Raw genomic sequence first — 60,379 nt, 5'->3', positions numbered from 1 at the left:
GCGGTAGAGAGAGGGCACTGTAGAGCAGACCCACGCAACCCGATCCTTTGGATCCTCACAGGAGAGTCATGACAGCTTATTTCCTTGTTATTTCAATAGTATTGGGTCTATGTTACGGACTAAAATCTGGGTTTCTGATTGTATGGTTTGCATAGCTAGATACGGCAGCCAGTGTTTGTTTTAAGATGTAACCTGAATGATTTAGCAGCTTGCTTAGTTCAAATTGAAAGGCTAATTTATTCAATGTGAATAGCGAGGCGGTTTCGAGATAATACGTTTTTGTGATGCCCAATAGCCTGATGGAATAGGCTACTGAGAACGGTGTCGTCATTTCAATCACTGAATTAAATATTAATAATATGGACTGAATATATTCTTCTCCACAACAGCCAGTGTTTGTTTTATTACATGTAGCCTAATCATATGGACTGTTACCTAAATCTAATGCATTCCTAATAACAGCTGATTGGAAATTGCGATAGAGCTGTGACCATGATCATTTTAAAACAAGGCTACAACTGCAATGGATTGAAGTTGTGGGTAGAAAGATGCTCTAGTGTTGTGAACTATTTTAGCTCCCACCGAAATGTGTATTTTCCCTTGGGAATTGGCTGATGTATTTTGTGGATTTGGCACATTACATGCTAATCTTAAAATAGACATTTAATAAGTGTGAAGCAGAAAGTGAATATCCAACAGAGGTTGGTAATATAATATAGAGTAACATTGTTAGGGTAGACTACAATGAAAACATTGCCTTCTAATAAGGAGAGAATTTGTTTTGTTTTCTAAACCTTACGATGGGTAACAGTGACGAAGACATTGATAAGGAGGGAGAAAATGTAAGCGTAGGGCGATAGATCCCTGTTTTAGATGTGGGGCCGTTGGAAGAATGAGCGTAGAGTGGTAATGGAGCATACTGCACACGCTGCATTGAGGGAATGTTTAGCATTTTTTACAAAAGAACCAGCAGCGAACACTCTTGAAAGCAGCGGGGCAGGAAACTCTCACATAGCGGTGTATGGTCTTGGTTCGATTGATAGTGGTTAAAAGATATGACAGTTTCTATGGGACTTTTTAATAGATGCCTGGGATAAAATATCGCTAATTCCTTACAATGAGAAATATCAAATCAAATGTATTTATATAGCCCTTCTTACATCAGCTGATATCTCAAAGTGCTGTACAGAAACCCAGCCTAAAACCCCAAACAGCAAGCAATGCAGGTGTAGAAGCACGGTGGCTAGGAAAAACTCCCTAGAAAGGCCCAAACCTAGGAAGAAACCTAGAGAGGAACCAGGCTATGAGGGGTGGCCAGTCCTCTTCTGGCTGTGCCGGGTGGAGATTATAACAGAACATGGCCAAGATGTTCAAATGTTCATAAATGACCATCATGGTCAAATAATAATAATCACAGTAGTTGTCGAGGGTGCAACAAGTCAGCACCTCAGGAGTAAATGTCAGTTGGCTTTTCATAGCCGATCATTGAGAGTATCTCTACCGCTCCTGCTGTCTCTAGAGAGTTGAAAACAGCAGGTCTGGGACAGGTAGCACGTCCGGTGAACAGGTCAGGGTTCCATAGCCGCAGGCAGAACAGTTGAAACTGGAGCAGCAGCACGGCCAGGTGGACTGGGGACAGCAAGGAGTCATCATGCCAGGTAGTCCTGAGGCATGGTCCTAGGGCTCAGGTCTTCCAAGAGAGAGAAAGAAAGAAAGAAGGAAAGAGAGAATTAGAGAGAGCATACTTAAATTCACACAGGACACTGGATAAGACAGGAGAAATACTACAGATATAACAGACTGACCCTAGCCCCCCGACACATAAACTACTGCAGCATAAATACTGGAGGCTGAGACAGGAGGGGTCAGGAGACACTGTGGCCCCATCCGACGATGCCCCCGGACAGGGCCAAACAGGCAGGATATAACCCCACCCACTTTGCCAAAGCACAGCCCCCACACCACTAGAGGGATATCTTCAACCACCAACTTACCATCCTGAGACAAGGCTGAGTATAGCCCACAAAGATCTCCACCACGGCACAACCCAAGGGGAGGCGCCAACCCAGACAGGAAGACCACGTCAGTGACTCAACCCACTCAAGTGACGCACCACTCCTAGGGACGGCATGGATGAGCACCAGTAAGCCAGTGACTCAGCCCCTGTAATAGGGTTAGAGGCAGAGAATCCCAGTGGAGAGAGGGGAACCGGCCAGGCAGAGACCGCAAGGGCAGTTCGTTGCTCCAGAGCCTTTCCGTTCACCTTCACACTCCTGGGCTAGACTACACTCAATCATATGACCTACTGAAGAGATAAGTCTTCGATAAAGACTTAAAGGTTGAGACCGAGTCTGCGTCTCTCACATGGTTAGGCAGACCATTCCATAAAAATTGAGCTTTATAGGAGAAAGCCCTGCCTCCAGCTGTTTGCTTAGAAATTCTAGGGACAATTAGGAGGCCTGCGTCTTGTGACCGTAGCGTACGTGTAGGTATGTAGGGCAGGACCAAATCAGAAAGATAGGTAGGAGCAAGCCCATGTAATGCTTTGTAGGTTAGCAGTAAAACCTTGAAATCAGCCCTTGCCTTAACAGGAAGCCAGTGTAGGGAGGCTAGCACTGGAGTAATATGATCAAATTTTTTGGTTCTAGTCAGGATTCTAGCAGCCGTATTTAGCACTAACTGAAGTTTATTTAGTGCTTTATCCGGGTAGCCGGAAAGTAGAGCATTGTAGAAGTCTAACCTAGAAGTAACAAAAGCCTGGATGAATTTTTCTGCATAATTTTTGGAAATAAGGTTTCTGATTTTTGCAATGTTACGTAGATGTAAAAAAGCTGTCCTTGAAACAGTCTTGATATGTTCGTCAAAAGAGAGATCAGGGTCCAGAGTAACGCCGAGGTCCTTCACAGTTTTATTTGAGACGACTGTACAACCATCAAGAATAATTGTCAGATTCAACAGAAGATCTCTGTTTCTTTGGACCTGTTTTGTCCGAGTTTAAAAGTAGAAAGTTTGCAGCCATCCACTTCTTTATGTCTGAAACACAGGCTTCTAGCGAGGGCAATTTTGGGGTTTCACCATGTTTCATTGAAATGTACAGCTGTGTGTCATCCGCATAGCAGTGAAAGTTAACATTATGTTTTCGAATGACATCCCCAAGAGGTAAAATATATAGTGAAAACAATAGTGGTCCTAAAACGGAACCTTGAGGAACACCAAAATTTACAGTTGATTTGTCAGAGGACAAACCATTCACAGAGACAAACTGATATCTTTCCCGACAGATAAGATCTAAACCAGGCCAGAACTTGTCTGTGTAGACCAATTTGGGTTTCCAATCTCTCCAAAAGTATGTGGTGATCGATGGTATCAAAAGCAGCACTAAGGTCTAGGAGCAGGAGGACAGATGCAGAGCCTCGGTCTGACACCATTAAAAAGTCATTTACCACCTTCACAAGTGCAGTCTCAGTGCTATGATGGGGTCTAAAACCAGACTGAAGCATTTCGTATACATTGTTTGTCTTCAGGAAGGCAGTGAGTTGCTGTGCAACAGTTTTTTGTTTTTTTTTGAGAGGAATGGAAGAATCGATATAGGCCGATTTTAATTTTTTATATTTTCTGTGTCAAGGTTTGGCTTTTTCAAGAGAGGCTTTATTACTGCCACTTTTAGTGAGTTTGGTACACATCCGGTGGATAGAGAGCCGTTTATTATGTTCAACATAGGAGGTCCAAGCACAGGAAGCAGCTCTTTCAGTAGTTTAGTTGGAATAGGGTCCAGTATGCAGCTTGAAGGTTTAGAGGCCATGATTATTTGTGTCAAGAGATATAGTACTAAAACACTTGAGTGTCTCTCTTGATCCTAGGTCCTGGCAGAGTTGTGCAGACTCAGGACAACTGAGCTTTGGAGGAATACGCAGATTTAAAGAGGAGTCCGTAATTTGCTTTCTAATGATTATGATCTTTTCCTCAAAGAAGTTCATGAATTTATTACTACTGAAGTGAAAGCCATCCTCTCTTGAGGAATGCTGCTTTTTAGTTAGCTTTGCAACAGTATCAAAAATACATTTTGGATTGTTCTTATTTTCCTCAATTAAGTTGGAAAAATGGGATGATCGAGCAGCAGTGAGGGCTCTTCGATACTGCACGGTACTGTCTTTCCAAGCTAGTCGGAAGACTTCCAGTTTGGTGTGGCGCCATTTCCGTTCCAATTTTCTGTAAGCTTGCTTAAGAGCTCAAGTATTTTCTGTATACCAGGGAGCTTTCTTATGAGTTTCTTATGACAAATGTTTTTAGTTTTTAGGGGTGCAACTGCATCTAGGGTATTGCGCGGTTAAATTGAGTTCCTCAGTTAGGTGGTTAACTGATTTTTGTCCTCTGACGTCCTTGGGTAGGCAGAGGGAGTCTGGAAGGGCATCAAGGCATCTTTGGGTTGTCTGAGAATTTATAACACGACTTTTGATGCTCCTTGGTTGGGGTCTGAGCAGATTAATTGTTGCGATTGCAAACGTAATAAAATGGTGGTCCAATAGTCCAGGATTATGAGGAAAAACATTAAGATCCACAACATTTATTCCATGGGACAAAACTAGGTCCAGAGTATGACTGTGGCAGTGAGTAGGTCTGGAGACATGCTGGACAAAACCCACTGAGTCGATGATGGCTCCGAAAGCCTTTTGGAGTGGGTCTGTGGACTTTTCCATGTGAATATTAAAGTCACCAAAAATGTGAATATTATCTGCTATGACTACAAGGTCCGATAAGAATTCAGGGAACTCAGTGAGGAACGCTGTATATGGCCCAGGAGGCCTGTAAACAGTAGCTATAAAAGGCTGCATAGATTTCATGCCTAGAAGCTCAAAAGATGAAAACGTCTTTTTTTTTTTGGTGTAAATTGAAATTTGCTATTGTAAATGTTAGCAACACCTCCGCCTTTGCGGGATGCACGGGGGATATGGTCACTAGTGTAACCAGGTGAGGCCTCATTTAACACAGTAAATTCATCAGGCTTAAGCCATGTTTCAGTCAGGCCAATCACATCAAGATTATGATCAGTGATTAGTTCATTGACTATAACTGCCTTTGAAGTGAGGGATCTAACATTAAGTAGCCCTATTTTGAGATGTGAGGTATCACGATCTCTTTCAATAATGGCAGGAACAGGCTAAATTTACGAAAGGGAAAAGTGTTACATTCAGCAAGGTAACAGGGGCAGCATCGAAAGTGATGATACAATTACTACCGGTCTTTAAACATAGGATCAGTAACAATACCCGGATAATTTACATGGATGGAAGTGGAGATGATTTTGGGGTTGGATAATCCTTGCGAGAATCAAAGACAATGTAGTCTAAAAAGTAACAAGTTAGAATTGGAACGGCCAAATACTCTTTGCAAACTCAGAAAACCTTGGGGGGGGGGGGGGGGTTAATCCTGTGAGAAATTGTCATTTGTCTCATTATGAAATAGATTTACATTTTATGCCATCTTATTCTGAAATAGATTTCTAGAATGGAAAAGTCATGAGGAATTACAATGTGAGTAATTGTTCGTTTTAAAGAGGGAATTATATCAAGCGATAGCATTGGGGTTACCAAACCTAAAATGACCTTTTTTTAAATGTTTGTTCATGAACATGAAGGGCATTGTCGTGAGGTGGATAGGGAAAATCATGAGGAAAAGAGAGACCAGTCATATACGGGAGTGAATCATTAGACTCTGTGGCGAGATAAATGTTGCTGTGTCTAAATAAGAGTACATAAACATCGGGGTGGATTAAAACAAACTATTAATGATTGGATGGAGGACAGTGGAATTATCATCATGTTTAGATTGCTGATTTAAGATGTAGCATAGTGAATGCTAACGAAATGTACACGGTCTCTTCCAGGAGAGGAGGGGGTGTCATTATCTCTCTCTTTGGAATGTTCCCGAAACTGTGGTCTTGATAGAGCAGTTAGTGAAATTCTGAAGTTTTATAAGTATAAAGGTATCCGGATTCGGCCGGAAAGGGAGCTCCCAAATTAGATAAGACCAATTTTGTTTGTTTTTACCATGCATTATGAATATTTGTTAGTAGCGTTAATAATGTATTTGGTTTTAGTGGATTTTTCACGGGTTGCTCCTTAAAGGGCACACAAATGAAATTTTCTGAAGTTTCTATTGTCAGAGTTTTGGTTGAACACATGTAAATTATTTTGATAAGGAATGTACTGAAAAAAAACAATGTAAACCTGGTACACAAAATGTATGAAATGTTTAACATGTTTTGAAATAATTAATCTGAGGTACAGGGAAAGGACAAGAAGAGAAACACTCACTTGAAGGGGTTGAATGACCTCTGACCTCACTTTCTGGTGAGGCCTGATCACCTTCACTAGAGAGCCCAGAAACATTGAGTAAGATTTATATGTAATATGTAAACTCTCATAATTACGGAGAAGTTTATAATTAATAGTTCTGTGTGTGATTCGGACCACAAGAAGGACAGACCTGTCTCTAGTCTATTTTACTATGACCTATATATTTTGGGATACAATTATTTCCTTATGTAGTTCTTAAGGGACATTTTTATTTTTATTTAACCAGCAGTTGTTGTTTTTTTTACACATCATTAATCACGTTGTGTCGTGTCAAAATGGTGGAATTACCAGTCCACTGAGGTTTTTTGGATGGAAGTTTTACACACCTTGAGTGATATGGAGTGTATTGTTGTGGTGTTTGTTCTGTTTCCGTTTTGTTTCGATACAAATCTCACCAGATTGAGTCTGCTGGATGATCGGGATTTCTCCCTAAGGATTAGCCCTCTAACTCCCTGACCCTGTGACTCTGCGATGAGGTCGACAGTGTGATAGGGGTGTGTAAGCCAATTTGACATTTGTCTTAGAACTTTATGTAAAAAAATATTGGTAAATAAATAATTTGTCTTAAAGTAAATAGTTTATCTGGATTTCCTGAATCAGGAATGCTCTTAACTAAACTGTTCTGATCTGTCCTCTTTCGAGATTATGGCAAAGGTGACCACAGATGGTATCTAGATGCATGAAAGAGGGACAATTTGACCAAGGAATGGTGTGGACCTCAAACCCCCTCTAACCGGCTGAAGTAATGGTGAAAATGGTGTTTCATTATGGTCCTTCACCACTTCTACCTGAGTCCGAGCCAGCAACTGCCTTTACTCTCAGGAGTGCTACATGAGTCCACGTGGAGGGAGCATGGAGAGAGATCCGTTCCAAACGTTTCTCATGTTGCTGGTGTACTGGTTGGCAAATGGACAAGACATAATGGGTGGTAAAGGTGGTGGGGGCCCAGGTGAGACATTGAAATCGGGACATTATCATAGGCCATCCACTTTGAACTGTGAAGATTTCTGAAGAAGACAATGAAGAGACGCTAGGTCAACGGGGCCCTAATTGATTTAGACTTGTCCAAAATTGTTTATTTGGGTTATCAGGTTGATTGTGGAGGTCTACACACTGCAAAATGTATAGTAATTTTGACTAAGAATGCATTGTGATACTGATCTGTAATTATAACCCTGATGAGAAAAGTTAATACTAGAATTAAGGTTGATATACTTTATATTAATATAAATGTACATTCTGCCAGGGTTGACGTGTGCCAATTTGAGGGTTTTAATTTTGAGTGATAGAACTAACGCGAATCACTAAGCATTGTAATTCTAAATTTGGGTTGTTTAATTAATTGGGTTTTAATTATGATTTGTAAACTGACTGATTTGAGGAAGTTTGTAGTATGTTAATAACTATATGAGTGAAGCAATTCATGTATTATGAATTGATTGTTTTGATTGTGACGTGTAAAGAAGTTGTGTACTAAAGATGTTGACACTATTCTCACCGTGCCCCGGCTGAACGGAGAAGGCGAACCCTTTGATCCTGACAGTGAATCTGATCCTAATCTGTTTGACCTATATCCATTACCAATTTACATTTTGATAATGATAATACTCAGGAACTATAGCAGGTTTGTGCTAATGGCACATAGAGTCCATAGGCAATGCCCTTATAAATAATGGGATCATGATGCTTGTCCTGGGTCATGTTCATTAGGCACCAAACTGAATACATTTTACTTAAACCGGGAGTCACTACCTGGGTTTGTCCAACAAGATATTCTAATTTCTACAGATGGTGCTATGGGGATGGAAATAGATATTTCCACCATGCTGACCAATGTGAGTATGCTCGGTGTCAACATGATTGTGTTTCGTACTGATGAAAAATGTTCCGATAATTTATGTTAAGGTTGAAAACTCAATGAACCAACGGGTTGTCATTTGCAATGGTAATATACTAGTGCAAGGAAGTTTGTTTATGCTTAAGTTAGAAATTGATGCCTCATGTGTTTTTTTACATTTGTATTAATGTATTTTAAAACTTAAAACATTTTTTTGCTTTGAAGTTGAGAAGTCTCAAAATGGGAGATAATGGTAGAAAAATTACAAGATTATGTTATAATACTGTTTATGCATCGGATAGCTTTGATGAGTACTCTCTCATCTGTGCCTGTGGGACTGAGATGGGCATCTGGGGCTTGGCGCTGGCAATTGATTTATGATGGCTTGGTGATAGAACCTACAGCCTGCACTGTATGTCAGTAAAAAGTATGGTGGACTAAGAATAGGGTATATCCATTTTTTTTGTTAAATACTTATTTTGGGGAAAAATATGATTTGAAATGTTGACGAGACACTATTATGCAACATAAATGGGTTAAACCACATTTCATGCCCCATTCTGTCTAAAAGTCACATATCAAATAACGGCTTTAATAGTAATAAAAACTGCACTTTGTAATTTCTCATGTATAAAATGTGTAGTTCGATCCCGGAATGCTGATTTGGGTATGAACAAATATTTATTTTTACTCTTCTAACGTTGATAACGAGTTTAGAATAGCAATAAGGCACCTCGGAGGGGTTGTGGTATATACCACGGCTACAGTGGCGGTCAGTGTCATTCATGAGGGAGGACACTTTTTTTTCATGATCATGTCCTTTTCTATTACAGCATGTTGGATGACTGTCATTCATATTCCATTCACCCAGTTGTTCAATGTAACATCGATAGATTTAGACTACTACATGATACTCACATTTTCCATATACCCATCATGCAGTTGCTATGAATTCAAGTTTACAACCTAGGTGCACACAGGTCAAGAGAAACATTTGAGATGAGTGACACATTCAATACCGCTTTGCACACTCTTGCCTGCATCTAGCTTATCTAGGGTGTAATCATTAGTCCAACAGTTGCAAACGAGAGTTTTAATTGGACAAATTCAGGTATTTTTATCCCTATTTCGTTTGCTTTCGTTTTAAGAAACGTTTTTCAACAGAATCAGCGGAATGAATACACCCCCGAACACGCATAAACACAGTTCACTTTTATAGCAGCCACATTATATTCCTTCTCGCCTCGGTGCACTCTCCTCTCACCTTTTCCCTCCGTTTGTGGACTTCAATGAACAACACATCAGCTATGTGACCAGGCAAGAGAACCTTTTCAAGCCAAACCATATAACTGCTACACAGCCTACATCGTTGTCCCCATATTAGCTAAAGTAACGTCCTAGTCAACATAGCTAATAGAATTAATGTGTTGGTAAACCCACTACAATCATGCAGTAACGTTACAGTGTACAGTCAGTAAGCAGTTACACCCGTGGGCCTGGTGGCAATAAATTTGTCAAAATAAATGCTTACCTTGACTTCCAGTGTTGTGTTGGATTGTCATCGCCAGCTAACTAACATAGTATCCCTCTGTTTGCGCCAGGTGTTTGTTACTAAACTAGCCAGCTCCATTTGCTAGCTAAGTAGGTGAAACTGAAAGTGGAAAAAAACACTCGCTTGTCATTCATTTGTTAAACTGTTCAACTATTGTCTTTCTCTCTCTTTGAGTCAACTACTCACCACATTTTATGCACTGCAGTCAGTACTAGCTTGCTGTAGCTTATGCTTTCAGTACTATATTCATTCTCTGATCCTTTGATTGGGTGAACAACATGTCAGTTCATGCTGCAAGAACTCTGATAGGTTGGAGGACGTTCTCCAGAAGTTGTAATAATTACTGTGTAAGTCTATGGAAGGTGAGAACCAAGAGCCTCCTAGGATTTGTATTGAAGTCAATGTACCAAGAGGAGGTCTGAAGCTAACGTTCCTCCGGCTACACCATGGTGCTACCCTACAGAGTGCTGTTGAGGCTACTGTAGACCTTCATTGCAAAACAGTGTGTTTTAGTCAATTATTTGGTGACGTGAATATATTTAGTTTGGTTTTATCTAAAAAGGATAACTTTTCAAATGTTTTACTTTTTAAAAAATTCAATTCACTGAGGAGCCTCCACTGCACAGCTAAGGGCTGTATCCAGGCACTCCGTGTTGGTTCATACATAAGAACAGCCTTAAGCCGTAGTACATTGGCCAAATACAGTGCCTTCGGAAAGTCATCAGACCCATTGATTTTTCCCATATTTTGTTACGTAACAGCTTTATTCTAAAATGGATTATATTAAATAAAAATCCCTCAGCAATCAACAACACAATATCCCATTATGACAAGGCAAAACGTTTTGGGGGAAATTTTAGCAAATGTATTAAAAATTAAATCATTAAATCATTGAACAATATTAATTTTTTACTATTTTCTACACTGTAGAATAATAGTGAAGACATCAAAACTATGAAATAACGCATATGGAATAATGTAGTAACCAAAAAAGTGTTAAACAAATTATATTTAAGATTCTTCAAAGTAGCCACCCTTTGCCTTGATGACAGCTTTGCACACTCTTAGCATTCTCTCAACCAGCTTTATGAGGTAGTCACCTGGAATGCATTTCAAATAACAGGTCTGCCTTGTTAAAAGTAAATTTATGGAATTTCTTTCCTTAATGCGTTTGAGCCAATCAGTTGTGTTCTGACAAGGTCATCAAGAACTACGATGAAACTGGCTCTCATGAGGATCGCCACAGGAATGGAAGACCCAGAGTTCATTAGCGTTACCAACCTCAGAAATTGCATCCCAAATAAATGCTTCAGAGTTAAAGTAACAGACACATCTCAACATAAACTGTTCAGAAGAGACTGTGTGAATTAGGCCTTCATGGTCAAATTGCTGCAAAGAAACCACTACTAAAGGACACCAATAATAATAAGAGACTTGCTTGGTTCAAGAAACATGAGCAATGGACATTAGACCAGTGGAAATCTGTCCTTTGGTCTGATGAGTCCAAATTTGAGATTTTTGGTTCCAACCGCAGTGTTTTTGTGAGAGTAGGTGAACGGATGATCTCCGCATGTGTGGTTCCCACCTTGAAGCATGGAGGAGTAGGTGTGATGTTGTGGCTGTGCTTTGTGTTGACGCTGTCAATGATGTATTTTGAATTCAAGGCACGCTTAACCAGCATGGCTACCACAGCATTCTGCAGCGATATGCCATCCCATCTGGTTTGCGATTAGTGGGACTATCATTTGTTTTTCAACATGACGATGACCCAACACCTACAGGCTGCATAAGGGCTATTTGACCTAGAAGGAGATTGATGGAGTGCTGCATCGTTTGGGCTCCTGAGTGGCGCAGCGGTCTAAGGCACTGCATCTCAGTGCAAGAGGAGACACTACAGTCCCTGGTTCGAATACAGGCTGAATCACATCCAGCCATGATTGGGAGTCTCATAGGGCGGAGCACAATTGGCCCAGCGTCATCCGGGTTTGGCCGAACTAGGCCGTTGTCGTGACTATGTCGTTAATGTGACAACTGCTGTTTATCGAATAATTAACTATGTTTATAATTACGTGATAAAATGAATCCGGTAATCATTAACTCAGTAACCTGGGGCACCATGGGAAAAGTTTCTTTAATGAGTTTCCGTTTCCCAAATGAACTCAATATCAGAATATTGATTTTACAGCAGTCACTAATTAATTAATTTCCTCTACAGTCTCATCCTGAATGTCGGATAATTCGTAAATCTGCACAAACCCGTGTCTCACTAAATAATTCCGTACCAGACCAATTGAGTTAATTATTGATTTACCAACAAGCTAAATTATATAACATACATAAACAGTCTAGGCTATTGATTAGAACTTAGTACAATGAAACAGGTCCCTAGCGGACCAACACGATATGACACGTGTTACACAAGATGGGGATTTAGAAAGAGAGAGTGCACATGAGAGAAATTAACATTACATGCTCTGGTGTACATTCCTGCAGTCAGCATGCCAATTGCACGCTCCCTCAAAACTTCAGACATCTGTGGCATTGTGTTGTGACAAAACCACATTTTAGTGGCCTTCTGTCTACAGCACAAGGTGCACCTGTGTAATGATCATGCCGTTTAAATCAGCTTCTTTATATGCCACACCTGTCAGGTGTATGAATTATCTTGGCAAAGGAGAAATGCTCACTGACAGGGATATGCACACATTTTAAGAGAAATAATATTTTTCTGCATGTGGAACATTTCTGGGATCTTATTTAATCTCGTGAAACAAGGGAACACTTTACATGTTGCATTTATATTTTTGTTCATTATATGTGTGGATGTTGAACATTTCTACCTGCAAAATAACAAATTTCTAGCGGTAAATGTGTTAAGTTATAGCCATGGTATAAAAGGGATAATCATCTCAGGGCTTTATGCGTTCTATGGAAAATAATGTAACTCCTTCCACGTATTTCATTGTTTTCCAGAGAACTCATAGCTCCTCGTTGATTATCCCTTACATGTAGCCTGAAGGTGAGAAACATTATGTAAGAACCTAAAACATTTGAAATTGAAGATAACCATTTTAGGGGAGATTGCACTATACACCACCTGAAAACACATTCATTTCAATGTAATTGAATATTAATACAATAACCATAATTTGCTAATATTCGACATGAGACCTCATTTAACAATGCTTACCTACCTCTGAAAGCTATTTGAAGTAAAGAAATTTGTAGTATGTTTTAGATTACTAAAATGCTATGCAAATTGTCATTCTGATGTGGCATTGACTTCAACTGCCTGGTAGAGCCCTGTAATTTCCAAATTAAACAAAGTTTTTAAAAAAAAGAGAGGAAGTTCTTATAAATGACATTTAAGGTGAAATATGTATTTTTTACATTCAAAGAGACAGTTAAAGTTAATAAACATACAAATCTTTACTTTAGTATTTAATAGCATTTCATCTCCAGCAGTTGGTGTATGTACAACACCAGGTTTCAACGTTTCTTAACACACACAGCAGGTAGTTTAGCACATAGTTAAAGGGAAGTAGTTCCAGAAGGCATATTAAACAGAAGGCACTTTATAAAGCCATTTTAACAACATAGTGAAAAACAGCATAAGACAGCAGTAAAGTAAGGCCATTAAGCTTAGGTCGTGTTCATTACGGCACGCAATCGGAAAAGGTTTTGCATCGGAAAAGTCAAACGTTTCTTATTGGACAAGTCCAGGTAGTACCTCCATGTTCCGTTTGGTGCCACAAGAACACGACCCAGCTTTATCCCTCCACCAAAACACGGCATACATTTCAACAACAAGCCACACCTTCACTGTGGTTAGGGGATGTGGAGTGCAAAGAGGAGCACTGTACAAATGTGCATAACAACGTAATAGTAATGACACCGAGTCAATATTTGGTAAATTAAGATTTAGATGTTAATTTTTGTTTCCTTCTCTAAAAAGTCCAGGAATGATAGGCATACAGAAATATAGCATTGGAGTGCTGTAAATAAGCTGTTAAATATATAATAAAGACATCTTTCGGATTCCTTTGCATACAATTTTCTTCATAAATAATGAACAGTTACCTTCACCATTCAACCAGATTACATTTCATTTTGGAAAACTACGAAAAAGTTAAATCTTTCATCGCTTGAACTTTACCCTTTCTCGCCATCTATGCCAGTGTGTGCAGGCTTTGGTTCCAACCCAGCACTAATAACAGATTCCACTAAACAAAAGCTTGACAATTAGTAAATTAGCCAAATCCGATGAATTATTACAGGGCTGGGGCAAAAACCTGCCCACCCTACTGCCTTCCAGGTCTAAGACCTGGTTTCCCAAAAGCATCTTAAGGCTTAGAACCGTAGGATCCTATTGTTCTAAGATTAACCTAGCCTTAAAATGCTTTTAGGAAACAGGGCCCAGGACTGAAGAACACTCATCCATGCTGAGCGCCGATGGCCTCATCAGTCAGATTGATTGGCTGGGTGTGCTGCCCGGGGCAGGGCATCATATCCTGAGCTGTGAGAGGAGGGCACAGAGCGACGTGACGCTCTCCCTCAGTCTGGCATCCTCTTCCTGTCCCAGGGACACGCCTGCTAGACGGATTGAACCCGACACCCCCAGGACACAGGGTAGGCTGAGGAACACCTCCGCACCGATACCGCCCCAGCCCTGAAACACACATGGGGAGAAACTCAATAGCATACTCCTCTTTGCCCTCTGTCCTTGCCTCCTTCAAACCAATTGGAGGAGAAGGTCAGCGAGGGCGAACTTCTGGCTCTCATATCCAATGGGTTTTGAGAAGGAGACGAGAAGGACGGGAGGAGTATGCTATTGAGATCATCCCAGGGAAACGGATAGGGACACACAAAACTTAACACAGGTACAGGATGCGACACAGAGCACAAGCTGAGAAACATGTGACAGCAGTGCATTTTTGTCAGAAAACCCCCTCCAACACATCAACTTGAGCTGAGGTGTATATAGTAAATTGTGGTTTCTCGAGGGACCTTGATTGTGTTCATTCGGCAACAAAAAAACGCTTTTTAAACATTTTGCAATGGAAAGCAAAAATAAGCTTCTCATTGGACAAGCCCAGGTAGTCCCTCCCCGTTTCAGTCAGTCTGTGTGTAACTGATGTGAAATGGCTAGCTAGTTAGCAGGGTGCGCGCTAATAGCGTTTCAAATCGGTGACGTCACTCGCTCTGAGACCTTGAAGTAGTTGTTCCCCTTGCTCGGCAAGGGCCGCGGCTTTTGTGGAGCGATGGGTGACGATGCTTCGAGGGTGGCTGTTGTCTATGTGTGCAGAGGGTCCTTGGTTAGGGGCGGGGAGAGAGACGGAGGCAATACTGTTACATGTGCAGCTGTGTTACCTGTGCCAGTGTGGAGACAGAGTGAGTCTTCCTCTGGTCCACCAGGATACTGTGGCTGATGTCAGCGATAGACAGACCCACGGACCAGGAGCGTTGGCCACGGCCCTTCAGCATCTCAAACGCCCTGCACAAAACAGGAAACTGGTCAACGCCATGTTGGCCCATTCGGCTAGAGTAGGAAAGTATTCACACCCCTTGACTTTTTCCACTTTGTTGATACACAGTCGGATTCAAATGGATTTCATTTATTTTCAACGATCTACACAAAATACTCTGTCAAAGTGAAAGAAAAATTCCAACATTTCAACAAATATTTTAAATCATGAAAAATAAAACACTATCTCGATTAGATAAGTATTCAACCCCCCGATTCAATACATGTTAGAATCACCTTTAGTAGCGATTACAGCTGTAAGTCTCTAAGAGCTTTCCACACCTGGATAGTGCAACATTTGCCCATTATTTTCAAATTTCATCAAGCTTTGTCAAATTGGTTGTTGATCATTGCTAAACAGCCATTTAAGTCTTGCCATAGATTTAAGCCAATTATAAGTCAAAACTAACTCTGCCACTGAGGAACATTCAACACTTTTGCTAAGCAACTCCAATGGCCTTGTGTTTTAGGTTATTGTCCTGCTGAAAGGTGAATTAATCTCCCAATGTCTGGTGGAAAGGAGACTGAACCAGGTTCTTCTCTAGGATTTTGCCTGTGGTTAGCTCTATTACGTTTATTTTTTATCCTGAAACTCCCCAGTCCTTAACGATGACAAGCATACCCATAACATGATGCATCCACCACTATGCTTGAAAATATGGAGTGGTACTCAGTAATGTGTTTTATTGGATTTGTGTGTTTTATGGATTTGACTCAAACATAACACTTTCTATTCAGGACAAAAAGTTAATTGCTTTACCTCATTTTTTAAAGTATTACTTTAGTGCCTTGTTGCAAACAGGATGCATGTTTTGGAAAATTGTATTCTGTACAAGGCTTCCTTCTTTTCACTCTATCAATTATGATAGCATTGTGGAGTAACTACAATGTTGTTGATCCATCAGTTGTTTTCGTCAATCACAGCCATTAAACTCTAACGGTTTTAAAGTCACCATTGGACTCATGGTGAAATCCCTGAGCGGTGTCCTTCCTCTCTGGCAACTGAGTTAGGAAGAACGCCTGTATCTTGTAGTGACTGGGTGTATTGATACACCATCCAAAGTGATATTCAATGCCTGTTTTTTTTTATTTTTAATCTTGGTTTCATCAGACCAGAGAATCTTGTGTCCTTTAGGTGCCTTTTGTCAAACTCCAAGCGGGCTGTCATGTGCCGTTTACTGAGGAGTGGCTTCCTTCTGGCCACTCTACCATACAGGCCTGATTTGTGGAGTGCTGCAGAGATGGTTGTCCTTCTGGACAGGTTCTCCCATCTCCACAGAGGAACTCTGGAGGTCTATCAGAGTTACCATCAGGTTCTTGGTCACCTCCCTGACCAAGGCCCTTTTCCACAGATTGCTCAGTTTGGCCGGGCAGCCAGCTCTGGGAAGAGTAGGTCTAAAATTCTTCCATTGAAGAATGGTGGAGGCCGCTGTGTTTTTGAGAAACTTCAATGCTTCAGAAATGTTTTGGTACCCTCTCCCAGATCTCTGCCTCGACACAATCCTGTCTCGGAGCTCTACGGACAATTCCTTCAACCTCGTGGCTTGGTTTTTGCTCTAACATGCACTGTCAACTGTGGGACCTTATTTAGACAGGTGTGTGCCTTTCCAAATCATGTCCAATCAATTTAATTTACTACAGGTGGACTCCAATCAAGTTGTAGAAACATCTCAAAGATGATCAATGGAAACAGGATGCAACTGAGCTCAATTTTGAGTCTCATAGCAAAGGGTCTGAATACTTATGTAAAAACCTGTTTTCGCTTTGTCATTATGGGGTATTGTGTGTAGATTGAGGGGAAAAAAAGATTTAATCAATTTTAGAATAAGGCTGTAACGTAACAAAATGTGGAAAAAGTCAAGGGGTCTGAATACTTTACAAATGCACTGTATAGGGGAACAGTGTGCAGTATTAGAATACAGTTGCACCTGGCCCTAGACACTGATATGAGGTCCGCTTTATAATTGTTCTGTCTTCTTTTTTATATTAAGATTGGGTGAGCTGATCCTAGATCTGTGCCTGCGGGCGACATGTATCCGGAACACCTTCAGTCAGTGTGATGCCATTTTGGGTCATAGTCGCGCCAGTCTCCGGGGGAAGTTCTTGGCAGTGCTCTGAGGGATAAAAGACCTTGTTGTTGTTTTTGTTACTTACCGGTCTAACAGAGGTTTGGTAGCTTTGGATCTGGGTGCGATCTCTGGATGTTGGTGGCTAGCCCCCATCAAAATGTTACTCAACACAGGGACTGCAACACAAAGACAGATTGTGAGTTATAGAAATCCCATTAATATCTAGAGATATTGCATTAAATGGCTCCTGTGCTCCACAGAGAGTAATAATAAACATTCACTGCAAGTAGATACTGCCTTGGTAGTTTGGTATGCAATATTTCCCCTATATTCATTTAGCAGCGGTAGGCCACTGCTTCTAAATCATTGCTAAATCAATACCAAATAAAGGATTACAAAAAAAAAAATTGGGGGAGATCCAGGATGGTAAAATGTTTTCAGTGCAATATGCAGAAATGGAGGAGCCTAATTTCACTTTGTGACAAAACAAGCAATGTGTAGAGAATCATTTTACCATCTAAACCATCTAAACCGCTGTGAAATATATTTTCAGTTGTTTATAGTTGGTGTACAAAACCGAAAGTAAAAGATGCAAAAACGAAACGTAAGAATGGGAAGCATAGAAATAGCTCACATAGAACAGATTTACAGTTTCTTAGACTTGCTTTCAATGAGAATGACAGATCTACACCTAAAATGTCTATGTGAATTTGGTCAGGTCGCCCAAAAAGTTACATCATGCAGCTATAAATGACTAAAACCAAAGTATGTAGAAATGATCATGTAGCTAAATATATATATTTTATAAGATCAGTTTGAGCACTAACAATGACCAAAATAAAACTAGACAGAATCTAGCATAAGCCATGGCAAAATGTGTACAAATTAGCTTTAAAAAACGCAAAATGTTGTCACTGCGGCCAAGAGTAGGACCTCTAACATTTGGTCGGAAACCCCGCCTTCTGGCCATGCCATGCAACCCACCATGCTAACTTTGCCACCACTGCTGAAAGAAATCCTCAGACCTGTCTCTATCTTACCCTTGTTGTCTGAGAGTTCTCCTATGACCCAGGCCTGTTTGTGTGTGTTGAGACTGATGTCCAGGACGTGACAGAGACGTTCAGAGTCCAGGTTACACCCCGCCCCAATCACCCTGGATGGTGGCAGGCCGCTCTGTCTCCACGCCACGTGGGTCATGATGTCCACTGTCAGAGGTCAAAGGATAGGAAAATAAGGGGGATGGGAAGAGGAGGGAGAGAGGGAGGGATATTAGAAAAGAGGATTTATGAAATTTTCGCAGATATTTTTTGTGGACAGTAAATCATACACCAATGCCAATAGGAGATTTGATCACAATTTTTCTGTATTTCCCATGACATTTCTAGTTCAGTGCCTTCTGCTGCTTTTGACTGGTAGGTGTGTGTGTGTGTGTTCGGACCTGGCTGCGAGGCGATGAGCAGCACAGCGTTGGGGCTAAGGCGGACCAGGCCTGGGATAATGCCCCGGTACATGTCCACGTTGGTCTGGACCACGCTCACGTACGACTGCTCGTTGCTCCACGCGTTCGCCGTCACCACGATTACACTGGAGTCGGCAGACGCCGACATGTCTATCATTGGAAAACAAACGGTTCTTCAACAAAAGTGGAGTATCTTAAGGCCCCATTGTCACACACGTTTTTTGGGAAAGTGGTAGCCCCAGCGTTGATAGTCATCCCTTGAATAAACATCCCTTTGAAAGAAGGACCTGCACGCTCCAACATACAGTGGCTTGTGAAAGTATTCACCCCCCTTGGCATTTTTCCTATTTTGTTGCCTTACAACCTGGAAATAAAATAGATTTTTGGGGGTGTTTGTATAATTTGATTTACACAACCTACCACTTTGAAGATGCAAAATAAGAAAAAGAAAACATGAAATAAGACAAAAAAAAACTGAAAACCTGAGCGTGCATAACTATTCACCCCCCCAAAGTCAATACTTTGTGGAGCCACCTTTTGCAGCAATTACAGCTACAAGTCTCTTGGGGTATGTCTCTATAAGCTTGGCACATCTAGCCACTGGGAGTTTTGCCCATTATCCAAGGCAAAACTGCTCCAGCTCCTACAAGTTGGATGGGTTCCGCTGGTGTACAGCAATCTTTAAGTCATACCACAGATTCTCAATTGGATTGACATCTGGGCTTTGACTAGGCCATTCCAAGACATTTACATGTTTCTCCTTAAACCACATGAATGTTGCTTTAGCAGTATGCTTAGGGTCATTGTCCTGCTGGAAGGTGAACCTCTGTCCCAGTCTCAAATCTCTGGAAGGCTGAAACAGGTTTCCCTCAAGAATTTCCCTGTACGGCGCCATCCATCATTCCTTCAATTCTGACCAGTTTCCCAGCCCCTGCCGATGAAAAACATCCCCACAGCATGATGCTGCCACCACCATGCTTCACTGTGGGATGGTGTTCTCGGGGTGATGAGAGGTGTTGGGTTTACGCCAGACATAGCATTTTCCTTGATGGCCAAAAAGTTCAATTTTAGTCTCATCTGACCAGAGTACCTTCTTCCATATGTTTGGGGAATCTCCCACATGCCTTTTGGCAAACACCAAACATGTTTGCTTATTTTTTTCTTTAAGCAATGGCTTTTTTTCTGTCCACTCTTCCGTAAAGCCCAGCTCTGTGGAGTGTACGGCTTAAAGTGGTCCTATGGACAGATACTCCAATCTCCGCTGTGGAACTTTCCAGCTCCTTCAGGGTAATCTTTGGTCTCTTTGTTGCCTCTCTGATTAATTCCCTCCTTGCCTGGTCTGTGAGTTTTGGTGGGCGGCCCTCTCTTGGCAGATTTGTTGTGGTGCCATATTCTTTCCATTTTTTAATAATGGATTTAATGGTGCTCTGTGGGATGTTTCAGATATTTTTTATAACCCAATCCTGATCTGTCCACAACTTTGTCCCTGACCTGTTTGGAGAGCTCCTTGGTCTTCATGGTGCCCATTGCTTAGTGGTGTTGTAGACTCTGGGGCCTTTCAGAACAGGTGTATATATACTGAGATCATGTGACAGATCATGTGACACTTAGATTGCACACAGGTGGACTTTATTTAAATAATGATGTGACTTCTGAAGGTAATTGGTTGTACCAGATCTTAATTATAGCAAAGGGGGTGAATACATACGCACGCACCACTTTTTCATTTTTTTTTTTAACACAATACAATTTTCAGTCACCTATTTGGCAAACTGTGTTATAAATCATCTCTTATTTTTGTAAAGTGATTTGAGCTTTATAATTAAAACATCAGTCCTAAAATGGTTTATGTCAAGCCATGCATAATGTTTTTAAAGTCTCATGGAATGTAGGCCTACAATGAACACCACATATCGGCTATTGTAGGGGATATCATAGAATTCAACACCTATATCCATGTGGAAATGTTATGGCATTTTCTCAATTGGTTTTGTTGATAGGCCACTCTGATAGGACTACATTAGTGTACAGTTCACTGCTGCTCTACTGGGTAAAAGTAGTGTCTAATACGTTTGTAGGAGATGTACCTTTAGATACCTCCACCTTCGGTAAGTTGAAAATCTCTAGATCCATGCTACCACCTTTGGTGGAGCTCTCGGCTACGTCAATGAAGACTAGTCTATCCACTTTACCCTATAAAGCAGAGAGAGAGAACATAATATGTGAACTCTTCACTGTTATGAAGGATACATGGGATAGAAATGGTGATCAATACTCAAAACACATCCTTTCGACACAACAGGGATTATGAAAGACTTGTTATATCAATGTACCTGGGTCGTGTTCATTTGGCACCAAAAGCAAGAAAACAGACTGAAACAGGGCGATCTATAAATTGTTTGTCAAGTAGGTTTAAATACATTTCACTTCAAAATCAGCCTTTGATTCTGCTTTGTGACAACATTTGCAACCTTTTGGAGGGCAAAAAGTAGAGGCTGAAAGAAGTACTACATGGACTTGTCCAATAAGAAACACAAATTTCAATTTCTCGTCACAAAAGGTTTCCTGTTGCGTGTCCTAATGAACACGACCCGGTTTTAACATTTGAGTGTCAAAGCAAATAAAAGGCAGTCATACTTTTGCCAAAATGCTCATCACTGATGCCATTCCCAAGTCTCCGCCCCCAATGACTGTGACTTTGTTGATTAAGTGATCGTGATGCTGTACTCCACCTGTGATAGGAGGACATGGTTTGAGTTAGAGCCAGGGGTGTTAACGTCAGGTGAGATGTTTAACTTCAGAATGCTGCAAACAGAAATGTACCAAACAGAGATTACGCTTTTCCCAGTTCTACATGACAGACAATCAGATCTGTTCTAAATTATACATTTCAATCTAAACATTCTGCAATTTACCACAGCATCCCTAGAGAAAGCTGGCTTGGACATTCTTGGCAAACTATCAGACCCAGCCACGGCTTAACCTGGAGTTTACGTTGTCGGTTTCTGGTTTCATCAGATACCGACACCTTGAATATCAAAACGCTAATTTGTAGTAGGTGACAGGTTTCATTGAATGAAGAAATACACTTTGGACATAATTGTAGTATGAAGCGGTCATGTGTTATCCTCTGGGCCCAAATATAGCCTTACCTTTTTAAACCCAATGAACCATTCAGCAAGCTGCATTCTGGCAGTATATGTCTAGAAAGTCTGGTTTCCCAGACACAGATTACACCTAATTCTGGACTGAAAAGCATGCTCAATGGAGAATCTCCATTGAAAGTTGTTTTAAACCCAGGGCCCATATCCACAAAGCTCATATACCGGTCAAATGTTTTAGAACACCTACTCAGTCAAGGGTTTTTCTTTATTTTTTACTATTTTCTACATTGTAGACTAATAGTGAAGACATCAAAACTACGAAATAACACACATGGAATCATGTAGTAAGCACAAAAGTATTAAAGAAATATATTTTTTAAAATATATATTTTAGATTCTTCTAAGTAGCCACCCTTTGCACACTCTTGGCATTCTCTCAACCAGCTTCACCTGGAATGCTTTTCCAACAGTCTTGAAGGAGTTCCCACATATGTTGAGCACTTGTTGGCTGCTTTTCCTTCACTCTGCGGTCCGACATCACAAACCATCTCAATTTGGTTGAGGTCGGGGGATTGTGGAGGCCAGGTCATCTGACGCAGCACTCCAGCACTCTCCTTCTTGGTAAAATAGCCCTTACACAGCCTGGAGGTGTGTTGGGTCATTGTACTGTTGAAAAACAAATGATCGTCCCACTAAGCGCAAATCAGATGGGATGGGCGTATCGCTGCAGAATGCTGTGGTAGATATGCTGGTTAAGTGTGCCTTGAATTCTAAATAAATCAGACAGTGTCACCAGCAAAGAGCCCCCACACCATAACTTCTCATCCATGCTTTACGGTTGGAAATACACATGCGGAGATCATCCGTTCACCCACACCGCATCTCACAAAGACACGGCAGTTGGAACCAAAAATCTCCAATTTGGACTCCAGACCAAAGGACACATTTCCACCAGTCTAATGTCCATTGCTTGTGTTTCTTGGCACAAGCAAGTCTCTTCTCCTTATTGCTGTCCTTTAGTAGTGGTTTCTTTTCAGCAATTTGAACAAGGCCTGATTCACGTAGTCTCCTCTGAACAGTTGATGTTAAGATGTGTCTGTTACTTGAACTCTGTGAAGCATTTTTTTGGGCAGCAATTTCTGAAGCTGGCAACTCTAAGGAACTGATCCTCTGCAGCAGAGGTAACTCTGGCTCTTCCATTCCTGTGGCGGTCATCATGAGAGCCAGTTCCAGTTTTTGCGACTGCACTTAATTTAAAAAAAAATATTTTACCTTTATTTAACCAGGTAGGCCAGTTGAGAACAAGTTCTCATTTACAACTGCGACCTGGCCAAGATAAAGCAAAGCAATGTGACAAAAAACACAGAGTTACATATAGGATAAACAAAAGTACAGTCAATAACACAATAGAAAAATGTATATACAGTGTGGAAATGGAGTAAGAAGGTAAGGCAATAAATAGGCCATAGTAGCGAAGTAATTACCATTTAGCAAATTAACACTGGAGTGATAGATGTGCAAGTAGAAATACCGGTGTGCAAAAGAAAAAAAAATTAATAAAAACAATATGGGGATGAGGTAGGTAGTTGGGTGGGCTCTTTACAGATGGGCCATGTACAGCTGCAGCGATCAGTAAGCTGCTCAGACAGCTGAAGTGAGGGAGATATAAGTCTCCAACTTCAGCGATTTTTGCAACGTGTTCCAGTCATTGGCAGCAGAAAACTGGAAGGAAAGGTGGCCAAAGTGGGTGATGAAAATGTAGCAAGGGCCAGCCGACGAGAGCATACAGGTCGCAGTGGTGGTATATGGGGCTTTGGTGACAAAACGGATGGCACTGTGATAGACTACATCCAATTTGCTGAGTAGAGTGTTGGAGGCTATTTTGTAAATGACATCACCGAAGTCGAGGATCGGTAGTTTGATTGAGTGTGTGGACAGGTGTCTTTTATACAGGTAACGAGTTCAAACAGGTGCAGTTAATACAGGTAATGAGTGGAGAACAGGAGGGCTTCTTAAAGAAAAACTAACAGGTCTGTGAGAGCCGGAATTCTTACTGGTTGGTAGGTGATCAAATACTTATGTCATGCAATAAAATGCAAATTAATTACTTAAAAATAATACAATGTGATTTTCTGGATTTTTGTTTTAGATTCCGTCTCTCACAGTTGAAGTGTACCTATGATAAAAATTACAGACCTCTACATGCTTTGTAAGTAGGAAAACCTGCAAAATCGGCAGTGTGTCAAATACTTGCAGATACTCTGTGTGACTATGTGAGAACAAAGTCGTGTATCGTGCTAATCTCAATGGGCGTATTCGAGCGGATTGTTTTGTCAAGTCGCCTTTCAAACTGTGTTGCATTCTGGGGATAAAAAAATTGTCCGACCTGCATGAACTTTACAAAAATCATGTGATCAAAAGGTCATGACCTTTTGACTGCGGTCCACTGCAAGTTACTGCAGTTGCTCTTCATCAACTTCATCCTGCAGGGGTGATGACGTGGTAGGCACAGCTTGTCCCATTAATTAATCGCAAAAATGTAGGATTAGCTGATAACTACGAAAAACAAAACATTTTAGATAATCTGGAACTATTTATTGATCAGCATTTTGATGTGCTCGCAAAAAGAAACGGATACATCGAAGTGAACAGAGAAGACCTTTCCTCGAGTTCTGCGAGCAAACCTGAAGGGAAGCCGCCGTCTAAAATTCCAAATGTAACATTGGAGGGAGAAGTTTTTATAACTCTGTCTCCAGAAGATAGAGCATACCTTACAAGCATGAGAGAGCAGTTTAAAAAAAACGGGATCTATTGCCTTGGCTACTGGGGGAGGTTGAGGACTTAAAAACAGGAATGGATTACAGTAATTAAATGGAAGAAATACGAGTGGAAATAAGACATTGAAAACTACCGTGGACTCCCTAAAAGACACTACAGAGAGGCTACGGTATGACAATAAAACAATGAAAGCGGAATTACTTGATCTAAACTAGAAGTATGAAAAATAATATTGTTATAATGGGAATAAAGGAGGATGAAAATAAAAACTATCAGTCAACAGAGGGAAAAAAAATCAAGGTGTTCATGAAACGTAATCTCAAGATGACGGACGAACAGGTGGAAACATTTGATTTTCAAAAGGCTCACCGTTTTCGGCGGCAGAGCAGAGGGAAGGCCCTGTCCGATCGTAGCTATGCTAACCCACTAAAAAAAGAAAATTGCCTTGTTACAACAGGGTAGGGCATTGAAGAACACCCCATTCTCTACTAATGAACAATTTCCCCATGAAATAGTGGCGCGAAGACGTGCCCTGTACCCCACTTTCAAAAGGCTCCGAGCAGATAAGCAGAACGTTCATCTAGTGGTCGATAATTTATATGGAAACAACCAAATGTTCAAGGACTCGAAGATTACAACATGGCTGTGAGTGATAGCTACTTCCTGTTGAAGTAGTCCCCGATACATATTTGCACCGCATTACAGTACAAATATAGATTCATTTGTTTTTCACCCCAAAAAGAATTCTGCATGAACAACTTCAAAAATATATAAAATAAGGTTGGATTTATGGTAATGGAGAACGGGTATGATGAACTTATCCTTTTTCTATTTAGGCAATATGGAGCTTTGGACGTAATATCAGATTTTGATTTAGGGGAAGGCGAAGATGGCTGACCTTTTTTCTTTGATTTTTTCTTTATTTAATTTGAAGATTGTACATTAGAAATACCAATGCTGTTTTTTGTTTGTTTGATATGATATGGCCCGATTGTAGAGGTCGGGTATATTATGACTTAAAAGCTGTTAAATAGTGCAGCCCTTGTTCGCCGATGTGAATCGGAATGATTAGCTTTTAAGATAAAACTTAATAAATATGAATAGATTTATATAATTAAAAACCTGCCTAGGTTCTCTATTGGAATAGGCCTATACGATCCTAAAATAATTGGTGTTATTACTGTTAAAAAAATAGTGTTTACCAATAGAATGGGCGGATGGTGAAGTAGACATACTTGGTATAACATTAAAAAAATATAAATGAACTTACCACAATTAATTTCAATAGAAAGTTTGCAAAAATAGATAAGATTCTGCAACCATGGAGAGGTAAAAACTTGTCTATTTAAGGAAAAATCACATTGATTAACTCTTTGGTCCTATAACAGTTAACTTACTAAATGGCACTGCCTACTCCAGATGACTTGTTTTTTAAATCATATGAGCAAAAAAATATTTCATTTGATTTGGAATGCTAAGCCAGACAAAATTAAACGTGTCTATTTATATAATGAATATGAGTTTGGGGGGCTAAAATTAATTAATATTAAAGCTTTTAAACCTCTCACTAAAAGCTTCACTCATACATAAGTTATACTTAAACCCAAAATGGTTCTCCAGTAGATTATTAAGAACAGTTTATCCTCTGTTAAACATGTGCCTTTATAAGGATTACAACTTCAAATTTCAGACTAATTGAAAATGAGTATCACCCTTTCTTAAAACAAGCCGTACAAAGCTGGTTACAATTTCAGATTTATCCTCCAGAAAAGAGAAAACAAATATTACAACAAATGCTATGGTTAAATTCAAATATACTGTGGAAGGACCACCAGAGGGCAGGCTGGGCTCACAGATAGTAGCCCAACAAGGCATGTGAGACAAGGTAACCAGAGGCAATTAAGCACAGCTGACGGTACTAATGACATATTCTCTTTCCCCTATAAGAGAGAGGATGGAACCAGCAGAGAGGGGGAAGACAAACTATCTCTGTAGAATGGCTACCAAGAGAGGGGAGCTATCCAAGAAGATCCATTAAGACGGTGACAAATCTGTGATTGTTATTATAGTTTAAAGATAATCGTCTGGTGTTACTGTTTCATCTAAAGAAGATGTATGTTGTTCCTTGGGAGATTCTCATTGTTTGTATTGTCAGAAATCTCTCAATGTGTTCAATCAAGAAAACCTACTCCTGACTCGTTTATTCCACCTTTCCGCTTTAGAGTGACACCAAATTACTTGGTCCGCTCACAATACTGATTAATAAAAAAACTTATGGATTTTTTTTTTTTTTAATGGTATTATATTTATTAATGATACTATGAATTGAAACAGAGGAGTTACAGTTGAAGTCAGAAGTTTACATACACCTTAGCCAAATACATTTAAAAACTCAGTTCTTCACAATTCCTGACATTTAATCCTAGTAAAAATTCCCTGTTTTAGGTCAGTTAGGATCACAACTTTATTTTAATAATGTGAAATATCAGAATAATAGTAGAGTGATTTATTTCAGCTTTTATTTCTTCCATCACATTCCCAGTGGGTCAGAAGTTTACATACACTCAATTAGTATTTGGTAGCATTGCCTTTAAATTGTTTAACTTGGGTCAAACGTTTTCAGGTAGCCTTCCACAAGCTTCACACAATAAGTTGGGTGAATTTTGGCCCATTCCTCCTGACAGAGCTGGTGTAACTGAGTCAGGTTAGTTGGCCTCCTTGCTCACACACGCTTTTTCAGTTCTGCCCACAAATTTTCTATGGGATTGAGGTCAGGGCTTTGTGATGGCCACTCCAATACCTTGACTTTGTCGTCCTTAAGCCATTTTGCCACAACTTTGGAAGTATGCTTGGGGTCATTGTCCATTTGGAAGACCCATTTGCGACTAAGCTTTAACTTCCTGACTGATGTCTTGAGATGTTGTTTCAATATATCCACATAATTTTTCTGCCTCATGATGCCATCTATTTTGTGAAGTGCACCAGTCCTTCCTGCAGCAAAGCACCCCCACAACATGATGCTGCCACCCCCGTGCTTCATGGTTGGGATGGTGTTCTTCGGCTTGCAAGCCTCCCCCTTTTTCCTCCAAACATAAAGATGGTCATTATGGCCAAACAGTTCTATATTTGTTTCATCAGACCAGAGGACATTTCTCCAAAAAGTATGATATTTGTTCCCATGTGCAGTTGCAAACCGTAGTCTGGCTTTTTTATGGCGGTTTTGGAGCAGTGGCTTCTTCCTTGCTGAGCGGCCTTTCAGGTTATGTCGATATAGGACTCGTTTTACTGTGGATATAGATACTTTTGTGCCTGTTTCCTCCAAATCTTCACAAGGTCCTTTGCTGCTGTTCTGGGATTGATTTGCACTTTTCGCACCAAAGTACGTTCATCTCTAGGAGACAGAACACGTCTCCTTCCTAAGCGGTATGACGGCTGCGTGGTCCCATGGTGTTTATACTTGCATACTATTGTTTGTACAGATGAACGTGGTACCTTCAGGTGTTTGGAAATTGCTCGCAAGGATGAACCAGACTTGTGGAGGTCTACAATTTTTTTCTGAAGTCTTGGCTGATTTCTTTTGATTTTCCCATGATGTCAAGCAAAGAGGCACTGAGTTTGAAGGTAGGCCTTGAAATACATCCACAGGTACACCTCCAATTGACTCAAATTATGTCAATTAGCCTATCAGAAGCTTCTAAAGCCATGACATTTTCTTGAATTTTCCAAGCTGTTTAAAGGCACAGTCAACTTAGTGTATGTAAACTTCTGACCCACTGGAATTGTGATACAGTGAATTATAAGTGAAATAATCTGTCTGGAAACAATTGTTGGAAAAATTACTTGTGTCATGCACAAAGTCCTAACCAACTTGACAAAACTATAGTTTGTTAACAAGAAATTTGTGGAGTGATTTAAAAACAAGATTTAATGACTCCAACCTAAGTGTATGTAAACTTCCAACTTCAACTGTATGTCACATACGCAGTTATCGAAAATATATGGGAATATCTGCTCAATCCAAACTTACAACCAACTGACCGCCGCACTACCACAAAAATGGAGGCGGCAAGTGGAAAAGGGAGAAGGTAGGGAACTTGTTTGCCTGCCATATATTAAAGATACAAATTGGCTGACAGGAACTGGCATAAATAGACAAATATACCAGTTCCATTTGAGGACAAAAATGTTGACGGCTGCGCCATACAGGTTGAAAAATAAATGGGAAGAGATTTGCAATGTACCAATTCCATGGCATATGGTTTATGAACTGGTACAAAAAACTACACTTGATTCAACACTTAGTTGTTCAATTTAAATTATTATATAAAATTCTTGCCACCAACAGAATGCTATACATATGGGGCATACAACAATCTCAGCTCTGTAGATTTTGCTGCGAAGAGTCAGGGTCAATACCAGAATAAATGATCTTTGTAGCTTTTTTCTGGTCACAGGTTCAGGAATGGTAAAAAATAAATAAATCACAACATGAACTTAAAATTAACCTTACAAATAGCAGTGTTGGGTGATTTGGAAAGCCATAGTCAGTCAATAAATAATATAATAATACTCGTAGGAAAGGTTTTCATGTTTAGCTCACAATCTGTTGAAACTATACAATTAGAAAGGTTCAAAATGTATATGAAACCAAACGAGGGTGGTCTATGGTGATAGGTGGGATGGGCTGAGAGGCGGGATTAAAAGAGCTTATGTTTGTTAATGTATTATTGTTATGTGACTGCTTTATATAAAAGTACCATGTTTGTAAAATGTGTATGTGAAATGTTCATATATGTAGCAAAAAAGCTGTAAAAAAACAAAGATATTTGTCCCCCGAAGAGGGGAGGGGTTAATAAAAAAATTCTAAAGTTCATCCTGCAGCCATCCCCCGCATTACGGGAAGCTCTATTGTGAACCAATGATTAGGGATGTTTTTGTTTAACCCACGCGAATGTGACCAAAGACATTATTTGCCCAGATTTGTGTACAATGGATATATACAAATACATGTGTTATGAGGCTCTCACTTCTTGATTGTGCAATGCACATATTATATTACGAGTTCCGTACAATGTGTGATATGGGGGGGGTTAATGTTTATTTCAACATCGTAAAGAAAACTTTTTAAAAACAATGGCAACACTGAGCCTCGCAGTTGGAAAACTGACTTTCGGCTTTCACAGATGCACCTCCCTCAACGTTTCGGCTGATTTAGCGCTGTGTTTTACACATGGGAAACTGTTAAGCGTGAATCAAGAATGCTCCACCACCCAAAGGACATCCAGCCAACTTGACATAACTGTGGGACGCAATGGAGTCAACATGGATCAGCATCCCTTTGGAACGCTTTCGACACCTTGTAGAGTCCAGGCCTAGGGCTCTGGAGGTCACTACATTTGTCAGCAGGTGATTGTCAAGCAAATAACTGTTGGTCTCACGGTAATTGACTGTTAATTAGCAAACATATTTAGCATCTCCTGGCTTCCAAACATAGCCTACAAGCCACTGATGCAGACATTTGGAACATCAGCAGTAAGATTTGAGTTCCCGGTATCGGGTCCAAAAACAACCAATCAGAGTTTAACAGGTACTGGTTAGGACAGCTCATGAGGTGTCCTAAGAACTAGGCTTAAGATACCAACATCAAACCAACCATATGTGCAGAATTAGCCCATTTTGGAAATGTTGGATTCGCCACTGCTCTTAAACCATTTAATCTGTGTCCGGCAAACCAGGCAAATAAATCTAGTCTATATACCCACCTTCATTGATCTTCAGGTTGGAAACGAAGGCCAGCAGCTCATTGGGGTCTCTGTTGTCTCCTGTGGACTTGGTACCCAGCGGAGGCTCCTCCTCAAACTGGGAGATCATCTCAGCCAGGAGACCTACTACAGACGACTTGGGCTGAAGAGGAAGACACACAGCTTAACAATGGGAGAGACAGGATGCCTCAATGTCATCGATCTGTCATGGTCAATGACATGAGAATTTACTCCATCAAAAATGCTTCATCAAAGAATGAATAACATGACACTCGCACAACTTTGCTACATTTGAGGTGGAGCTGAAAAATGAAAGTCACACTCGACGTTACTTCCATATGTATTGTCCATACTAGTGTACCAGGCTCTTCTTCAATCTTTTCTTGATTCCTCACATCCTCTCTTTTCTCAAAACACACTGGAGAAGAAGCCCAGAGGGCAGAGACCTTTGACATTATCCTCCAGTAAGGTAGAGAAGGATTTTGTTACATTACAGCCTTACTCTAAAATTGATTAAATCATTTTTTTCTTAATCTACACACAACACCCCAGAATGATGAAGTGAAAACAGGTTTAGACATTTTTGCAAATGTATTACAGATAAAAAACAGAAATACCTCATTTATAGAGTATTCAAACCCTTTGCTATCGGTGCATCCTGTTTCCATTGATCATCTTTGAGATGTTTCTACAACTTGATTGGAGTCCACCTGTGGTAAATTCAATTGATTGGACATGATTTGGAAAGGCACACACTTGTCTATCTATATAAGGTCCCACAGTTGACAGTGCATGTCAGAGAAAAAAAACAAGCGATGAGGTCGAAGGAATTGTCCGTAGAGCTCCGAGACAGGATTGTGTCGAGGCACAGATCTGGGGAAGGGTACCAAAACATTTCTGCAGCATTTGAGGTCCCCAAGAACACAGTGGCCTCCATCATTCTTAAATGGAAGTTTGGAACCAACAAGACTCTTCCTAGTGTTTTCTGCCCGGCCAAACTGAGCAATCGGGAAAGAAGGGCCTTGGTCAGGGAGGTGACCAAGAACCCGATGGTCACTCTGACAGAGCTCCAGAGTTCCTCTCTGGAGATGGGAGAACCTTCCAGAAGGACAACCATCTCTGCAGCACTCCACCAATCAGGCCTTAATGGTAAAGGGGCCAAACGGAAGCCACTCCTCAGTAAAAAGGTACATGACAGCCCGCTTGGAGTTTGCCAAAAGGCACCTAAAGGACTCTGACCATGAGAAACAATATGCTCTAGTCTGATGAGATCAAGATTTAACTTTTGTCCTGAATGCCAAGCGTCACGTCTGGAGGAAACCAGGCACCTCTCATCACCTGGCCAATACCATCCCTACGGTGATGCATGGTGGTGCCAGCATCATGATGTGGGGATATGTTTCAGTGGCAGGGACTGGGAGACTAGCCAGGACTGAGGGAAAGATGAATGGAGCAAAGTACAGAGAGATCCTTGATGAAAACCTGCTCCACAGCGCTCAGGACCTCAGACTGGGGCGAAGGTTCACCTTCCAACTGGACCATGACCCTAAATAGCACACAGCCAAGACAACGCAGGAGTGGCTTTGGGACAAGTCTCCGAATGTCCTCGAGCGGCACAGCCAGCGCCGGACTTGAACCCGATCAAACATCTCTGGAGAGACCTGAAAATAGCTGTGCAGCGACGCTCCCCATCCAACCTGACAGAGCTTGAGAGGATCTGCAGAGAATAATGAGTGAAACTCCCCAAATACAGGTATGCCAAGCTTTGTCGCGTCATACCCAAGAAGACTCCAGGCTGTAATCGTTGCCAAAGGTGCTTCAACAAAGTACTGAGTAAAGGGTCTTAATACGTATGTAAATGTGATTTCAGTTTAAATGTTTTATAAATTTGCTACATTTTTAACCTGTTTTTGCTTTGTCGTTATGGGTTATTGTGTGTAGATTGATGAGGGGAAAAACTATTTAATCAATTTTAGAATAAGGCTAACGTAACAAAATGTGGAAAAGGGAAGGGGTCTGAATACTTTCCGAATGCACTGTACATGCAATAATATCTCTTGCACTTTTGATAATGATTTCACAAGGCCTATTTCACATGATATGCCTAAATACTTAACCACTAGGCGTGGTTACACATGGTCTGCGGTTGTGAGGCCGGTTGGACATACTGCCAAATTCTCTAAAACGGCATTAGAGGTGGCTTATGGTAGAGAAATGAACATTCAATTCTCTGGCAACAGCTCTGTTGGACATTCCTCAAAACTTAACATCTGTGGCATTGTGTTGTGCAACACAATTGCACATTTTAGAGTGGCCTTTTGGTGTCACCAGCACAAGGTGCACCTGTGTAATGAGCATGCTGTTTAATCAGTTTCTTGATATGCCACCCCTGTCAGGTGGATGGATTATCTTGGCAAAGGAGAAATGCTCACTAACAGGGATGTAAACAAATTTGCACACAAAATTTGAGCTAAAAAAGCTTTTAGTGCATACGGAAAATTTCTGCAATGTTTTATTTTAGCTCATGAAACCGAAATTTTACATGTTGCATTTATATTTTGGTTCAGTATAGTGTGTTCGATGAAAATTAGACCTTTCAAACGTTGTATGCTACCTTATCGGCAAGTGACTTGATGCCTACAGTTGTAAAGCGATTTAGAATTGTTAAAACGGGAGTCAAGTGTTGAAAATAATGGCAATTATTGCAAAATTATTATTTGAACATCCATCAGAATTGGTTCAAGGTTATGCATGCCAATGAAACAGTATAGCTTCCGTCCCTCTCCTCGCCCCAACCTGGGACCCTCTGCACACATCACGAAGCATCGTTACCCATCGCGCCACAAAAGCCGCGGCCCTTGCAGAGCAAGGGGAACAACTACTTCTAGGTCTCAGAGCGAGTGACGTCACCGATTGAAACACTATAAGCGCGCACCACCGCTAACTAGCTAGCCATTTCACATCGGCCACACCAACATATAACATACTATATAATAATTAAGAGTAGGCAAAGTGATCGTGATAGTCAGGCGAAAATTATATTGAATTTTTATTGCAACATTTGATGTACAGTAATTTACCGTGGTTGTCTGAAGCAACACGTGCTATGGTATTCACAGCTGCCAATGCCTCATCGCGATTAGTGTCATCACTATCTTTCCTTGCGGTATACCTCAAACTGTTGTGATTACCAGCTGAGAAACTTTTATGAGTTGATTTTACTCCTGGCTCAGAGTTTGTATGGGCAGTGTCTTAACATCATCCTAAAACCTACTCTGAGCTCGGAGTTTGTCTTAGAACAAGTTTTAAAACAGAATTCCTAAGATCTTTTCAGAGATGCTTGGTGGATACGGGCCCAGGTCTTGGTCAGCATGGATTGCCTTTCCGTCAAGAGAAACAACAGTGATCAACTCTCACATATGTATCTGTGTAGTAGAGCCTCCTCTTACATGGTCCCAATTGTGGAGGCTGGGGAGGTAGATGCGTCCTCTGGCGTCCACGTGTTTCCCCTCCCTGATGACCATGTTGGTGGAAGGCCTCAGCAAGCAGATAGGGGGGGTGAAGGGGAAGGAGTCCATCAGCCACAGCAGGATGGGCAGGTTGTATGAACGGCCTGGGAATTATACAGCATGGAATACAGAACTTACTGTACATTAACAGTAAATCTTTGATAAGCATTGAGATATAACCGTTCAGCTACAATCAGTCAGTACTTGGGTTGACAATAACAGTGGTGGTGTTGAACCTGTGTAGTGGATGGAAAAACTCAAGTAAACTCAGTTCACGCTAGCTACATGTTTTGCATTATGGTTTAACTATTTACCCACCGCATTCATTACGCCTTTACCCATAAACTTTTTAACACTAACATGTTAGATAAGACTCACCTTCATATTTCACCGGTATGTTGCCAATCAACTTCAGCAGATCTTTTTGGGTGCCGTCACTGAAAGCTTAGAAGAAACAGGTGATTTATGTTTATTTTTTATTTTTATTGACAGATACAGAAACAGTCTGTCCAATCAAACTCTTCACAGGGCCATTAGGTGATCATTCTGATGAAGCCAACGTACTGTATGTGCCAGCTACTGGTTTCATCGCGGGATGAATCCGGTGAACTTTCTGCAGCTCCTCAATAGCAACATCACGAAACTTGTACTGATATAATAAATAAAAAAATGACATGATGCGATTTAGTTGCCTAGTTAGTTAGCTAACTAGCTAGATACAGAACAATGTTAAGTAATGACAATGAAATGGAGACAACTGAATTTCGTGGAAACTTCACTTGTGGTCTATTTACTTCAGACTTCCTTTAGGGGCCTGAGCAGCCTGCAATAAAGCTGGTTTAACCGGTAGTTAGCTGATCAATTTGACAATAATATGAGTAACGTTAGGAGGTATTGTGAACGCTGCGTGTAACACATCCGGTATAGGCTATAGTGCATAAACATAAATCCTAACAGTATTTAAACAAACACTAGCCAGCTAGTCACACAGAACGAACTAAGACAGAAAGAAGGATATAACTTTGACACAAACCCTTGACAGTATCTTCTGTATTGCTTCCGGACTGAGATCCATGGTTTACCATCTGTTGATTAATAATGTGTAGTGAAGGAATAAGGTTTTGTGATCTGAAGCAGCCCAAACTAGCTTTAAATAACTTGACAGCAAAACACAAACTTCCGCGAAGTAAAAAGGGGCGTCATTACCAGGTACGGAAACACGAAGGGAAGTTCTATCTCAGCACCTCAATCGAGGTAGAATTTCTCAGAACAGTAATCTGAAGCATAGTTTTCAACATTGTAATTTAAATCTGTGTGAAGAATCAAAGATGAATACCTTCTTTTCAGTTAACCTATTATTAGAGGAAGCATATGTTTAAAAGTGACAATATTTTTTGTAATCAATGTTGTGATAATTCCAGAGCAGCTCACCTACATCTTCATATCATCAGAATGAGAAATATCTCGTGTTTGAATGGTTTGAAAATAAATCATATCTGCATGGTCATGGACAACACTCATTTTGCCTTTAACACTGTCAAATTGGTGAAACATTCATACAATATTCACTATTCCTTTCAATAGTGTTTTCCACCACATTGAGAGATTTTATTTGCTTCAGTATGAAATGAATGCTATTTTGTTCTATAAAAGGATGAGAAATTATAGTTACATTTCTATTTAAATTAGCAGATTCAGGCTGCTAAATTAACAAATAGGATCATATTCTTCTAGAGATTAAAATAATATAACACGGGGGGAAAACAGCAAAGGCACACCACACAAGCAAATGAAAACCATCAGCCAACAAGTTATGTCAAATCTTTTAAACAAGAAAATAGCAACATGTTTCATGAAATGTCTCTGGCAATGTCTCTTTTTCTCCGTCATTAAAAGGGCAATCTGCAGTTGCTACATCCATTTTCTGATTTATAAGTTCATGATATGTACCCATTGATTCTTGAGGAATATAACTTAATGACTCATGAGTTTAGTTCAACTGTCATATCCACACAGAACACAAAATATAAGCTTGTTTTACTCCAATGTTTGAAAACAAACACTATATAGAATCAAAACATGGTTAAAACTATAATTTGGATATCATGGATGGTCAGCCCTTGCATCCATAGCCTATGAATTTGAGAGTGGTTACATTTCTCCAGCCCCATCCCACAGCATTTACTGAAACAGAGGCGGGGACACTGCTTTATTGTTTCAACTGCTGACTGCCCCTTTACATTAAAGAAGAATAAATACAAAAAATGGACCAGTGGGTTTTGGTTCTGTATGGGGAAAAATACAACATGATTGCCATTCACAACATGGCAAGGCAATCCCACGTTACATGAGAGCTCTGTCATTTTCTAAGGGTTTCAAAAATAGATCATAATCGGTATTATATTAAATTGTCTCTCTGCGGCTCAGCTAGGAAAAGACTTGATAGTGCAACCCTGCCCCTTTCCAACGGGAAAAATAAATAATGTAACAGAAGCAAGTGGCCACTGGTCTGACCACCCCATTCCACTCCAGGGTGAAGTTTTCCCTAGGTGCAGATATAGGATCAGCTTCCCCTCCCCCAATCCTTACCACTAGCAGGGAAAATGCTAAACTGACTCAGGAGCGACATCTAGGGGCAAATTCACCCTACGCCACCCCCCCCCCCCCCCCCCCCCACTCCAGGAAAAGGCTGCATTGTGTTCGTGTGTTAAACTTAGTGTCCTCAAACTTTTTTCCGTTTTGCATTCATTGGCATTTTCTTTTTCATCGCTTCCTCCTCCAAGCGCAACTCTTCCTCATCCTCCTTGATACCCAGGCGTAAACTGGGAGAAGTGGAGAGAGAAACAAAACAGAGAAGATGTGTTAACACATGCAGACAACCACTGTCTAGCTTAAGTGGGCTTCCCTTTGTTTCGCATCAAAGATGGGACAAGGGATTTCAATTTGTTTCCTTCATCTTGGCCATATTCTGTTTGAGTTCCTCCCCCTCTCGTCTCTCCTCTTCCTGATCTTCGAAGACAGCCATTTTCAGGCTAACAGGACAGGGTGAGTCACAGGGGGCATAGCACAGGAGAGCAGACAGCGCACACACAGAGAGGCAGAACACAGGAGTGAGTGAGTTGAATCCATGATCTGGCAAAAAAAGCAATGGACTGCGGGTGGCAAGTCTTGGTTCTGGAAGGCTGCAGTGTGTGCAGGCTTTGGTTTCGAACCAGCCCAGCTGTAACATACCTGATAAAACGTATTGACATCTAAAAGGAACACTATGGTTAGTGGATTATTTGAACCAGGCTAAAAACACTTGGAGCCCTCCAGGACCAGGGTTGGCCAGCCCTGCAATAGACAAACACTTCCACCTGCAGGCATTTCTCTATGGAACCCTCTACCACAACTGTAGTAAAGACAATAGGGCTGACCCCATTTAATTGAGTGGTCGACAGATTTTTTAAATGGAGCAGTCACAAATAGTTTATTTTATGGCACATGAGAAACCTGTCTGATTCCCACCTGTCTCAGTGGACTAATACACTGCGGAGGCGGCAAACTCCATTGGTAACGTAAGGCACGCTTGCCAGATTCGCCTTGGCACGCTAAGCAATTTGATAAAATGGAAAATGAGAAAATAAGTTAAATTGGTTTTCCATAATGGCTACTGCTTTGGACCTGACACCATTTGTGAAGTATTCCTTAGGCCAACAGTATGTGTGAGGATAACTTGTATTGGGTATAATTTGAAATGTTGCAACAAGGGGAGTGTGGCTAAAATGCACACGGCGTGTCTCTCTCCAGAATGCGCTCTCTCCCGCCAATTCATTGTTTCATAACTTCATTTTGTGAATCGTTTGCCTTTTGATTGTTAGTGTCTATCAACTCCCCATTACCAGTAATACATTTACCATTAAATCACCATTTCTTTGTTTGGTTATGGTAATTTCTGTTAATGCATTCAATATATTATTACAGTTGTTAACCATTTTGATTGTCAAAGTGGACATGTTGTTTGCAGAGCTCACAACCTATACTACACTTGTGAGAAACAAGTTTGGGTTTATTTCATTCCATTTACGAGTTTTATCAATTTATTCATTGTGTTTTGTTTGGACCGCTCCTGTCAATGTTGAGGGTGAGCACCTGATTACGCATAGAAGTAGGCCTAGGCAACCTGGCCTGTGTGCGCAAATGTAGAAATGTCTTTTTTTTTTAAATTTAACCTTTATTTAACTAGGCAAGTCATTTGGGGATTTCTGATAGTATTTATGATTGTCTTAACCCACCACCACTAATAAACTGTGGAGCTTCTCAAAGTAATTCTTTCTTCACCTCAAACAGCAAGTAAACAAAGTGTGTTTTTACATCTCCTGAGAATGACAATAGTTCCTCACTGCATTTGAAAACGAAAGGGAGAGAGCTGGAAAGAGTTAACCACTGAGCCTTGGTGTGAAAGGGAAAATGACATGCTCCGATCCAGTGGACACACGTCATAAAATACCTGATTACTTCTTATCCCTTGCGCAAATAAGGCTGTGTCTGTCTGGAGCTCACTGGGGCAGGAAACTCTGAGGGCCCAGAATAGTGATAGAATGTTGAAAATTAAGATCGGTTTGAGGTCCTACTCATATCTTAAAAATTTGAACTGGGGACCGATGCATATTGGTGAATAGTTACATCCCTTGGAATTACACAACCTTTTTACCTCAGATTGGTGAAGTTAGTATAAAAGTTTATAGTTAACATGACGACAAGATCAATTGCATGAAACAGATCAATATCTTTTGTTTTCTGCTGTTGATTTTGTCATACACGGTGGGGGGGGGGGGGGGGGGGGTCGCAGGACTTACATGCTGACCACACCACTTGCATTGCAAAATACATGTTATTCAATAATTGTGACCACACTGCTCGCGCGCCACAGCGAGCATCTGCATGGCCAGGTGCTAAAATAGAAGTTGGTTCTATTTGTGACGCTCAACGCTCTGCAAGTCCTGACTCTCAAATCTCATTGGTTTTTAGGAGCATATACCCACGTGCCATCTTCTCATTGGTTTTTAGGAGCATATACCCACCTAGGTGATTGTAAGATGAACTGACGTCCACACTCCAGTCAGTTGTAATAATGCACTGTAAAGTTGGTTGCCAACCATCATATAAAGTCCAAAGAAGAAAACGCCTTAAGGAGGAGAGATGACGAGAAACAAATTCGGTTTACCGTTTTATCTGTAGATTAATTGTCGGAGTAGAGGACCTTGTGCATTTCAGGTAAAATAACAACCTAATGTTTATATACCAGGAAAAATTAGCTAACAGCAGCAAGCTAGCTAGCTAAATTGCCATAAATGTTTAATGCTTTTTGATCGGTCCCCAAATTAATATAATTGGTTCAGAGTTTGTTTTGATATTTCAACCTGCATGTCCTGATCGCTTCTAGTGTGGGTGAACAAAATCAACGTGCAGGCGTTGGTGCACGTGTCCGGTTTGGTCAGCATGTTAGAACACAGCTATAATATCTTTTCTCAAACGGCATGAATAATTCGGGGCGGTCTCTCTGTAAAAGTCTCTGGCCACACACCAATACACAGGTTTGACCGTCAACTATCACTTAAATAGCAGCCAATCGTTTTTCCTGTTGATATCCTATGGTGGGTTGTGATTCGTCGTGGTTTGTAACCCTTTCCGTGATGGCAGCCTCCGAAATCAACATCCGCCATTTCAAAATATAGATTGAAACGTTCTACAAATTCTCATTTAAATCAACCATGTATAGGTTATTCCAAGTTTCTGTGTGACCTTCGTATAATGTATGTTTAAACAGTATATTCAACCCAAACGTTTGGTCCCAGTTATATTGATTTCTATATGTAATGATATGAGTGATTAACAAAAAAGTATTGTTAAACTTACGTCGTTAGTGATCCACTTCAATCAAAATGCAACACTTCAAAATGGAGCTGGCTGTCATTTACAAGTTGTCCTCTACGAGTGATATATAAATTATTCCCCGATTCTGTGTCGTTTGAGCTGTGCTAGTTTTAACAGGATATGCAAACGGATTTCCCCCCTCTCGCTCTATTGATTTCAACAGGATATGAGTAATTGACAAAACAGTGTTGTGTTTCTCTTTCGGCGACCCCCATATCAAAATACAATACTATGAAATGTAGCTGACGGTCTTCTGCAGGTTCTCCTCTAACCAGTGAGGTAAAACATATCTCCCATTTCATGTCTTTTTAGTTGTGTACAACCAGATTTAATCAATATGAGTGATTCATTGCCACTTGTCAAAACAACCAGGATTTATGTGCTTGTGACAGTTTATAAGGTGCTTGTTTAAAACAATACAAGTAATATTATAATTGCACATTTGCTCATAGGTTTTCAATATATCAAACTGTTTCTGCATATTGGTTATTGATTTGGACACGTTAAAGCTGTGTTTTGGCATAGGGCTACTGATCAAAATATATTTTGGAAGCAGTGACAGCATGCTTTTCAACTTAAGTTTTAGGAATATAAAATGTTACTTTCAAAAATAATTTCTAATGGTATTGTACCTAAATCAGTTAAAAACTGCTGAATGAGTCCAAAAACATGCTGTGATTTATTTTGATGATATATCAGAAATCACCAACTCGGGTTTGCCCTGTCTACTAACACGAGCTTCAGCCGGACCAAGTTGATACAATGTTTCAAGTTCGTTGCAGACAAGCGGAGTAGAGAGATGCGATTGAAAGAACATGCACAAACTGCCATCCGTAACCAACATCATTTCTATGATTTTTTTTTATGGATATTTGCTACCTGTAATGTTTTGGTTTGTAGGCTTTATGTAGGATATTTTTACCTAGTTAGCAAGAGAAGGTACTTGCGTCGGTATATAAGCCTACAGCACATTCGGAAAGTATTCAGACCCCTTGACTTTAACATTTTGTTACGTTACAGCCTTATTCTAAAACGTATAAAACACCCCAAAAATCCTCAATCTACACACAATACCTCAATGACAAAGCGAAAAAAAGGTTTTAAAAATTTATCCCAAAAAATAAATAAATATATATTACATTTACATAAGTATTCAGACCCTTTGTATTGGGTATTATTTTAAATGTTGCAACAAGGGGAGTGTGGCTCAAAATTGAGCTCAGGTGCAACCTGTTTCCATTGATCATCCTTGATGTTTCTACAACTTGGAGTTCACCTGTGGTAAATTCAATTATTGGACATGATTTGGAAAGGCACACACCTGTCTAGATTGGCGGTCACTTCATTTCGTCAGTCAGTGATTGTCAATCAAATAACTGTCAGTCTCAAGGTAAATGACTTAATTAACAAACACACATTTAGCATCTCCTGGCTTCCATTGCACAGCCTACAAGCCACTGATGCAGAACTTAGGAACATCTACATTTTAAAAAGTCTAATAAATCCATATAATATAGCCTATACCTTCACAATACATCTATTATATATTTTAGACCAGTCTAAATAAGCATGATATGAAGAAAATGTCATTTATTTCAGAAGAACAGAATAGCCTAGTATTCTTTTTTACTGATCTGGCTATGCCAAATGGCTGTGGGCTAGACTAGACAATTTAGCAGAAAAGATTTGCTTAGAATTCCGTGGCATTATTTTATAGTATGAAGAATACAATTGAACAAACTGAATAAAATATAATTATTCACAATTTGCGGGAGTGCGCACATGCGGCTATTCTGTGTTGAGCGGTTAACAAAGAAATAGGTACTCCTATATGATTCATTTAGAGTTAATGTAACTTTAGCCCAAAGTTTGTAGAACTCTCTCTTTTGATTTGTAATACATTGTAAGGCTGCATGATCCGACTAATGATGATTTGAAAAAAGTTATTGAAAGGCATGATCTCTGCTTTGTTTTTTGCGCAGGCTATACACACTTCATTAGTCTCTCATTCACAATTTTTGACAAGCACTTTATAATGCCTCGAATTTCACGGCGGCATCCCCTTTGTGGCCATAATGCACCCTAAAAAAAAATCCATGCCTTTTGCGGCCATTGGCCGTTGTGCCCTTGGCCCGAAGTGCTGTGTTGTGTCCTTCTCCCTGACTGCTGCGCAATCCGAAGCGCCTCTCACTCACATGGCTCTCGATCACATAATCGGGTCTTTCTCACAGGCTACAAGTGAAGACAGACACATCAGGGATGCAACTGCATGTGTCCTTATCCAATTCCAAGGTGCATATTGAAGATATTGGAAGAACTGTCCACATTTACTTTGTCAGCCAACAAGATGAGTAGGCCTAACGAACAACAAAAGCACTAGCCTATGTCAATCTACTATCCCCCATAGTACAAAAGTTGACCTATTCTATTCTGTGTGAGAAATAAATATTCCAAACACAGTCTGGGACAGTTTTGGTATGCAATAGATTCCAAATTAATACAACCACTAGCATTTAAAAAAATATATATATTACGCAATGTGGCTGGCACAACAGATCAGAACGTTTAACTTAAAATGTTGATAAACTACTAGGCTGTTTCTTCACATTATAAGCAGCAATGCGCACAAGGCAGTAGGCTATAAGCGCGGATGTTCCATTAGCGGGAAAACATCATTATCAAAAGTGCCCGCGAATGCGATTATGCATGTAATGCTTTTATTATTAAAGGTGTATTTTTATGGTGAAAAATGTTTTTATTTATTTCATCGTAAATTTAACTAGGAAAGACTTAAGAACAAATTCTTATTTACAATGACGGCTTACCCCGGCAAAACCCTAACGACGCTGGGCTAATTGGACTCCCAATCACGGCCGGTTGTGATACACCCTGGAATCGACCAGGGTCTGTAGTGACGCCTCTAGCACTGAGATGCAGTGCTTTAGACCGCTGCACCACTCGAGAGCAAATTTGATTTAAACTTGTCTTAACATACAGTGCTGTCGGAAAGTATTCAGACCCCTTGACTTATCTCACATGTTTGTTACGTTACAGCATTATTTTAAAGTTGATTAAATAAAAATGCAATCTACACACATTAGCCCATAATGACAAAGCGAAAACAGGTTTGACATTTTTGAAAATGTATTAAAAAATATTTTATTTACCAAAGTATTCAGACCTTTTGCTATTAGACTCGAAATTCAGCTCAGGTGCATCCTTTTTCCATTGATCATTTTTTAGATAAAACTTGGAGTCCACCTGTGGTAAATTCAATTGATTGGTCATGATTCTGAAAGGCACACCTGTCTATATAAAGGTCCCCACAGTTGACAGTGCATGTCAGAGCAAAAACCAAGCCATGAGGTCGAAGGAATAGTCCGTAGAGCTCTGAGACAGGATTGTGTCGAGGCACAGATCTGGGGAAGGGTACCAAAACATTTCTGCAGCATTGAAGGTTCTCAAGAACACAGTGGCCTCCATCATTCTGGTAGTGGCCAGACGAAAGTCACTCCTCAGTAAAAGGCACGACAGGCCACTTGGAGTTTTCCAAAAGGCACCTAAAACAAGATTCTCTGGCCTGATGAAACCAAGATTGAACTCTTTGGCCTGAATACCAAGTGTCACGTCTGGAGGAAACCTGGCACCATCCCTACGGTGAAGCATTGTGGTGGCAGCATCATGATGTGGGGATGTTTTTCAGCGGCAGGGACTGGGAGACTAGTCAGGGTTGAGGGTAAGATAAACAGGGCAAAGTACAGAGAAATCCTTGATGAAAACCTGCCCCAGAGCACTCAGAACCTCAGACTGAGGTGAAGGTTCACCTTCCAACAAGACAATGACCCTAAGCACACAGCCAAGACGGAGTGGCTTCGGGACAAGTCTCTGAATGTCCTTAAGTAGCTCAGCCAGAGCCTGGACTTGAACCTGATCGAACATCTCTGGAGAGACCTGAAAATAACTGTGCAGAGACGATCCCCTCCAACCTGACAGAGCTTGAGAGGATCTGCAGAGAACAACGAGAGAAACTCCCCAAATACAGGTGTGCTGAGCTTGTAGCGTCATACCCAAGAAGACTTGAGGCTGTGATCGCTGCCAAACGTGCTTCAACAAAGTACTGAGTAAAGGGTCTGAATACTTGTGTAAACGTGATATTACTGTTTTCATTTTTTTATACATTTGCAAAAATATCTAAAAACCTGTTTTTGCTTTCTCATTATGGGGTATTGTGTGTAGATTGAGGGGAATTAAAAAAGATATTTTAGAATAAGGCTGTAACGTAACAAAATGTGGAATAAGTCAAGGGGTCTGAATACACTAGATCTCTGTGTTCTGCGCTAAGTTCTTTAGCTTCTCATGGCTCACGGTGTATTATACAATGTATCCATTGTGCAGAGGCGGGCGCTCTTGCATTAAAATCGAATTAAAATGGTATTGGTTGTGTACACATTTTGAAGATGTTATCGCAAATTTTAGATTTGTATGATTTTCATTTAGATAGATTTTAGATTAACCACATGGCAAAAACGTTATTATAATTGAAATGAAACAGTTCCATGAAAATGTGCATAGAGCCCCACGGTGGAGGTGCCATAATACCCATAAAACCTAGTAGTCAAACAAGGAAATGGTTCCAATCGTTTTTTCCACCATTAAATTTTTCCCCTAGGGAATTTTAGAAACACTTAAAATAAAGGGCTGTGTTTCATGTAGGCTTACCCTGGTGTGACATTTTGATAACCACGTAAATCTCTCTCGGACAAGGTGACTTTTATCAATATACTCGACTTTATTTATATAGAATACGCCAGTATGTAATTAGCATTACATTTTTTGGGGGGGGCGAATATATTGATAAAAGTCACCTTGTCCTTGAGAGATTTACACAGCTATCAAAACGTCACGCCGGGGTAAGCCTACACAAAACATAGCACTTATTTTAAGTGTTTCTATAATCCCCTATGGGTAAAATGAATGCTGGAAAAACGATTGGAACCATTTCCTTGTTTGACCGCTAGGTTTTATGGGCATTATGACTCATACTGGCGTATTCTATATGAAAATAATGGGCACGCAGATCAGTAGAAATGGTCATATAAATTGGAAATTGATGTAGTCTATTACCGGCAACTTCAGGAGCATAACAGCAGCATCTAGAGGATGGGAATCGGGCTGTTGTAGTGACCACAATACCACCACACCAGCGGTCACGAGTCATGAAGGCAGTCAAATTCCATGTGACTGTTTAGTCATGGTAATTAGTCTTCTCCAAGCTCTGATGCTGCTGCTGGTCATTAGTAGCCTACCAAACTTGCTAACTGGTACTCAGCATTATATTGTTCGTCTAATCACTCTGACATCAATGCAAATGCTTTTGAAAATCTAACCAAACACTTCATGAGCTCATGTTGCGCAACATTTCTATACGCTTTGCAATTGCGGGAGATAACAGCGCTATGGCCGCTAATAAAGAGGAGGATCCCATCAGCTAGGCCTAGTATATTTATTTCTCAACTTTCCTAATATTAAGCACATTGCTTACATTTACAACAGGAGTATAGCCTACCTGGCAGGCATGAAAATAAACCACGGGGAAAAGCGTCCTCCATTCGCTATCTACGTGCATTTTTTATTTATTTTTCATTAACTAGGCAAGTCAGTTAAGAACAAATTCTTATTTACAATGACGACCTACCCCGGCCAAACCATCCCCTAACCCGGATGACTCTGGGCCAATTGTGCACCGCCCTATGGTACTCCTGATCACGGCCGGTTGCGATACAGCCTGGGATCGAACCCGGGTCTGTAGTGCCACCTCTGCAATGCAGTGCCTTTGACCACTGCGCCATTCAGGATCCCTGCATAGGTGACATGTATTTTTTCCCGCTGCCCCGTTTCGATACGGGTGCATAATAATGGTCCATTCTAAATCTTAACAAATGTCACATATATTATTTAGTATATGTAAGGACCAGATTCAATCAAGAATAGTCTGATATATTAGCCTATCAATTCTATATTATCACCTGTGAATGATACCCAGCATAAGAAAATGATTTTTTTTGCGACTTGTTCTAATCATAGTCACACACCTCATGTAGCCTAGCCCATAGGCCTATATGTTTTAATAAGGTTTGCATCACAACTAAAGTGGCCAAATAACATCTTAAAATGAATCACATTAATCCGCTTTACAAGGGGTGTAGAGCCTAACTTGCATTCATAAGCAGTGTGTGAGTTTCAAATTTGGGGAAGATAATTTTCACCATAAAAATGCACATTTATAACAAAAGCTTTACATGAGGTCACTTTTGATAATGGTGTTTTCCGCTAATGGAACATTCTTGCTTATAGCCTACTACCACGTGAATGAGAGACTATTGGAGTGTGTACAGTACAGCCTGCGCAAAAAAACAAAGCAAAGCTCATGCCTTTCAAGCGACTTTTTTCAAATCATCATTAGAGCCTCATCATGCAGCCTTACAATGTATTAAACATCTAAACATATAGCCAGACATTTGTAGAATAACTAAAGTTACATTAATAACTCTAAATTCAGTATATAGGAGTACCTATTTCTTTGTTAACCGGCGCTCAACACAGAATAGCTGCATGTGCGCACTCCCTCAAATCGTTTGGAGAGAATATCCTTTCTTATTTTATTCAGCTTTGTTCAATTGTATTCTTAATACTACAGAACAATATAAAATAATGCCACAGAATTCTAAGCAAATCTTGTCTGCTAAATGAACTAGTGTAGCCCACAGCCATATGGCATAGCCAGATCAGTGCCTAACATAAGGACAACTCAGAGTATGCTATTCTTTGCTTCTGAAATAGACTACATTTTCTTCATATCATGCTTCTTTAGACCCGTCTAAAATAATGGATTTATTGTGAAAGTGTAGGCTGTATTACATGGATTTATTCAACATTTTAAAATGGCTTGTAGGCTATGTGTGGAAGCCAGGAGATGCTAAATCTGTTTGTTAATTAACGGTCAATTACCGTGAGACCGACAGTTATTTGACAATCCCCGGCTGACGAAACTGTGTGTAATATATACTCAAGTAAGGTGGACACAATTTAACACCCTGTGGGTTTGTCAATTGTCATAAAGAGAACAACATTCTCGTGCTGGATCCAAACCCATAGCCCCTTCTCCTGGGATATTAGCAGATTTGAAAGGGCATAATCAATTTAAACAATAGGTTGATGGGTACACCAAAGGGGTAGGGACTAGGGGTTGTTTTTGGACCAGTCCTAGAGCACACCAGTGGTCTCATCTCCCCTCACCAATGGCTTACCTCCTAGCCTCCTCTTTTTGCTGGTCTCTCCAACTGCTCTCCATGAACTTTAATGCATAGTCACTCTCCTCTTTGTATCTAGGGCAGAAAAAGCACACAAAACACATTAGTCAGGACCTTGAAGTCGAATGGAACAAACCACAAGCTACACCAAGTGCTTTTGTGTGACTTCAAAAAACTTAAACACGAGTGAAATGCAGTTAACTGGGAATGTCAAACAAGAAGAGGACCTAACTATAGACAACCTCAAAAACAGCCATCACACTTCTAGGGTTATTTGGAGAAGACCTTGACGGTGTGTGTGCTTCTAGGGGTTTTAGGGTTATAATTAGTGTTAAAGGTTAGGTTTTGGGGTTAAGGTTAGGGTTCTGGAAAATAGGATTTTTAATGGGAATCAATTGTGTCCCCACAAGGTTAGTACAACCAAAATGTGAGAGCCTTACTTGGTCCGGTCGTAGCCAAAGATTTCCTTGATGTGTTTGGAGACTGTGGCTTGGTCCTCCCCTTCATCGTCGATGAAGTCCTCCATCTCAGAGTCGTACTCCTCCTCCTCCTCGTCCTCGTACTTCCTCTTGTAGGCCGAGGTGATTGGTGAACGAATCATGCCTGCGGAAAACCGGGGTGTACTCATTAGTGCACACAGTGGTAAAACGTTTTTCACAATAGCAACACCTTTTGCAACGGAAAACAAAAACAAGTGTTTATTGGACAAATCCAGGTTGTTCCTTCCCGTTTCGGTCCGCTTACTTCCTAGTGAACACACCCTGGAAAATGTGCCTGTGTTAGAGAGGTCTAGGACGGGGAAGGGAGGCTGACCATTAGAGCTGGGCTATATGGACAAAAATCCATATCAAAATCCATTTACTGAATTATCATACTGATACATTTAACGATACATTTTAAAAAATGCATAAGCACCAGTTACTTTTTAGTGGGACTTGCGACAGCAAACGTCCCCAATCTAAATCTTTCATACTTCTGACATAGCATTCCAAAGATTAACTACTCTTCTTATGCCGTTTAAGCTAGAAAGGCATTCCAACTTCCAAACGTGTAGACCGGTCTGGAATAGTGTGCCATCATACAACTTCGATATATTTTATACTTTTTAAACTATAAAGCTTTTTGGGAGACTGTTGTTCCATGTAGTGAATCTGTTATTCAATGCATTTCTATGGGCTAATAGCAGTAACGTCAAATTCAATGTTTCTTAAATATATATATATATATATATATATATACACATTTTCATTATACCTTAAGTGCTGTTAAAATTCAAAATCAAATAGCTAAATGATCCTTGGCATGACCATTTTATAACAATTTCATATAGCTTAGTAACCCCCCTAAAATATATTTTATTTTGAAAATTCATTAATTTGCCCATGTTAATCATAAGACATGAACAGTGATTCATATTTTCCTGCAACCTTCTGAAATGGCACAGGAATGACCCTGTCTGTGTGCGTGCGGTGCCCACATATGTCTGCACTTTGTGTCGTCTTTAGTGACAATGCTGATAACCTTTTACTGGTAAAGATGGAAAGCCTTTCCCAAAAAACTTCTCAATTAAATGTAAACTACAAAGCAGCCTACTGTCGTTTTGACCACTTTCCCGACAACTTAGACAAAACATGAAATCTTCCTCTACTTCTCTGCCACTCAGATCAGAACATAAATATCTTCGGCCAATCAAACGATACAGCTGTTTTAGTAATAACATCAACAACTTTTCCTCTCAGCTTTTTTAAACAACTTCCGGTTTGACCAGAGAAAGTCAGGAAGAGCCTTTTTGTACAATTATTTTATTTCAATGACAAATCAGTTCCTGTGGCTCAATCAAATTACCACGTTTTCATAGGCACCCCACAGAAAATGTATAAATGTGTTAGGGACATCTGTCCAGCAGAGGGCGGTTTGCTTTTGAGCCACACAGTCATGTGACTTCGTTGATAAACGTTATGTGGACATGTTTAGGGACCATAATATTGATATGTGTGTGTTGCGCATGTAGAAAAATGTTTATGAGCAAGTTAGCTAGCTAGCTATCATAGACATGGTTTGCCAAATTAGCTTATAGATTTCTTTGATATTTTTTTTAAATGGACAACACTAGGATCATTACAGATAGTAAAAGATACTGATGAACACTAAATCTAAAGTAGTTGTTGATTATAGGACACAAGGGTAGGGCTAATGATGGCTAAATAATACCATTTAGGCTAATTAACCTGCTGTAGCTAAAATATTTGTTTTGTGCACGAGAAAAAAGTAGATTTGGCTCATTTGCAGCTCCATTTTGTCCACAAATCTATTGGTTAAAAGGCGAGTACCCAAAAATCACATTCCCATAAGGATATGAATGTTTGAGGCATTGTTTTGATTGTCCAACTACATAAATCAGACAAAAATCATGTCCTGCAAATTCTTTCAACTTTCTTTGTTTATAACTTAAAGTTGATTCAAATTTTACTCGACTTGAGTCCCCCTGGGGGCAGAGGTGCTCCGAGGGAAGGGGTGCCCCTCTCCTGCCAGTGGGTCCCTCTTCCCACTGGGCTGGAGGAGGATCAGAGAGGACTTCAAGAACATCCTGCTATTGTTCAAACCATTGTGATAAAATACGTTTTTTTAAATCCATTGACAACTTCACTTCTGTACTCCATTATTACAGTTTTCATATACTGTCGTATTCTAGTAAGAGAGTGTATAAAAGTGTAGTAGTCAGTGGTTATTTCTGATGAAATGTGTGATCTAACTGCCCATCAATCCAAAGTAATAAGGTTGATATAGTAGTCTATCAAAGTAATCAGACCAATTACTTTACTAAATGTAACTTTGACTATATTTAAACTGCTTCGCTTAAGTAAAACTTTTTCAAATTATTCTACTACCACAAAAACACTTAAGTCCCACAATCTTTCATGGAAAATTACCATAGTTTAAATTACCATTAAAACCACTCCTACTATTTTAAATGTTATCAATTGTCCTGTTAGCAATAGCCCATATTTTCTGTCCTGTTAGCAACAGCCCATATTAGAAGACGTTCCTTCTAAAACCTCACATTCTAGTAAAAGCAACTTTTTTTAACGACTTCAGTAAAATTGCCTCGATAAACGGTTGGTTTAGTCGGTGTTGATCATTTTCAGTTTATCATCCAAGCTCTACTGACCATTCTAGATGATCATTGTAACAGTATGTTGCACATCATTCTTGAAGTATTTCTCACCCTATGGGCTGGTTTCCCAGACACAGATTAAGCCTAGTCCTGGACTAAAAAGCATGCTCAATGAAGATTCTCAAATGAAAGTGCCTTTTAGTCCAAGACTAGGCTTGATCTGTTCGGGAAACCAGCCCCAAGTGAAGTATATTTCTATACAGTGCCTTCTGAAACTATTCATACCCGTTGACTTATTCCACATTTTGTTGTGATACTGCCTGAATTAAAATTGGTTTAAATATATTTTCTCGCCCATCTGCACACAATATCCCATAATGACAAAGTGAAAACATGTTTTTTGAAATTTTCGCAAATGTTTTGTAAATGAAATACAGAAATCTCAATTACATTATTCACACCCTTGAGTCAATACTTTGTAGAAGCACCTATGGTTGTTTACACTCAATCAGGTTCTCATCAAGGATTTTCCTGTTTTTGGCTCTATTCATTGTTCCCCAGATTTGCAGTGCTCATGTCTTCCACAGAGCACTGCACGCCAAGACCCTAGCTTTATTATCGTGTTTTTATCCCCCAAATGTGTTTTATATTAGTACTTGTTTATTCTGCATTGTCATGGAGTGACATCCTTTACGATCTTGCACCAACGGAGCTGAAACCTTCACAATAAATATTTTAGATTAGCTTGATGTCAAGTTTAATATTTTCTCCTTCTAGTCCTTACCTTGAGGTCTCATCATTGAGCTGGGCTGCATGCCTGGCCTACTAGGTGGCATGCCTGGCCTACTAGGTGGCATGCCTGGCCTACTAGGTGGCATGCCTGGCCTATTAGGTGGCATGCCTGGCCTACTAGGTGGCATGCCTGGCCTACTAGGTGGCGCTCCCCTGCCTCCACCAAAGGTCTTGGATGAGATGGTCTCGGCCACCAAAGTGCATTTGGGTCTCCCAGGCCCGGAGCCCATACTGCTGGCTGGCCGCCTGGGCACGGGTCCCCCACCCCCAGGCCGACCGGGTGCGTTCCCTGGAGGTCTAACCCCTCCGTCACCAGGGCGACCTTGGACACTACCTCCACCCGGCCTGGCCTGAGGTGGCCCCCCTGGCCTGGGAGGACCAACTGCAGTGGGTCTCATCTGTCCGTTACTCGCTGGTCTTGCCGTGGAGCTACCACCAGGTCGCGCCGGTTCTCCCTTTCCGGGCCTGGAGGGTCCTCCGGTGGGTCCTCCCCTCACTGAGCTGCCCTGGCTGGCTCGAGCCTGCCCCAAAGAGCCCCCTTGTTGTGGTCTGCTTTGGCCCAAACCCTGTGGTCTAGCCTGGACGGAACTCAGAGCTGTGCTGGGTCTCATCCCAGAGTTGCCGGGTCGCCCTGGAGTTAGTGAGGGGTTTCCCTTCCTGGGGGTGTTAAGGTCACTTGTGGCAGTGGGTTTGTGGCCTGCTGAAGTGGGCCTGGGTGTGGGAGGTTTGGCTGAGACCTGAGAGGAGGCTCCTTTGGTGGGGGCTTTTCTGCTTAAGGCACCTGACAAGCTGGAAGAGGAGCTCTGAGAAGGTTTTGCTTTGGGCCTTTCTCTATCTCTGTCTCTGTCCTGAGACGGCTTGGCAGAACCGTGGTGGTTTCTTTCGCTCGACGAGCAAGATGGCAGCAGGGGCTTTGGCTTCCTCCCCGACCCACTGGGAACGGGCCTCTCCGACAAGCTCTTGTGTGGCTGCTTCCCGTTCCTTACATCTCTATCAGAAGTGCTTTTTCTTGAGGAGCTTGAGCTGGCCTGGGATTTGTCTCTTCCATCTCTGTTCCTATCTCTGTCCCCATCTCTATCTCGTTCTCTCTCCTGGGGTCTGGAGTCTCTGCTGCCTTTATCAAGCCGCTTAGCCTTGCGTTCCAGGTCCAGCTCACGTATCTCATCGGCCGTCCGCAGCCTCTCCGGCTCGCCCTTCTTGCTTGGCTTGGCTTTCACCTCCACTGGCTCAAACTGCTTCTTCTGGGCCAGTTTGAGCAGCTCGGCAAAGTTCATGGGTAGAGGGGCGGGTTTAGACGGTCCGCTGGGTCTCTTTGAGGGCTTGGAGTTGGGAACAGCCTGTCTGGGTATCTGGGGTTCCGGGTCCGGTTCTGGCTCGGGCTCAGAGTCAGTCTGCGCGTATTCGTACGTGTCCTCATCATCTTCGTCGTAAGTGTCACTCCTCTGCTGCTCTTCGCCCCTCTCCCCCTTTGATCTCCTCTTCTTGGGTTCCTCCACCACAGGGATGCCGTTGTAGCCCCTGAAGTTGTCCTTGGTTCGAGATGCCATCGCTCGAGCCTTGCGGTCAGACTTTAGCTCCACCCTTTTGGCGAGAAGCCCCTCTTTCTTTTTCATACTCATGGCCTCTGTGGAAACATTACAACACATTTCAATTAAGCCAACAGAATATTATATGCGTCGGCATTAGCAAGCAACATAATTTCACACTACTTTACTAAATACAGATACATTGATTTAAAAACAAACCTTTCTTTTTACTCTCCATCTCTTGTTTCTTTAGGAAAGCCTGCACAGCTGCTGAGTTGACACCTTTCACTTTAGGGTCCTTTTTGGGTGGTCCAGTTTGTAAACTGTACCGCTTCTGCAAAGAAATGTGAAATTAAAATATTGATAAATATAGATTAACATGGGATGGTTAGTTGTGTAACCTAATAGTCGTTTGGGAAATTAATAATTTAAAGAATGAGTTGGGATACACAATCAGGCAATAATGCTTTTTTTTCTGTTTATCACAGCCTATACATGGGAAAACATGATCTTCTCAAACAAGGCTACAATAGCTACTATCATGTCCATAAACATGTCACTAGATACCTATGTGAATACATTCCAGCAAGTTATAAAAGATTGTGTATAGGTAACATAACTTATGGCATAAGGCTAAGTCCAAAGTTATAAGACCGGGCCAAGCTAGACAAGCCAGAAAGCATTCCAAACGAATGGCTAGCTAGCACCTATTCTGGCCAGCAAGCTCGACGAATGACAGCCAACGTGGATGTCACTTAGCAGAGTAGGTAAACGCTATGGAGACATTAAGCAGACTAGTTAGCTAATTTACTGGTTGTAACCATAACGTTATATTATTTACAAATATGCATTCATGTTAACAAAAGCTTTATTCTCACCGGTACGCTACTGAGGCCCTGGTTTTGGGAGGCGATTGACAAGACATTTTCGAAGTCCATGGTGATTTTTTTGCCAGTTGGTGAATGGTTAGCTAAGGTTGGGTGGACAGCTCAATATTCCCAGCCAGAATGAAAAGTATGACAGGCTACCTAGCTACTAGCTAGCTGTTTCCAGAAACGTCAACCATAACCAGGCTTTACATGTCTTCATAAAATATAACGGTTCAAAATGTAGTTGACTCGCTTGCTAATTTGAATTGAGCAAAACTAAGTACCTATCTCAACCTGCTAAACAAGGCAGCTGGCGTTTCTAGTTTAGCTAGCCTCACTTGTTAGCCTAGCTAGCCACGTAAACCCTCACTGGGATTACGTCGTTCTAATCAATTTCAAATGTGAACTACAAACACTAAAATAAATTGATAACAACTAAATACTCATTACGGCGAGGGAAAATAAAGTAAAACGAAAAGATAAAACGAGAAAAGACAATAAGTGTCTATTTTTGTGCTGCTATTGTAGCAAAGATCATTATAATGGCGCAGACCGATGTGAAACAGGCAAGAATAACAAATTACTTCCGGGTTGCATGTTTTTGTGATGCTTCAGAATAAATCCTGTCCTGTACATTTTTGTAAATTAATAATTTTGGCGAAATTACTTAGCATACAAATAAGTTAAAAGTATTTATATTATATATATATATATATATATATATATATATATATATATATATATATATATATATATATATATATACACACATATACACACACACACACTACCATTCAGAAATGTGGGGTCATGTAAAAATGTCCTTGTTTTTGAAAGAAAAGCAAAAAAAATTGTCAATTAAAATAACATCAAATTGATCAGCAATACAGTGTAGACATTGTTAATGTTGTAAATTACTATTGTAGCTGGAAACAGCTGATTAGCTAACACAACGTGCCATTGGAACACAGGAGTGATGGTTGCTGATAATGGGCCTCTGTACGCCTATGTAGATATTCCATAAAGAATCTGCAGTTTCCAGCTTGTTTGGCGGCCATTATGGAGTGTCCAATCAGCTTAAATCCAATTGTTTTATTTTCGTCACATATTGCACTATACATAATTGAATGTACGTTGTGTCGGAGTAAAAGGGGGTTCCATTCTACTCAGGAGGAAATCCACAGAGTTTACACCCAGAGGAGCGCCCCTGCTCATTTTGCTGCCCTTAAAAAGAGTGGTCAATCAGCTTAAATGCAGTACGTTTTTCATATTAGACATATAGTACCATTCAAATGTTTGGACACACATACTCATTCAAGGGACTTGCCCTCGAGTCTAAGCAATGTTGTGCTGCTGTTTTTATTGACTTGGCCAAAGCTTTTGTTATGGTAGACCATTCCATTATTGTGAGCCGGGTAAGGAGTATGGGTGTCTCTGAGGGGTCTTTGGCCTGGTTTGCTAACTACCTCTCTCAAAGAGTGCAGTGTATAAAGTCAGAACATCTGCTGTCTCAGCCACTGCCTGTCACAAAAGGAGTACCCCAACACTCAATCGTAGGCCCCACACTCTTCTCAATTTACACCAACAACATAGCTCAGGCAGTAAGAAGCGCTCTCATCCATTTATATGCAGATGATACAGCCTTATACTCAGCTGGCCCCTCCCCGGATTTTGTGTTAAACGCTCTACAACGAAGCTTTCTCAGTGTCCAACAAGCTTTCTCTGCCCTTAACCTTGTTCTGAACACCTCCAAAGCAAAGGTCATGTGTTTTGGTAAGATTAATGCCCCCTCTCCCCACAGGTGTGATTACGACCTCTGAGGGTTTAGAGCTTGAGGTAGTCACCTCATACAAGTACTTGGGAGCATGGATAGACGGTACACTGTCCTCTCAGCACATATCAAAGCTGCAGACTACAGTTAAATCTAGATTTGGTTTCCTCTATCGTAATCGCTCCCTTTTCACCCCAGCTGCCAAACTAACCCTGATTCAGGTGACCATCCTACCCATGCTAGATTACGGAGACAAAATGTATAGATCAGCAGGTAAGGGTGCTCTCAAGCGGCTAGATGTTCTTTACCATTCGGCCATCAAATTTGCCACCAATGCTCCTTATAGGACACATCACTGCACTCTATACTCCTCTGTAAACTGGTCATCTCTGTATACCCGTCGCAAGACCCACTTATTTATAAAAGCCTGTTAGGCCTCACTCCTCTATATCTGAGATATTAACTGCAGCCCTCATCCTCCACATACAACACCCGTTCTGCCAGTCACATTCTGTTAAAGGTCCCCAAAGCACACACATCCCTGGGTCGCTCCTTTTTTCAGTTCGCTGCAGTTAGCGACTGGAACGAGCTGCAACAAACAGTCAAACTGGACAGTTTTATCTCAATATCTTCATTCAAAGACTCAATCATGGACACTCTTACTGACAGTTGTGGCTGCTTTGCGTGATGTATTGTTGTCTCTACCTTCATACCCGTTGTGCTGTTGTCTGTGCCCAATAATGTTTGTAGCATATTTTATGCTGCTACCGTGTTGTGCTGCTGCCATGTTGTGTTGCAACCATGTTGTTGTCCTGTTGAGTTGCTACCATGCTGTGTTGTCATGTGTTGATGCTACGTTATGTTTTTGTCTTAGGTCTCTCTTCATGTAGTGTTGTGTTGTCTGTCTTGTCGTGATGTATGTTTTGTCCTATAGTATTTATTTTTATTTTTAATCCAAACCCCCGTCCCCACAGGAGGCCTTTTGGTAGGCCGTCATTGTAAATAAGAATTTGTTCTTAACTGATTTGCTGTAACGATAGTCATTTTCTTCCTCCTCCTACAAAATAGGGGCAGCTCCGGACTGAGGGGCAGCACTGGACTGAGGAGCAGCACCGGACTGAGGAGCAGCACCAGACTGAGGAGCAGCACCAGACTGAGGGGCAGCTCCGGGCTGAGGGGCAGCTCCGGGCTGAGGGGCAGCTCCGGGCTGAGGGGCAGCTCCGGGCTGAGGGGCAGCTCCGGGCTGTCTAACGACTCTGGCTGGTCATGGCTGGCTGACGGCTCTGGCTGGTCCTGGCTGGCTGACGGCTCTGGCTGGTCCTGGCTGGCTGACGGCTCTGGCTGGTCATGGCTGGCGGACGGCTCTGGCTGGTCATGGCTGGCGGACGGCTCTGGCTGGTCATGGCTGGCGGACGGCTCTGGCTGGTCATGGCTGGCGGACGGCTCTGGCTGGTCATGGCTGGCGGACGGATCTGGCTGCTCCTGTCTGGCGGACGGCTCTGGCTGCTCCTGTCTGGCGGACGGCTCTGGCTGCTCCTGTCTGGCGGACGGCTCTGGCTGCTCCTGTCTGGCGGACGGCTCTGGCTGCTCCTGTCTGGCGGACGGCTCTGGCTGCTCCTGTCTGGCGGACGGCTCTGGCTGCTCCTGTCTGGCGGACGGCTCTGGCTGCTCCTGTCTGGCGGACGGCTCTGGCTGCTCCTGTCTGGCGGACGGCTCTGGCTGCTCCTGTCTGGCGGACGGCTCTGGCTGCTCCTGTCTGGCGGACGGCTCTGGCTGCTCCTGTCTGGCGGACGGCTCTGGCTGCTCCTGTCTGGCGGACGGCTCTGGCTGCTCCTGTCTGGCGGACGGCTCTGGCTGCTCCTGTCTGGCGGACGGCTCTGGCTGCTCCTGTCTGGCGGACGGCTCTGGCTGCTCCTGTCTGGCGGACGGCTCTGGCTGCTCCTGTCTGGCGGATGGCTCTGGCTGCTCCTGTCTGGCGGACGGCTCTGGCTGCTCCTGTCTGACGGACGGCTCTAATGGCTCGGGACAGACGGGCGGCTCTAATGGCTCGGGACAGACGGGCGGCTCTAATGGCTCGTGGCAGACGGATGGCTCAGAAGGCGCTGGGCAGACGGATGGCTCAGAAGGCGCTGGGCAGACGGATGGCTCAGAAGGCGCTGGGCAGACGGATGGCTCAGACGGCGCTGGGCAGACGGATGGCTCAGACGGCGCTGGGCAGACGGCTGGCTCAGACGGCGCTGGGCAGACGGATGGCTCAGACGGCGCTGGGCTGACAGCCGACTCTGCCCTGCTGAGGCGCACAGTAGGCCTGGTGCGTGGTGCCGGAACTGGAGGTACCGGGCTGACGGCACGCACCTCAGGGCGAGTGCGGGGAGAAGGAACAGGGCTCTGGAGACGCACAGGAGGCTTGATGCGTGGTGCCGAAACTGGAGGCACTGAGCTTGAGACACGCACCACAGGGAGAGTGCGTGGAGGAGGAACAGGGCTTTGGAGACGCACTGGAAGCCTGGTGCGTTGTGTAGGCACTGGTGGTACTGAGCTGGGGCGGGAAGGTGGCGCCGGATATACCGGACCGTGCAAGCGTACTGGCTCCTTTGAGCACTGAGCCTGCCCAACCTTACCTGGTTGCATGCTCCCCGTAGCCCGTCCAGTGCGGGGAGGTGGAATAACCCGCACTGGGCTGTGTTGGCGAACCGGGGACACCATGCGTAAGGCTGGTGCCATGTACACCGGCCCGAGGAGACGTACTGGAGGCCAGATATGTTGAGCCGGCTTCATGGCACTTGGCTCAATGCTCACTCTAGCCCGGCTAGTGCGGGGAGGTGGAATAACCCGCACCGGGCTATGAACACGTACAGGAGACACCATGCGCTCTACTGCGTAACACGGTGTCTGCCCGTACTCTCGCTCTCCACGGTAAGCCCGGGAAGTTGGCGCAGGTCTCCTACCTGACTTCGCCACACTACCCTTTAGCCTCCCCCCCAAGAAATTTTTGGGTTGTACTTGCGGGCTTCCAGCCTTGCTTCCGTGCTGCCTCCTCATATCGTCGCCTCTCCGCTTTAGATGCCTCCAGCTCCGCCTTGGGACGGCGACACTCCTCTGGCTCTGCCCAGGGTCCTTCTCCGTCCAGAATCTCTTCCCATGTCCAATCCTCCTTGACCCACTGCTGCTGTCGTTGCTGTCCGTTAACCCGCTGCTTGATCTGGGTTTGGTGGGTGGTTCTGTAACGATCGTCGTCATATTCCTCCTCCTCGGATGAGGAGGAGCATGGATCAGACCAACACGCAGCGAGGTATGTGGACATAATGATTTATTAGACAAACGACGAAAACACAAAATAACACTTTAGAAAAACAAAATAACAAAACGAACTAAACAGACCTAAACTTACGAACTTACATGAAACGAAGAACACACGAACAGGAACAGACAAACCGAAACAGTCCCGTGTGGTAACATGTACTGACACGGAAGACAACCACCCACAAACAAACAGTGTGAAAACACCTACCTTAATATGACTCTCAATTAGAGGAAATGAAAACCACCTGCCTCTAATTGAGAGCCATACCAGGCAACCCATTAACCCAACATAGACAACACATAACATAGACTACCCACCCAAACTCACGCCCTGACCAATAAACACATACCAAAACACAGAAAACAGGTCAGGAACGTGACACTTGTCTTGGTGTTCCGTCCATCACTGCCCATCATAGAATATCACGGGACAACGCACATGGAGTGTTGGATGTGAGCACCTAAAGTCTCTAACGTTCTATATGGATACTGTGAATATATGAAAATGTGACAAATTGTATGTGTGCAAAATCTATTACTATAGTCACCAGTTTCTCCACAGAGGTTCATAGGTCATCTCTGTCGACTGTCCGAAGCTAGTGCCTTACAGCTGTAGCTTTATCATGTAGTTATCAATTTAGGACAGTGCCCTAAGCAACACACCACTAAGTAGGATCGCCCAAGATATGACATTAGACAAAATGCCATGATAGTCACTTAGCCAAGACCGTGGACATATATATTTTGTGTATCGTTTTGTTTTATTCTTAATTTTTATTTCATTTTCTTTGACACTAAGGAAGATATACTGCCATACAATCACCAGTTAGGGCCACAACGCTGCTCATTTGGGGAAGAAATGTAATGATGTATTGCGTGAGTGTGATGCGTTATTAACGTCTGTCTAAGTTACTGCCTAAATCCACCAGCCTGAACAACCAAACGACGGGTACGGAACAAAGATCCACAACCAGGACATCCCATGGCCATTTTTGTGGGGGTCTGCAGCTTGCAGAAATCCTAGCAGGTTAAACCACCAGAAGAGGACTGTCAGAATAATCCACAAACCAGGACATCCCGTGGTCATTCTTGTGATGGGTTGCAACTTGCAGAATCCTTCCAAGATTGAACCCACCAGAGGGGGACTATCATGACTGTCCACGAGAATCCAAATAGGTCAGATCAGGTTTGCAATGAATAACTTTATTCAGACCCCCTTTCACCCGCAGAGGGGTGGGAGGAAAGAACTAGTGGGGATTAACAACTCACGTCCTGTTGTAAATCAATGGAAGAAGATTCAGGTCTCCCTCTCCCAGATACAAAGGAGTATCCTTTGTTTCAATAGACTTTTCCCGCTGAAACTCTAGCACGTTCAAAAGTGAATAAGGGAACAATTGTATTTATTTATTGTTTATTGTTTTTTACTATAAAAAAAATTGATAATATTTCTCCCCAATTTCGTGGAATCCAATTGGTAGTTACAGTCTTGTCCCATCGCTTCAACTCTCGTACAGACTCGGGAGAGGCAGTCGAGAGCCGTGCGTCAAGTGACAAGCATGGTCAAATAATAATCAGGAATAAATGTCAGTTGGCTTTTCATAGCCGATCATTAAGAGTTGAAAACAGCAGGTCTGGGACAGGTAGGGGTTCCATAACCGCAGGCAGAACAGTTGAAACTGGAATAGCAGCAAGGCCAGGTGGACTGGGGACAGCAAGGAGTCATCATGCCTGGTAGTCCTGACGTATGGTTCTAGGGCTCAGGTCCTCCGAGAGAGAGAAAGAAAGAGAGAAGGAGAGAATTAGAGTGAGCCAAGATTTTCAAAATGT

General features: G+C 41.7%; 2 protein-coding genes across 4 annotated transcripts; both read right to left on the bottom strand.

The window, feature by feature from the left end:
• Positions 1-12,412: 12,412 nt before the first annotated feature.
• uevld (UEV and lactate/malate dehyrogenase domains) lies at positions 12,413-35,212 on the bottom strand. Of its 2 annotated transcripts, XM_039017061.1 has the most exons (12): positions 34,984-35,212; positions 34,515-34,599; positions 34,329-34,394; positions 33,891-34,054; positions 30,442-30,583; positions 21,435-21,529; positions 20,885-20,990; positions 18,777-18,947; positions 18,379-18,543; positions 17,424-17,514; positions 15,116-15,239; positions 12,413-14,414 (listed from the first exon to the last, which is right to left on the bottom strand). In XM_039017061.1, exons 1-12 carry the CDS (start codon positions 35,023-35,025, stop codon positions 14,250-14,252), a joined length of 1,416 nt encoding a protein of 471 aa, XP_038872989.1. In that variant the 5' UTR covers positions 35,026-35,212; the 3' UTR covers positions 12,413-14,249. The 2 variants fall into 2 exon arrangements, with proteins under 2 accessions (XP_038872989.1, XP_038872990.1); XM_039017062.1 differs by lacking the exon at positions 34,515-34,599 and having other exon boundaries at positions 34,984-35,201.
• Positions 35,213-35,761: 549 nt separating this feature from the next.
• spty2d1 (SPT2 chromatin protein domain containing 1) lies at positions 35,762-54,034 on the bottom strand. 2 transcript variants are annotated; one of them, XM_039017059.1, is made up of 6 exons: positions 53,488-54,034; positions 52,829-52,943; positions 51,076-52,707; positions 47,617-47,779; positions 47,174-47,251; positions 35,762-36,772 (listed from the first exon to the last, which is right to left on the bottom strand). In XM_039017059.1, the coding sequence occupies exons 1-6, from the start codon at positions 53,545-53,547 to the stop codon at positions 36,673-36,675; spliced, it is 2,148 nt and encodes a 715-aa protein (XP_038872987.1). In that variant the 5' UTR covers positions 53,548-54,034; the 3' UTR covers positions 35,762-36,672. The 2 variants fall into 2 exon arrangements, with proteins under 2 accessions (XP_038872987.1, XP_038872988.1); XM_039017060.1 differs by having other exon boundaries at positions 36,654-36,982.
• Between the last annotated feature and the right edge of the window lie 6,345 nt (positions 54,035-60,379).

The sequence above is a fragment of the Salvelinus namaycush genome, chromosome 21 (genome assembly GCF_016432855.1).
Source record: "Salvelinus namaycush isolate Seneca chromosome 21, SaNama_1.0, whole genome shotgun sequence".
NCBI classification, from domain to species: domain Eukaryota; kingdom Metazoa; phylum Chordata; class Actinopteri; order Salmoniformes; family Salmonidae; genus Salvelinus; species Salvelinus namaycush.
The sequence above is the reverse complement of the archived record's forward strand: the minus strand, read 5'-3'. Positions and strand labels throughout refer to the sequence as shown.

Bases quoted from the DNA above. Each gene is read 5' to 3' on its own strand.
- spty2d1 (XM_039017059.1), bottom strand. From the start codon at position 53,547: ATGGACTTCGAAAATGTCTTGTCAATCGCCTCCCAAAACCAGGGCCTC. The intron at 47,780-51,075 runs GTAAGGACTAGA...GGTTTTCCGCAG, and splicing joins CTCAATGATGAGACCTCAAG to GCATGATTCGTTCACCAATC. The intron at 36,773-47,173 runs GTAAGCCATTGG...CACTTCTCCCAG, and splicing joins CAAAAAGAGGAGGCTAGGAG to TTTACGCCTGGGTATCAAGG.
- uevld (XM_039017061.1), bottom strand. From the start codon at position 35,025: ATGGATCTCAGTCCGGAAGCAATACAGAAGATACTGTCAAGG. The intron at 34,395-34,514 runs GTACGTTGGCTT...GTTTCTTCTAAG, and splicing joins ACCAGTAGCTGGCACATACA to CTTTCAGTGACGGCACCCAA. The intron at 21,530-30,441 runs GTGGGTATATAG...CTCCTATCACAG, and splicing joins CAACCTGAAGATCAATGAAG to GTGGAGTACAGCATCACGAT.